The 72,089-nt window shown below is 39.9% G+C and overlaps 3 protein-coding genes across 4 annotated transcripts; 2 read left to right on the top strand and 1 right to left on the bottom strand.

Moving 5' to 3' along the window:
- Positions 1-19,357: 19,357 nt before the first annotated feature.
- On the top strand, positions 19,358-21,626 carry LOC147886071 (ATP sulfurylase 1, chloroplastic-like). Its single transcript, XM_087395186.1, has 5 exons — positions 19,358-19,991; positions 20,096-20,501; positions 20,649-20,909; positions 21,015-21,101; positions 21,178-21,626. Exons 1-5 carry the CDS (start codon positions 19,444-19,446, stop codon positions 21,331-21,333), a joined length of 1,458 nt encoding a protein of 485 aa, XP_087251312.1. The 5' UTR covers positions 19,358-19,443; the 3' UTR covers positions 21,334-21,626.
- A 19,906-nt stretch (positions 21,627-41,532) lies between these two features.
- On the top strand, positions 41,533-46,827 carry LOC147886070 (putative pre-mRNA-splicing factor ATP-dependent RNA helicase DEAH2). The gene is made up of 7 exons (XM_087395334.1): positions 41,533-41,971; positions 42,802-42,989; positions 44,021-45,105; positions 45,444-45,569; positions 45,684-45,922; positions 46,011-46,129; positions 46,279-46,827. Exons 1-7 carry the CDS (start codon positions 41,714-41,716, stop codon positions 46,409-46,411), a joined length of 2,148 nt encoding a protein of 715 aa, XP_087251460.1. The 5' UTR covers positions 41,533-41,713; the 3' UTR covers positions 46,412-46,827.
- Positions 46,828-64,121: 17,294 nt separating this feature from the next.
- LOC147886069 (RNA demethylase ALKBH9B-like) lies at positions 64,122-68,546 on the bottom strand. 2 transcript variants are annotated; one of them, XM_087395515.1, is made up of 6 exons: positions 67,966-68,546; positions 66,227-66,802; positions 65,607-65,692; positions 65,219-65,529; positions 64,916-64,987; positions 64,122-64,569 (listed from the first exon to the last, which is right to left on the bottom strand). In XM_087395515.1, exons 1-6 carry the CDS (start codon positions 68,285-68,287, stop codon positions 64,293-64,295), a joined length of 1,644 nt encoding a protein of 547 aa, XP_087251641.1. In that variant the 5' UTR covers positions 68,288-68,546; the 3' UTR covers positions 64,122-64,292. The 2 variants fall into 2 exon arrangements, with proteins under 2 accessions (XP_087251641.1, XP_087251642.1); XM_087395516.1 differs by having other exon boundaries at positions 66,227-66,799; positions 67,966-68,544.
- Positions 68,547-72,089: the final 3,543 nt, after the last annotated feature.

Here is a 72,089-nt window from a genome sequence, read left to right as displayed (position 1 = left end):
TGCAGGAGGAGAATATGAACTGTGTGAGTGGAGATGCCATAAAAGAGCATGTGCACAGTCGTTCAACTAGGCAGAATTAGCGCCCAAAAATAGGGAGTGGTAGGATGTATAAAAATAAAGAGAGCCAAACACTCTATCAAGAAGACCGTGTGGATTAAAAACATGCAAGAGGGGAGTGGGTAGTGGTGGTTAGGGGTTGGGCAGTGGGTAGGGAGAAATTAAGGGTCTAGTTCTAATTAGGGAGTGGTTATGTGCTTAGTGGGTTAGCATGATTAGGGGTTTAGGAGTGGTTCAGAGGCAATCAAGGTTAGGGGACTGGTTAGGGGAAGAAGGGGGTTTTTGATTGGGGTGTGGGTTAACGTAGCAATATAAATAAGGAGGGGGACAGCAAGGGGGGTGCCTCTATCATGCTATATGTAAGCATATATATATATATATATCCTGCCAATAAATATTTAGAAATTAGAGGACGTAGGTAGGTGGGAGGCGGGGAAAAAACATAACAAGGGTTATAAATAAGATAAAATAAGATGTGACAAGACACCTAGTAGGATTATCCAAAACGTATAATATCAATGGGAAATCTTTGTATGTAAAAGAGGACCAAATGAGGTCCTACTTTTGAGGCCTAAATGCATGAAATAGGCAGCACATTGACAAGCTACCTATTTTAGGAATTCAAGTCCTAAAAGTAGGACCCCGTATCTTTGGACTTACAAATCCCAATGGGATCATGTCCTATATCAAATCGAACGGCAAGAGCCAATTTAGATGGTTTTCATTCCTATTTTCTCCATCAATCAAAACTGTATGCATAAATATATACATCAAGATATGCATCAATATATGCATCAATATATACATATGTATGTATGTATATATATATATATATACATATATACATACATACATACATGTGTGTGTGTATACACACGCGCGCACACACACACACACACACACACACACATATATACACATATAGATATATATGTATGTATATACATACATATATACATACATACATACATACAGCAAAATAGGGGTCTTGATTTTGGGGGGGGGTATGCCAAAAATTGATAAACAACATTATTTGATGAATATACTTTTAGTTGATGGAGAAAATGGACATGAAAACCATCTAAATTGGATCTTGCCATTCAATTTGATATATGACATGACCCCATTCGGATATGCAAGTCCAAAGATACGAGGTGCTACTTTTAGGGTCTAAATGCTTAAAATAGGCAGCGAACGCACTGCTTATTTCATGCATTTAGGCCTCAAAAGTAGGACCCCATTGTGTTGTCGTGCTGCCTATTTCATCCATTTAGGCCTCAAAAGTAGGACCCCATTGTGCAACACAATGGGGTCCTACTTTTGAGGCCTAAATGCATGAAATAGGCAGCGCGTTAATGCGCTGCCTATTTCAGGCATTCAGGCCCTAAAAGTAGGACCCCGTATCTTTGGACTCACAAATCCAAATGGGGTCAGTCATATATCAAATCAAATGGCAAGAGCCAATTTAGATGATTTTCATGTTCATTTTCTCCATATATCAAAATTGTATGCATCAATATATACATCAATATATACAAATATGCATCAACATATACATACATACATACATACATACATACATACATACAAACATCAAAAGTAAGATCCCATTGGTTTCCCATGTCATGCATTTTGTTGTCTCTTGAGCATAACAACAAGCACTTGTGTTCTTTACCTTTCTTTGCAATGGGGGTCTTGATTTTGGGGGGGTATGCCAAAAATTGATCAACAACATTATTTGATGAATATAGTTTTAGTTGATGGAGAAAATGGACATGAAAACCATCTAAATTGGATCTTGCCATTTGATTTGATATATGACATGACCCCATTTGGATATGCAAGTCCAAAGATACGGGGTACTACTTTTAGGGCCTGAATGCCTAAAATAGGCAGCGCGTTAATGCGCTGCCTATTTTAGGCATTCAGGCCCTAAAAGTAGGACCCCATATCTTTACACTTACAAACCAAATGGGATCATGTCATATATCAAATCGAACGACAAGAGCCAATTTAGATGGTTTTCATGTCCATTTTCTCCATATATCAAAATTGTATGCATCAATATATACATATATGCATCAACATATGCATATACATACATATATATATATATATATTATACACACACACACACACACACACACACACACATATATACACATATAGATATATATGTATGTATATACATACATATATGTATACTTACATACATACAGCAAAATTAGGACCCCGTTGGTTTCCCATGTCATGCATTTTGTTGTCTCATGAGCATAAGAACAAGCGCTTGTGTTCCTTACCTTTCTTTGCAATGGAGGTCTTGATTTTGGGGGGGGTATGCTAAAAATTGATAAACAACATTATTTGATGAATATAGTTTTAGTTGATGGAGAAAATGGACATGAAAGCCATCTTAATTGGATCTCGCCGTTCGATTTGATATATGACATGACCCCATTTGGATATGCAAGTCCAAAGATACGGGGTGCTACTTTTAGGGTCTGAATGCCTAAAATAGGCAGTGCGTTAACGCACTGCCTATTTTATGCATTTAGGCCTCAAAAGTAGGACCCCATTGTGTTGCCAATGGGGTCCTACTTTTGAGGCCTAAATGCTTGAAATAGGGAGCGCGTTAACGCGCTGCCTATTTCAGGCATTCAGGCCCTAAAAGTAGGACCCCGTATCTTTGGACTTACAAATCCAAATGGGATCATGTCATGTATCAAATCAAACGGCAAAAGTCAATTTAGATTATTTTCATGCCCATTTTCTCCATATATCAAAATTGTATGCATCAATATATACATCAATATATACATATATGCATCAACATATACATAAATACATACATACATATATATATATATATATGTATGTATGTATGTATGTATGTACATGCATATATATACATACATACATACATACAAACATCAAAAGTAAGACCCCATTGGTTTCCCATGTCATGCATTTTGTTGTCTCATGAGCATAAGAACAAGCACTTGTGTTCTTTACCTTTCTTTGCAATGGGGGTCTTGATTTTGGGGGGGTATGCCAAAAATTGATCAACAACATTATTTGATGAATATAGTTTTAGTTGATGGAAAAAATGGACATGAAAACCATCTAAATTGGATCTTGCCATTCGATTTGATATATGAGATGACCCCATTTGGATATGCAAGTCCAAAGATACGGGGTACTACTTTTAGGGCCTGAATGCCTAAAATAGGCAGCACGTTAACGCGTTGTCTATTTCATGCATTTAGGCCTCAGAACTAGGACCCCATTGTGTTGCCAATGGGGTCCTACTTTTGAGGCCTAAATGCATGAAATAGGTAGCGCGTTAACGCGTTGCCTATTTTAGGCATTCAGGCCCTAAAAGTAGGACCCCATATCTTTGGACTTACAAATCCAAATAGGATCATGTCATATATCAAATTGAACGACAAGAACCAATTTAGATGGTTTTCATGTCCATTTTCTCCATATATCAAAATTGTATGCATCAATATATACATCAATATATACATATATGCATCAACATATACATATACATATATATATATATATATATATATATATATATATACATACATACATACATATATACACACACACACATACATACATACATACATACATTTATACATACATACATATATATATATATATATATATATACGTACACACACACACACACACACATATATATATATATATATGTATATATATATGTATGTATGTATGTATGTACATACATATATATATACATACATACATACAAACATCAAAAGTAAGAACCCATTGGTTGCCTATTTCATGCATTTTGTTGTCTCATGAGCATAAGAACAAGCACTTGTGTTCCTTACCTTTCTTTGCAATGGGGGTCTTGATTTTCGTGGGGTATGCCAAAAATTGATCAACAACATTATTTGATGCATATAGTTTTAGTAGTTTTAGTACACATACATACATATGTGTGTGTGTACATACATACATGGATGCATGCATGCATGCATACATACATACATATTGATGCATATAGTTTTACTAGATGGGGAAAATAGGCCCTACTCCGATTTTTGTGGAGAGACACAACTAGACAAATAGAGCAAGTCCAAGGGGTCGCTGGGGACACCCCCCGACAAATGGAGATGCCCAGTATGCAATTTTAGCACCAATTTTGGGATGTTAGCTGCATAGTCATGTCCAAAAAAAGTTGTCAATTCTTGCATTAAATGTAGGGTGGTGAATATATCCTATTCCGTCATGGGGCCGGAGAAGACGGAGGTAAAAAATTGAACCTCCAAAAAGACTTCTTTTACCGGTCTATGGGGATCGTGGCTCTTACTAGTGTTGAGAGTGGACAAGACAGCTACCATTGGTGTGATATGGGAATCTCCCAATCTACAATTTTAGCACCAATTTTGGGATGTAAACTACATAGTCAGGTCCAAAAAAGTTGTCTCAATTCTTGCATTAAATGTAGGGTGATGAATATATCCTATTTCATCAGGGGGCCTGTAGAAGACGGAGGGAAAAAATTGAACCTCCAAAAAGACTTCTTTTACCAGTCTATGGGGCCTAGCTCTTACTAGCATAACGGTAACTCTAAGAGGTTCCAAAGGCAGGCAACATTCTTCATCATAGCTAACTCAAATGCAAGGTAGTGAAAATGCCAGGAGAGTTGCTAGGTAGCATTGACTTTGGGAAGGGATATGATGATACTTTGTTGTGTTATGTAGGATATTAATTTCCATTAAATTTGGGACATGTTAGATATAACTTCATAAAATCCTAAGTCATGAAATTAATACATTACAAGTTCAAGCATAAATAATAGTTGTGAAGTTAATGCATTAAATATTCAAGCCTAAAGAAGAATTAATCAAGACCTAATGCATCGTACCAGAGACTTTGGCCTTACCCTCATTCCATAGACTTGCCAACATAAGGCCAAAATTTTCATTCTTAAGAATATGTGGAAAGACCTTACATTTGGCCCACTTTTGGCAAAAAAATTTCATTCTAAAGAATAGGTGGAGTGAAATTGTGTTTGATAAATACAAATCAATGCTCAAGTTTGGACATTAATAAAGGTATCCTTTTGAAGATATTGGAATACATGAGAGAAATAATATTGAAGATACATGAATTTTTAGACATACTATTAAAGACAAATGAACATATAATGGATGAAATCCTATTGATGATACATGAATTTTCAATAGAACTGTTATTCAAAAGATTTGATGGATTGAATGTAGCTTTAATACATTATCCCTTTTACAAGGGTGTTTGAGTTTGAGGCTTGAAACATAAGAATGAATTTGTGTTGAAGCCTAGTGGTTTGTTAAGGATATGTGAAACTTGAAGTAAAAGTACTTACAATGGAAGGGATTATATCAAGATCCTATTAAGGACATGTGAACATATAGTAGAATAATTCTACATAAAATCAGTGGATCAAACTTAATGGCTCAAAAGCAAAAAAGGATGATGGTGCAACCTAGGGGCTACTCTACGGCACTATGGCAACAATCTTAGTAGTTACTATCAAAGGTAGTGTAACTTTTTTGTCAAGGAAAGAGAGGTGAACCACTCCACATGACCTAGATCTGTATGACCTAGGTTGCACTGACTTGTTTCTTTCATGGATAAAAAGTGACCCTTAGGTGATGCTATAGCACTCCCTTTTTTGGTCCATTATTATAGCACAATTGGGGCCTTTTGACCTAATACTAGCTACCCATCAAATATTTGTTGTAGATGTTAGGGGTAATTACCAAACTACTAGTGGTAGTTATATCACCACCATTAGTAATTTTATTTGAGTGTTCCTTAATGGTAGTTCTCCTACTACTACATACAATATTACCAATAGTAGTCCTAATCCCAATGATAGTATGCATAATATTATTACGACCGTCCAACTTTAATCATCATTATATCTATGAATGCATATATATAGGTCTATCTATATCTATACCTATTTATTCATCATCCAATATGTTTGCATTTATTTTTGGTGCTTTGCTTACTTTGAAACTAAAGATAATGTGATTTCATTATTGTTTGCATTCTTGTCAAACATGAGGAGCTAGAATGCATAAGAGTTGGGAGGCACATTATAATTTCTGTGTAGATTTGAGCCATTGAATAGCCTATTGATTCTTATTGTTTTCTTTCTTATTAAATCCTTAATTTGGTTATTTCACACCGAACATCGTTATATCAATTCTTTTTTTTTTTGTTCTAGTAATGTCCTATCGCAGCATAGTCTAGGGTTGATCAAACAAGATAAATGGGTGCTCACATTTAATATATTTTTGAGAGTCAGAAGATATTGGCTGTAGACTACAAAATCATCACTTTGAATAAATTTGGCAAGATTCTTATGATAAAAGGAATAATTTCTATTGCACTAAAGATGAAAGAAAATTATCAAAAGGCTGATACAAGGCTCAAAATCACACTGGTGCTACTAGGCTTAATAGTCGTAGGCTAGTAGTAGTACTAGTGTATTTACTAAGTAGTGTGCATGCCTCTCCTCATTAAAATTCATAGTCTTTAAAAATATATAATACATAAGTCAAAATATTCTAATTAGTTTTATCATCCTAATGTTGAAACTAACTTAAATTCATAGTCTTCAAAAAGATATAATACATAAGTCAAAATATTCCAATTAGTTTTATTGTCCTTATGTTGGAACTGACTTTCTCTTCCTTCGTCTCCTATGAGCTTCAAACCTTTAATCTATTAATCTCTCAAATAGTAAGAATGGTCTTGTATTAAGAGGCGATGATATCTAAAGTGATCTACAAATACTAAGAATGGTCTTATATTAAGAGGTGATGATATCTCAAGTGTTATACAAACCGTAAGAATGGTTTTGTATTAAAAGGTGATGATATCTCAAGTGATTTACAAATAGTAAGAATGGTTCAAGTGTTCTACAAAAGTATTAGGTACCTCTTAGTGGCTGAAGGGAAGGAGTGATGATATCTCAAGTGTTCTACAAATAGTAAGAATGGTCTTGTATTAAGAGGTGATGATATCTCAAGTGTTCTACAAATAGTAATAATGGTTTTGTATTAGGAGGTGATGATATCTCAAGTGTTCTATAAAACTATTAGATACCTCTTAGTGGTTGTAGGGAAGGGGTTGGAAGTATGGGCAAAATCTCTAAGAACTACAGGATGGTTGCAAGAACAATTTTGAATGTCATAAATGACACTTGGGTTTTTCAACATACGGGTGAACTATTTTTAAACATTTTCTTTCATGGTTGATAACACTTTTAATAAGAAGAACCATTTTGAATGTCATAAGTGTTGATGCAATCCCATGCTATGAAGTCTACAGACAGTTTTTTTTCCCCGCATATGAGTGAAGTGATGTTTACATTATTAAGTTCAACATATCAAGCAATGCATTTGTTTTGATTATTGAAGGAGTTTGATAATAAGACCCATTTCAAATGCAAAAGAATTGTTGTATCAGTAATGGAATCCGCTTTGAAGTGGAAATTCGGTTTCTTTCAAACCACATACTATTGTTGCATAATGTGAGTATGGCTCCAATTGGAAGTTAAGGTAGACTATAATTCGCAATATTGGTATAGTTACACATAGTAACATAAGTTTTATTTTCGACAATCTTCCCAAATAGTGGTTTCCACAAAGCTATGTTGAGTACCTCGATAAGGAAATTGTGGAAAAGCTCGCTCTCTTTTTTGGGCCCGCTCGCTTTTCCTCGCTCGCTCTATCGACTACCTCCCCCCTGAGAGGAATTGAGATGTGTGATTCAATAACACCACAAGAGAAGACAAGGTACAATACATCTCTACAACTATACAAGAACTTGTCATCTATTAGTCAACTTGCAAGAAATGGGATGAGCATGTTATTTGATGAAGATGATTTTTTGTATGGTCCAAGGCCATAGACAAAGTGACACCATGTGGAATAGGGGAAACCCTTCATAAGATCAATGCATGGATGGTTTTGGATGAGTGAGATCCCTCAAGACTCTGGCATGAGAGGTTTGACCACTTTAAATATCTATTTTTGGATCCCATGCACAAATCTAGAATGTTGGATGGTCTCCCACCAATCTTGGGTAGCCATGAACTCTCAAGGCCATCAAGACCCCTTCTTGGCAATGGCCAGGAATTGGGCCATAGAACCATTGCAATTGTGCAAGCTAGAAAACCACTTTAGTTGGTCTCCTAAAAAATCCACAGTCCCATGCCCATGATATCCTTAGCTAGATAATTGTAGTTCCTCACATTCATTGATGACTACAACCTGATGACACAGATATACATGCTGTCAAGAAATCTTGGGCCTTTGATCAATTTTGAGGATGGAAGGTGAAGGTAAATTAGGGGTAAATCTTGACATGGACAAAAATTAAAGATATTTTCGATTAGAAAGGGCATAGAGTTTATACCCTGAACAGAGTTCTACAAAACTACAAATGGATAAGGATCAAATGACAAGTAATTAATTGATAATGCCAAGCCATTCCAAGAGGCAAAATGGAAGAACCATTGATAGTTGAGATGGGGTTCAGCATGTTTAGGAGGAAGGACCTCTAAATGATCATTTTTAGTAACAGGCAGTCGACGCTACTGTATATGTCCTAAAGATGACTGCAATAAAATGCCGAGGAAATGCCCCTAGGGCCTATAAGCATATTTTGGAAAGAAGTGCATCATTAGACACCTCTAAGTATTCAAGTCTGATGCTTGGGCCCATATTCATATTGACATCCAGACCAAGCTTGATCCATAGAGCCAAATTTGTTTCTTCATTGTCTATAGTGAAGAGTCCAAGGCCTACCTGTTGTTTGATCTGATGATAGAGAAGTTCGTGATTAGTAGGGATGTGGTCTTCCAAGAGACTAGCTCCTTGGATATTGGATAGCCCTGAGATCACACTCATGTAGTACAAAATTTGAGTCTAGAATCCAATTCTAGTACGAAACTCATATCATGGATTAGGTTAGACAAATTGGAATTGAGGGATGAAAGAGATTCTAGCATTGGAGAAGAGGCCTATGAATCATGGAGATCTTCTATAACCCATAGCTAGCTACAATTTTATTGGTCTACAGTTCTTACAAATGGCATTAGAGATGGAACATCACAAACCCAGTCCCCCATCCACTTTATCTACTACAACTAAATCCCAAGCATAGGCATGCCATTGTTTCTTTCATAGGAACTCTTGCATGAGACCATCCACCCTCTTCAAGATATTTGAAGTACTAACACTACATAAACTACAAACAAAGACATGACATGGGTTGCAACCACAAGTCTTCTTGCAAAAGATAACTTAAATTCCCTTCCACTTATCAAAATTTTTTGCCAACTTTCTACACACCACTCAAACTTATCCTTGAAAGATAAACCCATCCCTAGAGGGAATCCAAGATTCCTATCAATTTCACTAGGCTTATACCATGTAAAAGCAAAAGTGCTTGACCACTCTAGGGGTCCATTCCAACCCAACCAGACTGCCATGGTTTTATTTTCAGAAGTAGAAACTACTTCAAATTCCTCAAAAACCTTGAGAAACTTTTGGATTTTTTCCTCATCTCCTATCAATACACTCCTGTTATCATCTATGAAAAGAGTGTATAGAAAGAAGAACCATCAAGTTTGGGTAGCCCTTCAGACAACTCAAGTTTTGGTTTAAATCCAATTGGCATAGAAATGGTTTTGTGACAATTGCAAATAGAAGAGGTGCGAATGGACGCCCTTGTCGCATGGAACGTTGTAAGCAAAACTTTGACAGTGATATCCTTTTAATGCTAACATGGTAGAGGCATTCGTAAAAAGCACTTGGGCAAATCCCTTTCCAAACCCCAACTTATCCATTGTTGCAAAAATAAAATCCCAGCTTATTCTATCATAAGCTTTCTCAGGGTTCAAATTTAGCATCGATGACAAATCTTTCATTTTGTAGCACTGCATGGTCAATGCCCAATAGGACATTAAGTATTGCATCATGAATATTTCTTTTACATATCTACCCATACTATCTAGAATGGATTATTTTTCCTAGTAGGAATTTCACACGATTATCCATAGCTTTGTGGCCATCAAGTTATAGATGTAGTAGAGCATCGACAAGGGTCTCCAATGTCCTCGGAAGCATGTATTTTGATTCCTTGGAGCTAATTTAATAACCCCTATGTTTAGGCTTCGAGGCAACTCACCAACCTTAAAACACTAATTGATAAGCTAAGTGATGGCATCACTGCAACTTACCAACCTTAAAACACCAGTTGATAAGATAAATGATGTCATCACTGCAAGTTACCAACCCAGTTGATAAGTGATGTCATCGCTACAACTTACCAACCTTAAAACACCAGTTCATAAGATCAATAATGTCATCATTGCAAACTTTCTAGTTATGCTAATAAAACTTGATGAGGACACCATTAGGTCCAGATATTTTACCTTTTGCCATGGCCATGCATGTAAACTTATAATTTCAGACTTAGTAAATGGATGTTGCAATTGCACACCTTCATGAGGGAACACAAAATGCTAAAGGTTGGCCAAAAATTCCTCCAACCAAATCTTATAGTCTAAAGGCATAAATTGGTCTTGACCCTACAATGCTCGACATATGAGAGACAAACTTTTAGCAATTTTGAAGTCTCCATACACAGGATTACCATCTTTATCCAAGACCATAGGGATGTTCCCCTTAAACTTCTTGCCATGCACGCTTTGAATAAGGACTTTGTATGCTCTATGGTATTCCCGTTAACTTTGTATGCTCTATGGTATTCAAGAAAAATCCCGTTACACTCAAAAAAGGTGGAATCGTTGGATCATTAGGCATCTCCAAACTGGAGGCGATTAAGCAACTCCAAGCCCAACTAGCTACATGCCCCTTCCTCCTCATTTTAGAAGCTCTTACATTACCAAACTCCTTGGCTATCCTTGTAATCTCTTTGTTACATGCATTCTAGTGCTAAGTTGGACCGCATAACAGCCTCGATTCTCTTCTCCAAGAATTTTGTAACTGCTACATAAAAATCTTTTTGACCTTATAATGATGTATTAATTTTCAAATACACCATGGCCCTTACAAATTGAGGTGTTGCAGCAAGATCAAACTTGATACATTGTGGGAAATGATCTAAAGAAACAAGTTATACTTAGATCTTACCTTGCATCAAAGGCTTGAACCACCATTCTTTGTAGAGTAGACTCTATCCACCTAAGTAGCCCACCAAGACTCATTAAAGTGATGGTTATGCTGCCACATATATACTTTACATCTGCTTGGCATCTCAAACTCTATCCAATCTACGAGAGAACAAGAGTATATCAAGATTGTTCCATGCCTTGACTTCTTGATTCAACATCTAAGTACAACTATGTGATTGGGCACTCTCACCATAGGAATTGTTCCAATCCACTAGGCATACAACTTGCTTTCTTCTCAAAATACACTTAAGATTATCCCATAGCATCGCCCTCTGCATAAAACAATTAGTCACATAAACTAAAACCACAAAAAAGCAAACACCCTGATATCAAATTCAACTATAAAAAACTTGCCTTCTCCATCAAAATTATTAGAGATTAACTACAAAGTGAGCTGATCAAAAAGGATGTTCCCCCTTTACCAGGAAAAGGGCAATAATAGATCAACCTGATAACTGAGGACCTACAGTTCCTTAGCATTGTCGGCCCCTGGCCTAGTTCATCTATCATACTTACCCTTCCAACAGATGAGGCATTCTTCCACATACTGATGCAAATCTCAATAAAGAGTCAACCAAAAGAAATACCTTTCAATGTCTGCGAGTGTAATTGCATTTCCTTGGTGTCACACATAGGGTAGCTCATGGCCTTCTTTCAATACTTTCTCTTAAAGAGGGGGGGTAACAGAAAAGAGTATCCATTTGTAGATACCGTTTTGAGATAATGTACTAAGAATGCACATTACCTTGTTGGATAGATGTCCTTATACTAGAACAATAAGCATTATTTCCATGTAAAATTTTCATGGTTGCTAGGTTATCATGATAGATTACAAAAATACTTAAAATGCAGAGTCTACCGGATATAACATCTACTACATTATTAGTTTTTCTTGGAGTGCACATGATTTGGAAGTGGAACATTGAGAAGAAATGATCCAACTTCACGTGCTTTTCTTGCATCTTTTCCTGTCTCAAAAAATAATTACGCTCTGGTGATCACCCTTGGTAATGAATTCATGGCCCATCAAATAGTGTTTCCAAAGTTTGAGGGTATGTACTACAACTAACAGCTCTTTCTCATATATGTCATAATGAAATTAAAAATCTTTAAAGTACTAAATCTCATGGGCCATCGAGTGACCTTGTTGAGCGAGAAATCCACCTAAACTTTGATGAGACTTTGACACATGCATCAACTTCAACCATAAAATATTGTTAAAGGTCATGCATCTTCAATATAGGACCATTGATATTGCTAGTTTCAACTCTTGAAAATATTTCTTTTGTTTGATTGTCCAGTGAAATGGAACCTACTTTCCTATTAAATTCTGGAGAAGAGTCACAATTTCGGTGAAATGCTTAATGAATCATTGATATTATGAGAAAATACCAAGGAAGATAGGCATGAGAGAAGAAATTATTTACTGCAATTTGTAGGATCCCCAATGCACTCTTTTGAAAGTAGTTATTCACCATAATTACTTCTATAGGCATAAGAGCAGTAGACCATATTAGGTGGCAGCCAGCAGTATAATTGGTATTTTATGTAGAAGAGGAGAAATTTAGTGGAGAGTTTTCCCACGTATATAGTAAGTGTTGAGTAGGTGAATAAGAGGATGCAAAAAAGGGCAACTGCTTTTATAAGGAGATAGCTAATGCAGGTTTAATCATACAAAGGAGCAGAGTGGGCCTGGCAAAGGCTGGTTGAAGAGAGGCAAGGTAAGGAAAGAAAATAGCTATTGATGATGTGTAGCTAGCTATGTTGGCCATGTATGGCTTGGAATCAATAACATGGGAAGGTTTATCTTCAAGTAGGACCATGCTGGGGAGGATGGAGGTAGTTGGGGTGAGGCATGGGAGAGAGGGAGCAAAGTGGGGAAATGACTTGCAACCAAGAAGAAGCTAATTTAGCATGGGATTTTGTGAGGGATTGAGGCCAAGGCGAGGGGGAGGAAGGGAAGGTTCTTTTATAGGAGAGGAATGAAGGTAAGCTGGAGGTATGGTCCAACCACTTGTCCTACACATTGTTGAAAGTAGGACATGTGGTTCAGTGCCCCCATGGTCCCTTTTTGTAAGGCTCCAATACTTCATGGACTTTTGGGCCTTCAATGTATATATATATATATATATTAAATGTATTTTGAAATTGTGCTCTCCTTTGAAATAAATTGATTTCCTTCTCGAGCCCTTTAACATGGTAGCCTCAACGTCGAAAAGACTCCATTTGAATTCATTACTCCATTTAATAAAAGAATTTTAAGGTGCAATTGAGCTTTGATGCAGCATCCAAGCTGAATAGCTCTAATTCCTCTTTATCTGCCCCAAGGAGAGGCTGATTAGTGCAAAAACGTTGCCAATCCACTTATAGGACACCACTGGCTAGAAACAAGAGGTTGGGTCATTGGTCCCTATCAAGCATCCGGAACATAATAGTCCTTAAGAGATTCCATATAATTCCTTTTCCCATTGAAATTAACTTTCTAGTGCAGTATAATGTCATTTACTTAAAGTAGAAAATGGCCAATTTGATTCCTACTTTCAAGGGTGGACTTGGACACCTCCCTTGGGCATTGTGATATTCCTCTCAAGACAATGAAGAGTGTAGCTTCTTCAAACCTCCTAGCCATGAAATCCACAGCCTCATCTAGGATCTCTTTTCTTTTGGTAACCTTCTAGACAATATGAATTTCTCCCCTTAACCCGATGCTTGCCATTTTGGGACCTAATACTAGTACCATGTGTCCCCTAGGGACTTAGTAAATCATGCATGTCAATGCACCTCCAAAATTAATGCCTAGGGCCTAGGATCTCCCCTAGACCCTGGCCATTCTATTCTATGACAATGCCCAACACATGGCATTTTCCATCAATGTCCCATTTATGCAAACATCATCCAAACCTCATGGTTTCCCACCTCTCCATAAACAAGCTATTCTACATTGTAGTCATGGTTGACGTAACATTCCCTTCCCCTTAAGATATGTTTATGCCCTTAAAAACAAAATTGGGAAATCTCTCCTAGACTCTGCATACTCTTTCCCATGTTGAACCCATCTTCAAGTCTATCCTTCCACTTAACCAGACATTCTTGATATATTGTATATCTTGTTCTTTTTGCTTGTCCGTATTAAATTTTTTTGGTTCATGCGGTAGGGATATAGGTGATGAGTTCTACTAGGATTTCATTTCCAATGAGATCATTATCTGTTTTGAGCTTACTTACATGAAAAAGTGGATGTAAACTATATACTTTTAGTAAGTCTATTTCTAATAATGGTCTCCAATTCTCTTAAGTGAATGGTTCACAAATAGCTAGGAGAGAACTTTTGACACTATCCCGTCAAGGGTTTTTAAAGATTGTCACACCTAAGATAGACTTTCTCATTTTCTTGGACATCCAACTTTCTACGGTGTGGATTTGCATAACTTCTTGCTCTACCTTGGATCTTTCTAATGCTACCTTTAGCTAGTTTAAGCATTTGATTTATATATTTGAGAAAGTCTTTGGCTACTTGAATGCTCTCATTTTTTAGCCCCACTACAATTGGGGCTCTAGGTGGAAATCCATACATCATCATTACTGGACTAAAACCTATAGGAAATTAATGTTTCCTATGAGTTTTCCCTTTACTTACATATGCTCGAAGCGTATCCTTAATGACCTTATTGACTCTTTCAGATTGACCATGACTTTGTGGATGATCCGGAGTGCTCATCTTTGAATTAGTTTCCAATCTTATATGTACAACCCTCCAAAAATGGGTGTCAAATTTGCTAACCTAATCAATAACAATACCCATTGATGATCTATAAATATGATCCACAAATAGCTTTGCTAATCATGGATTTTTAATCTCTTCCTTGGTTGGAATAAATTGAGTCATCTTGGTCAATTGATCCACGAGAACCCAATGAGAGTTGTGCCCCGTCTGTGTCATAGGTACTCTAATAATAAAATCCATTGAGATACTTTCACACTTGCCAAATGAGATCTCCAAAGGATGTAGCAGACCGCCTATCTTAGACTGCTTTATTGACCTAGCATTTTCCATAATCATGGACATCCTTATCTATTCTAGGCCAAAAGAATTGTCTTTCCAGAAGTGCATGTCTTTGGAACTTACGTGCATCCTATACTGTGACTATCATATACTCAAATAGAATTTGGTGCCTATGTCATCATTATACAAGACACATACTCTACCTTTGTCGAGCAGATAACCATCTTCAATACTATTATTTTTCCACTTAATTCTTTATCACTAACTTGTGGTGTATTACCATTATGATGTGACTCCTCAGCAATTAGATATCAAAATCTTGCATTGGTTTAGCCCACCTAGCTTTTCTTCCTTTAAGCTCTAGCTAATTATAAATCCATTTAATACTTTCTTGATCAAGATGACCTCAAACTTAGCACCATAAAATACTTTTTCGATAAAAAATGATCTCAAACTTAGCACCATATAAATAAAATACAACTCCTCCTCATATGCCAAGTAATTTTGTTGAGTGCGGGGTAATGTTTAGCTTTCAAAAGCTATTCATCAACCCTTTTGTAAAAGTATCACCTGAATAGCAAAATCACTGGCATCTATTTTAATTAGTGAATGGTCCATTGAGATCCACTACCTTTAAGTTAGGAGGTTCATTTATGGCTACTTTTAATTTCTCAAAACTCTTCCTTTGAGATTCATCCCATATGAAGGTACTTCCATTTCCTTTACACTGATTCGTCATTAAAACAACTATCTTAGCATACTATTGGATGAATTTCTTATAAAATCTTATGGCCGTTAGCTTTTTGGACCCCTCATAGGATATAGGATATAATATGTCCCAAGTATCGTACTGCTTTTGTAAAGAATTCACACTTAGATGCTTTAGTAAAAGAGAGTTGTGTCTAAGCAATTGGAACACTTTTCTCAAATGTCTTTATTCTTTTTCCTGGTTTTACTATAGATAAGGATATCATTTAAGAATGCCACATCAACTTTTCCTAAATATGGCCTCAAGGCACTATTCATAAGTGTCATAAATGTTGCTAGGGCATTGATCAAACCAAATGGAATTACTCTAAATTGACATGTCCTATACCTAGTATGAAAAGCTATTTTGAAAACATCTTCTTCTCTAATCCGATATTTGAACAATTTTTGTAAAATAATCATCCCCTTGCAATTGATAAAAGAGCCCGTCAATGCGAGGCATAGGATATTTATTTTTAATTGTGATTTTATTTAAAGGTCGATAATCTATGCATAAACACGTAGTACAATCCTTTGTCTGTACTAATGATATTGGTGGTGAACACCAAGGTGAGCTAGTTGGTTGAATTTGTCCTTTGTTACGATATTTTGTAACAGTTTTTTACCTCACATTCTTCTATTTCACTAAGTCTATAAGGGGGTTTACAAATAGAGGTAGATCCATGAATAATATTTATTTTATGATGTACTTCTCTCTCGAGGTGTGAATCATCAGGCAAGTCACATAGAAAAACATTTTTAAATTCAACTGTTAAGGCATTAAATAAAGCTTTATGCCTTTCAAAAACATCAAGTAGAAGTTTACTTGTTTCACATGTAGAAGAAATAAAATCATTCACAAAAATAAGTTCACAAATATAACCTCACATTCTTGTTGGTTAGAAGTCACTCCAATTCCATCAAACAAATGAGTGGAGAATTAGGTCTATCATGTTACCCTTGGATCTAGAAGACTCAAGTGCATTTTCAGGCTTATAGAAAGCATGTTTGAACTAAGTCCAATAATTTGAATTTTATGAGTTTTTCTAAGGTTACTCCACTATTTATATGCTTTATTTCTACTTTATTTCTAATGGAAAGGTTGGCGTCCGTAACTTGATTTTCCACACACACAAAAAAGGTATTCCTCAGACAATGGAAATCATGCTATTTTTGCAACAACATTTATAGCATCCTTGTTCCTTTATTTTTTTTCCCCATTATAAATTGGTGGCTTTAAGTCCTTGAAAATATTTGACATATCTCTAACTTGAGGGGAGGAGTTGGCAATCTTATAATAAGATTGCAATTAGTAGACAATCTTGGCAAGGTTGTCCTTAACGTTGAGCCTTATCATCTTATGGATTGTGTTAGTATTTATTTGTTAATACTAGGATACATGCACACACTCCAAAACCCTTATCCAATTTGGGTACACCAAGTTAGGGTATGTAGCACCCTTGCATTCAGTTGCTCCAAGAGATGTGTAGGTGGAGGTGTGTATTGGTGGTACTTTGCCATCATCTTGATTGGATTATAGGTCGAGACCCAAATAGTATAGGCTCGGCTCGTGATTTCTAGGTTGGGCCCCCATTTACTAACTCCAAAATTCTCACCCGGATTTGACAGTGAGTCCTTGACCCCACATAAACACATGAATCCAATAAAATGAATTTATTATTATAAATTAGATTTTAAAGCAATCACTTGAAAAAGGATACCTTGTCATAACAAGTTCTCCTTTTGCTCTCTTCTCCCTTGCCTCCCTTTGTCCCTCCCATTCTGCCTCCCTCTGTCCCACGAGTTTTTTTTGAAAAATTAGCTTGGCATTACATCAAGTCTACCTTAGCTTTAACTTCTTTTTAAAGAGCTATGACTTGTGAGACCCATTATACTTGTTTAATTTCAAATTAGGGTCAAGAAGCTGGTAAACGTATAAAGCTTTCTTACCTTTCTATAATTTCTTCTTGCTTTTTGTCAATGTGCTTATTTTCATAGATTGAGCAAAAAGGTAGATCTTATATAGAAGTTCATGTTACGAAAGGGATAAAATACAAGTTTGGAAAGGCATAAGATATTATTGCTTTTCCATCTTGCTTTTGTTAATGGGCCTATTTTCATAGTTGTTGAAAAAAGGTAGATCTTATATAGAAGTTCATGGTACCAAAAGTAGAACATTCAAGTTTGAATTTATGTGAGCTTGAAGTGAGAAATTGTGAGGGTGTTGCCTACATACCTCTTGGTACAGAGCATTGGTAAAAAGAGTAAGGAAAAAGGATATCTCTTTATTTAGAAGGAGAAGCTTACATGAATAGTATATATTTGAGAAAGAAGTACCGTAAGGTTTCATGCTTAAAGATATTCACAAGCAACAACTCCAACTCACCTACTTATACAAGTATCCATGATGATCATAGGCTATAGAAGGATAGTTGGGGATATGCCATACTCTCTTTTATTTGAAGTATAGATCAAGGATTGATGGGAATTGGGAGGTAGACAATACTTCAAGTGGGACTTACAATGCCTTGCTAGGGTCTCATGTCATGGAGGGGAAGTAATTTGGATGTTTTTCCCTTGGAAGAGCATATGTTGGACATTTTCCCTTGATGCATGACATTACTATCTAGAGAGAACATTAACAGTAGAGAATTGTTATATCTATAAAAGCATTTTGAGGTCCAGAGCATGGTATTTTCTCCTCTACTCCCCATGGTGCATTTTGCACAACAAATGGGAAATTCTATTTCTCCTCTTTTTGCCCTCGATGATATAAGACTACTAGATAGGTACACGGTAGATAGATTGCTTTGCCAAATATTTGGGATTTTGCTGAGAGGGCATTTCCCATGTTTACTTGATTCTGTTGGAATGACGAGGGAACGTGAAAGGGTTTGCTCCTTCACAACTGTCATGCTACTCTTGAGCTCTCCTCACATGGTACAATTTGCTCAAAGTCTGAATTCTATGGTTTCCAATTCCTCCTCTTAACATTAACAAAAATTGTGATTTTAGTGAGGAGCTTGTGAAGCCCTCATAGCAAGGCGAAGGAGCCTATTTTTTGGCTTTCCACATAGAAAGGTCCTTCGCTGTCACGAAGGATGAGAGAGAGAGAGAGAGAGAGAGAGAGAGAGAGGAGGGTCCTTGGTAGGTTCTCAAAAATAAAAAGGGCGAAATGCGTGGGGGATGACGTGCGTTTTGCAAAATGTGGGTGTTTAGGAGAGGCGTGTAACAAGGAACATGTCCAGGTGCATCCCCCCTCAATGAACTACATATGTAACAAACGAACCCTCCCACCTGCAGCTGCATATCCTCCGCGAAATTCTTCTTCATCGTAGCTTGTTCTCCTTCTTCACTCCGCTACAGTTGCTCCTCAACGAACGACCTTCTGGCTATGGCTGCCGCTGCCTCTGCCTCTGCGTCTCTTGTTGTGCGCTCGGCTTCCTCCCCTGCGCCCCCCCCCTCCTCCTCCCTCCGAACCAACTTCCTTCAAGCCCCCTCCCCCTTCCCCCTCTTCACGCTCCACGCTCGCCCCTCCCCCCCCAAGGCCTCCGCTCGCACCCCCCTCCTCCTTCCCACCCATTCTGCCCTCATCCCCCCTGACGGTGGTCGCCTTGTCGAGCTCCTTGTCCCCCCCGAGGACAGACTCGTCAAGCTAGCCGAGGCTGTCACCCTTCCCCAGGTGCGCATCACCCAGATTGACCTGCAATGGGTGCACGTTGTAAGCGAGGGATGGGCCAGCCCCCTCAAGGGCTTCATGCGTCAGGCTGAATACCTGCAGGCTCTGCACTTCAACTTCCTCAGGCTGGACGATGGCTCCATTGTCAATATGTCCGTTCCCATCGTGCTGGCCATCGACGACAAGCAGAAGGAGCTCATTGGGTCTTCTGAAGCAGTCGCTCTTGCAGGGCCTTCAGGCGAGCTGGTTGCCATCCTGCGCAAGTAAGTAACGCCCTGTGAATCCTCAGATTCGAATCTTTTGCCTGCTGTAGGGTCGAAGTAGAAATTCTCCGAAATATACTAAACAATGCCTGTGTTTTCCGCAGCGTGGAGATTTACAAGCATAACAAGGAGGAACGTATTGCCCGAACATGGGGGACTACGGCTTCTGGGTTGCCATATGTTGAAGAAGCCATTACTCGGTCTGGAAATTGGTTGATTGGAGGGGATCTGGAGGTGCTAGAGCCGATCAAGTACAACGATGGCCTTGATCAATACAGGCTTTCACCAGCGCAACTCCGCAAAGAATTCGAAAGTAGAAACGCAGATGCTGTTTTCGCGTTCCAACTCAGGAATCCTGTTCACAATGGCCATGCCTTGCTCATGACTGACACCCGCCGGCGCCTGCTGGATATGGGCTACAAGAATCCGATTTTACTTCTCCATCCTCTGGGCGGCTACACTAAGGCAGACGATGTGCCTCTTGAATGGCGTATGAAGCAGCACGAGAAGGTTCAACATTTACTCCTGCCCTGTTTTGGTGGTCGATTCTAACTGGTCATCCTCAGAAAAATACAAAAACCCTTGTTTGTTCAGAGCCTAATCGATAGAAGCGTTGCTGAGCTTATGGAACTGATGATCTCCTTAATTGTAATCCAGGTCCTTGAAGAAGGTGTACTTGATCCGGAGAGTACCGTAGTTTCTATATTCCCATCACCTATGCATTATGCTGGGCCGACTGAGGTTCAGTGGCACGCCAAGGCTCGTATCAATGCCGGTGCGGACTTTTATATCGTTGGTCGTGATCCTGCTGGCATGGGGCATCCAACGCAGAAGCGTGATCTGTACGACCCTGATCATGGCAAGTTGGTTTTGAGCATGGCTCCTGGCCTTGAGCGCCTAAACATTCTACCATTCAGGGTATGCATTTCACAGAGTACTAGTGACCTGTCTCCTCCTCCAATTTCTGGTAGTGAATTGGGATTGCACATTTTTTAAAAGGTTGTAATGACTTTTTGGATGCAGGTTGCTGCTTATGACAAATCTCAAGGAAAGATGGCCTTTTTTGATCCAGCGAGAGCAGATGATTTTCTTTTCATCTCTGGGACTAAGGTACTTACTTTCCTGAGGGGCCGTATTTTTATGCGTGTAGTCTTTCTTGGCACTGAAACCCTATTTCTGTGTGCAGATGCGCAATTTTGCTAGGAATGGGGAAAACCCTCCTGATGGTTTTATGTGTCCGGGTGGCTGGAAAGTATTGGTAGACTACTACCGGAGCTTGTCAAGCAGCAGCACCAGTAATGAGTCTATGCAAACGCCACGAAAAGAAGCTGTAGCCGTCTAGCTTGCTTCTTTTCGTCTCCCACTCGAAGATGTATGCACGCATCACCCATCCGCTTGGCAACTCTCATATCATCTCCACTATGGTCCTTGCAGTCCGCACCATGGTCTTGCATCCCTTAAAGACTCCCGCATCGGCTGCACAGCATTTATCCCTGCCCTTAAGGAGGTCAACTGTATGTTGACCGAGTGTATCATCTACAACAATTAAGCAGCACCTGCCTGTAAAACCTTAAATTTCACTTAGGATGCAGGACGATGGAAGCCGTCCTTTCTCAATGTTCTCACCACTTCTACGAGTAACCCTTGTACACGAAGGAGTGTGTGTAGGAATTGTAGGAGAAGGGTTTTGGTTTGAAATTTGTTTTGTACAATATTTACTTCCATCATTAACACCTTAGAAAGATAATGTAGCTCAATTGATTCTATGTGGAAAGACTTTTTGGATAAGGATTTAGATATTGTTATTTCTTAATAATCTATTGACATGTTTGTTGCCTACAACCTAAATTGATAAGGCAATGCAATTCGTGTGTAAATGTGCATGGCGAGTTGGCCAAGTAGGTGCCCATTACATTCAAAAATTGGCATTGTAATTAATGGAAGGTAGTATGATGCACAAATTAAGGTAAGGTTAGTGAAATAATAAATGCAAGTGAAGCGATTAAGCTAAGAAAGTCTCTAGGCGTGGAATTTGAGGAGAATGGAGAAAGTGTATTCTAAAATGCCCGGCTTCTTGAGTTACCTCCATCTATGCGAACTTTTGGAATTTTCTCCATCTTGCCCTGATTGATTATATGAGGAGCCGATTATTTGAAGGGGAGGGAGAGGGAGGGAGAATATAGAGTTGAGGGAGGGGAAGGGAAAGTGGGATGGCACAGATAGAGGAGCAAGGGAGGGTAGAGTGGAGGCAAGGAGAGTGGAGGTTGAACTAGAAGGGAATCGAGTGAGGCAGAGTAGAGGCTGAGCGAAGTTGTAGAATGGTGAGTTGGGGAGGGAGGGGGGAGGCAAAAATAAAGCGCATACTGCTTAAGATGAGTAGGAAAGAGAAATGTTTAATAGATAAACTTTGAAATAAACATCCACAAAAAATGAAGTAGGATCATTAAAGGATGAATAATTTTTTCTAAAAGAGGAAATGTGAGCAATGGAACTTTGATAAGTCGTTGGCAACATCACTTTTATTGAAGAGGGGACTCTGCCTACTTGCCAGCATCCAACAAGCAAAATAGTAAGAACCAGTCTTGACTTTAGTTGGGAAGACAGGAATCATAAACACCCCTCCCTTGTTATTGGAGTCACAATAAAAATTAACACTTGGCCATACACTTATCAAGTAGTTAAATGAAAAAACAAGATGAGTTTAGCGGTTATAGGGAAAGGAATATTGAAATTTTATAGAAGGGGAGTAAGTGAGAAGAGTGTGGAAGAGGAGGGGGAGGGGAGGGGTTTTTTTGGGAGAAAGTGATGCTCGAAGGTATAAAAACTACCAGTCAACTTAAGAGGGAAATGAATAGGAAAAAAGAGGGGAATCTAACTAATGGTAAGAAATGAGGAGATTTGGATGTGGATGTCAATCCACAAGAAAATAGATAATGGGAAGGTGGGGGTTTTTAGAAGTGTGAGGAAGTAAATGAAAGCTAAAGGCCCATAGATTAAAGGGGGGACTAATGCAAAAAGTTTTTCAAAAAACCGTAGATTAAAGAAAAGTAAAGGCATTAACGAAAATGTAAAGGAACATAGATTGAGAAAAAGTAAGAATAAAACAAGAGTGTAAAGTTGTGCTACCTTTGCTGCATCGGTGGCTTTCTCTTGTAAAAAAGTCACCTTCTGAGACATCTGCTTATCGTATTGCTCATAAATCCCTTTGAGGGCAGATGCCATCAGGTGCATTGCAACTCTAGCGGACTGAAATGACAATTGGGATTTTCCATCCATGCAATTCTTCAGGTTGGTTAACACACTCTTGGAGATCGCCCTTGAGAAAGATACATCACGTCTTTTCAGTTGCTCTACTCCTGCTTGAACCTACCGAAACTTGCTTCCCACATGGTGGGTGAAGAAGCACAATGGACTACCTATTGGGTCCACTAGCTTTTGCCTCATGGCTACAGCACATCTTGGAGGTCTATTGGCAAGCTCGAAATCTTGACTCTACCATCTTCACTAATCTGAGCATTTGGGTATACGTCTAGAATATCCTATCTCTTCCACTACTTCTCGAAAAAGTGCGCTTACACACCGCCTCCAGAAATTCCTAGAGCATTTTCAATCACGCTTTCATTGATGGTAACCTTCTGACCTTAACAGACTAGTTACCCCTCCTTCACGTTCACCTCCTATACCAACCTGGTGAAGTTTTGGAGAGCATCCAAATTGGGCTTTTGAAGAGCGAGAGAGGAGTTCCCATATGTCACGATTTCAAGATTAGGGGAGGAGGGGCTCTGGCACTGTGCTGCAGAGGGGGAGGAAATATTGTGTGAGGAGCTCCCGGACTGTGTAGAGTCCATTGCGAGACAGGGGTTGAATGAAAAAGGGGGAAGGGGGGAAAAAGGAAGGTGGGGGGGAGAAGTTAAATAAGAGGTATATAACGAGGAGATGAAAAGGGTTTGGGTTTAGAGAGGGTGGAATTAAAAAAAGGGGGGGGGGGGGGGCGGGGTGGATTTAAAGACTAAGGGAAAAGGGCAAAGGAATGGATTAGTGAGGAGCATGAAAAGAAGCGTGAATTATCAACATCGAGAGAGAGTGAGAGATTTAACGTAAGAAAAGGACCTATGAGTCCATCGCGGGAAAGGAGGGAAGATCGAGGCATAGCCATGTATGTGTATCCATCAGACAGAAAGTCCACGCCACCCTACGGACCAAATAACCGTAGCAAGCATGGAGGGTCGACGTCACAGTAACCAGTAGCAAGGTAGCAAGGCTTATTAGAGCCTAGAAGGAGGGATGGAAGTGCACACACAAGTGAGGCGGGAAGGATAGTCAGAGCAGGGGATAAGAGCGGCACAGTCAAGGAGGAGCAATGATCACGCAGTCGAACAGTACTACAATAGACGGCGCAGTTGATCAATAGAGGGGGAGGAAGATCTATTAGTCTATGGAGCTGAAAGAAAGGCAATGCATAGGGCAGAGTGCCAGTGCATAGAAGGGAGGCAGTGGGGAATCAGGAGAGTGTGTGCTTAGTGTACGGTTAGAGCGCACGAAGGCTTGAGAGACTGTGGGTAGAGGTTGTGAGTAATGGGTAGAGGCCAACGATTAGAGAGGGACTTAAATAGGCTAGTCTTAGCTTTAGTCGGGATTGGGAGAGTCAGGGATGGGAGCTTGAAATGAGAAGCCGCACGTGGGAACCAAAAAGGGTTAATTTAGAAGAGTGTTTTTTAGCTAATTTCGATTAGGAGAAAAATGGATTAGTGTAGCTTCCAATAAAACTTGACCTACTCTGTCGTAGGGTAAGGGTTAAGTTTGGTAGAGTTTAAAATAATAAAAAATAAAGAGGATTTTAAAGTTAAAGAGAAGTTTGAAAAGAAAAGGAAATATTAGAAGAGAAAAGGTAGATGAAATTTAATAGAGAAATTAAAAGGAATTAAAGATAGGATATAAAGAGGAGAAAAAGGGAAAAGGTTAAATTGGAGAAAATAAAGGAGGATTTTGAAAGGGATTTAAATAAGGAAGGAAATTTAAATTGGAAGGGGGAAAAAGGGGGGAAGTAAATGTGGAGGGGGAAAAAAGTAAATATAAAAAGGGGAAAGGGGGGGGGGTAGGAAAAAGTGAAAGAAAAAAGGGGGGAGGGATAGGATGTGTGTGTGTGTGTGTGTTTCTCTCTTTGAGCGTTCAATTCATCATCTCGAGCAGGCCTTATGAATGTTTTTTATCATTCACCTTTTTTTTTTAAAAAGTGTTTGATTTTCTTTATTTTCACCCTGTAGAAATTTGCTTCCATTTGAACAAGAGAGCTTGAGTGCATTGCCTCTATAGTTAAAGGATATATTGTCAAGATTGATATAATAGAGACTTCACTATAGCAAAAAAAAAATGTATTTTTTATGGATATGGAAAAATGAGACTTTATCTTTGATCTTCGAAACAATGTATGATTCATATGCATATGATTATCTTCTTCTAATCAAATATGCTCTACATGAAAATATTTTGGATAACCTTTAATGCATCAAACATCAATTATCATATGAGCAAGTACTTTAGGAGATAGTTTAAGGTACAAAGATTTTGGAAAAATATATGTAAAGCTGGTTGAATATATGTCTCCCTAGCAAAGCAAAAATCAAAATTTGCATTAATTAGTTCACCCACTTGTGGGTCACCCAATCAACGTCAAGTAAGTTGATTAGACTACATCACTTAAGGCTCTCGATTAACATAAGGTATATGTCCCCTTAGCAAAGCAAAAATCAAAATTCGCATTAATTAGTTCGTCTGCTGTACATTGCCCAATTAACATAAGGTAAGTCAATTAGACGAAGTCAATTAAGGCCCTCAATTAACATAAGGTATATGTCCGCCTAGCGAAGCAAAAACAAAATTTGCATTAATTACTTCGTCGGCTTGTGGATTGCTCGATTAACATAAGGTAAGTCGATTAGACGAAGTCATTAAGGCCCTCGATTAACCTGAGGTAAGTCATGATTTTGAACTTTTCGTGAAAAAATATCTCGCTCCTTGAAAAAATCTATGGCTCTTTCGATCCTTGTCCCCCGCTCCTTTTGGCTCGCTTCCTACTCCTTTTATTCTCCTCCTTGATTTTGTCGACCCTCCAAGCTACCTTAGAGCTTATAAGGCCAATGACTCGGCCATCGCCTCTCAGTATTCAGGCTACCCTCAACATTCGGGATCGTGAGGGGTGGCAAGGCTATGTTGGGAGCCACGCTCTTGACTAATTGAGCGGAGATTGCTAGCTAGTTGCAGCAGCAGGGCAGAGAATTTGATGAGGCAAGTTACATTGGCTTTGTCAATGATATCGTCACAGTGATGTCATTGATGGAGAGTGAGAGGGGTTGAGCTAAGAAAGAAAAGGGAGGTTGAGCAAAGCAAGAGAGGTTACATTAGTCTTCTCACTTAGAATTTGATGAGGCAGGTTACGTTGGTTTTGTCGCTAATACCATCACAGTGATGGCATCGAGAGAGATTGAGATGGGGCTGAGTGCAAGAAGAGAGGTGAAGCAGTGAATGGCAAGAGGCTTGAGCGGCCTCTGTCCAGTCCTTTCTTGCTAATTTAAATGACTTGCTGGTGGCATTGAACATTCCTTAAGGATCTCATAGTATTATAGCTTTTCAAGGCCATTTTGATTTTCTCCAATGCTCCATTGAACAATTGCCAAGCCTTATTACTACAATGAAACTTAAAAAAATGTATAGTCTCATTAGTATTGATATATTTCAAACATTGAAACATGCTAAATCTTTGAAGGAAAATTAGTTTATTGATACGTTTCCTCAATTCAGTACTACAAAAACGGTTCCTTGATCTAACACGCACCTGCCCAAAATTCTACCATGGACAATGGACATTGGAACACACTACATGCATATATTGTTACAGGTTTGGGGCCAGCTCATTGGTCACAACTCATCATTGATGGTTTCGTTTGTGACTTCCAATGCATTATCAAGACAAATCAAAGCTAAATTCTTTTTTGCAAAAACAAAAGTAATATCATCAAAATCTGGAATGAAAGTAAATATATTTTGTAGTTTCATCAATATTCATTCATTTTTGGCTATGAAACATACTAAATGCTTCAAGACAAAATAGATAATTCATAAGTTTCCTTGATTCACTCCTCCAAAGATGGCTATTGGATTCGGCACATGCCTGTTAGAATTTTGATGACATTGGAAAGCAAATCAAGCTACATCAGCTATTGTCTCGTAGGTCTGAGGTCGGCTAACTATCCACTACTTCACCCCACTGATGGTTTCTTTCATGACTTCCAATGCATTGTTGGGACGATTCAAAGTTGCTTACTTCATTGCAAGACACTGGACATTGGAAAGCAAATCAAGCTACATCACCTATCATCAAGTCTGAGGTCAGCTCACTATCCACGACTTTGCCACTGATGGTTTCATTCACGACTTCCAATGCATTGTTGGGACGATTCAAAGTTGCTTCCTTCATTGTGAAAATAAAACGAATCTCAGTAATCTCTTAGCATTGGAGCTTGGATTAGTAAGATCATCCAATTATCAAACATTTTCCCTCCCATCAAAGTTCACAAAAGGCAAGCTGTCGAACAATGCTGTGGTGCTTAGATCATTTTGAAGATTGTTCTCATGCCAAGACTCTTGCACTCTCCTACAAGTTCATTCATTTATCATCGGAAGACATCACTCATGTTCAACGTTATGCCAAGTTGCAGTTAGTCACACTCTTCACCCTGTGGCCCTTTGTTCGTCTAGTATGCGGGGAAATCACCTTTTCCAAATGACCAAAGGAGCATTGGACAAATACGAATTGGTATGCAAAGCATGAGGGCAAGGAGGCGAGCAACTTAGAATGAAGCGAATGCTTGAAAAGAGATGGAAGTGTGCAATCATTGTACTTCAGGAAGCCTTTCTATAACTTAGCCCAAATAGCTAGGATACATTACATCCCACTACTTTAGTATACCTATGTTGCAAGAACAACCCTAACTCATAGAACCCTAAACCTTATATACATGACTTATGTTTGACATTTGTAGTGGACTCTACCCAACACATTTACAACACTTCATCTTGCTCTTGTCAAAAGAGTACGGGTCTATTACTTCATATCAGTACAGCTGATGGGCTTCACTCTGACGTATCCTTTGTGTATGGGCTTTGACCACTTCCTTTGTCATCATTGTCAGTTAGAGTAATGATGCATTATTGGGTGGCTATGATAACCATGCACCTTCGACTCACTTTTTCTTATAGTGTCGCTTCCTTTGTCATCTAGTGCCATGGTACTTGGCTTCTTCAATTGCAACCTGATTCGCACCATCTTGGTGACTGTGTGATCCTATTTTGCAACCTTTGAACTAGCCACAATGTAGACAGGCAGATTCAAGATGCTCCTGGATTCGCCCATTCCCAATCTAATTACCCTCCTCACTCTCGCTTGGGAGCGTCGTGCGCCCACTTCGGCCCTCAATCTACGAGTTGCCACTTGGTTGGAGTTGAATCCCCAACTGTCTATTTTGGAGTAAAACATTCGCCCACCACTATTTTGAACTATGTCCTTGTGGCTCCAATCTACTAGCCTTGTTCATGGAGGTGTTGCTTTGTAGTGCCTTGCCAAGGAGGTTCTCCAAATTATTAGAACGAGTTATAGACCCTTTGTGCCTCGGTGGTCAAGATGTTGCTCATGCACTCGTAAAGAGTAATAAGATTTCTTAACTGCTAGATTAGATATTGTTCCACATTACAAAGCAGAAGTGAACTCATGCTTTCCACCAATGAGAATCGGTGGCCTACTACCACTTCATGGACCTTAGCTGCAATCAAGGTTGGAGCTTGATAAGCCCTCTCCACACTTGCTAGAGATTGAGGAGAATTACTAAGGGAAGGATGATGCTTTATGCTCTAGCCCTTACTTCTTGTTCTTCTCGTTGTGCATGCTAGTAGGTACGTTGGGGTGATGGTGGCATTGAGGGATCATCAATGTCCATCTCTAGCAACTCTTCACTTGTGGTACCCCTAACTTGTGCTGAACTACACAGGTTCTTTATTTGACAATGTTCAACCTCATAGATTTCTTATCATTGTGCAAGCCAAACCTAGAATTTGGCCTCTTTCCCCTTGTCTTTTTGCTTAGGATTCTTCCTCTATTTGCCTTCATGCATCCTCATCTTGAGTTGCACCGAGGTTTCCACCCACTCTTTTGACACTTGATGGGCCGAGGTGTTGTTCACTGGGTCTCCTAGCTTTGTACCCATTGTGAATCTTTGCCATCTTGGCATCTTGGGTTCCTTTGTTCTACTTTCATCATCTAGTTTGCTTTCCTCTACATCAACATTTGGATTCTATTGATTCCTACCTTCCTTTGTTTTCCAACTTGGTGACTTTGTGAGGGGGGTCACTAGCATGGATGATCCAAGAGTTTTGGATTGCTCCTGCACTACCTTCGCATTTGTGGTCATCTCTTGTGATTTTTTAGTTTCTTGGGGTCCTGTAGCCACATGAGTATTTGGAATACTTTCTCCATTTGTTGTTGGCTTTCATCCCTCTGCCTTCGGATGTCCTTGAAGCTTTTAGACACTCCTTTGTCAGATTCTCTTGTGCCTCTTGGAGATTTGTTTCTGAGGCCAGGACCTTTTCCTCTTTCTTGTTGCACTAGGCTTCAAAAGGTTTAACATGAGCCTTCAGCTCAATATTTTCCTTGTCTTCCTAGTCGCTACACACATGTGTGTCTCTTGATTGCATCTTTCTCATTTGGTTGTTGTGCTTCAATTTTTTAATCTCTTCTCGAAGGGATGCTACTTCTTATCTGCCTTCATTGGACTCATGGATGGCCATGACTTCTTGTTTGATGGCCTTGGCCATTTTAGCATACCAAGATTGTTGATCTGATTCATAGGATAAGCAAGAGGCCCTTAGAGATTCATTATCCTCTAGCCTTCGCGAACGATAAGCAGCCAATCCAAGTGGTAAGAAGTGATCGTCCATGTAGCACATTAGATTACGGGCATGTTTGCACTCTCATACGAAATCATTGCAATAGTTTGTGACATAGGTTTGGCTATCATTGGGACTCTAGCCAAGCCGAAGGGGCCATGGGCACATCATAGGGATACCATTCATGGTCATTTGCAGATGGGAAAAATTGGAGTAGGTGGGAGGTATGTTGCACAATTAGTTCATTCATTAACCCAATTGCTTGCTCATTGGGGTTAGTAATCCCTTCCCTTCTCTTCCCTTGTTAACTTGGGCATTAGGGTCTACTCCGACATTTGTTGCGATTGAGGGGTGTTCATTGTGGGCTCTTACTACGACATTGGCAGTGGTTGTTGCTACGTCTGTTGCTCCCTCAAAACTATTGCCATTGCCATAGCAGTTGTTGCTGTTATGTGGTGGCTGTTAGTTTCACCACTTGCTCTTAATTCATTTTTTGACAAGTCACATCAACCTTGTTGGAGGTGGTGGTCGACAATCAGCTCTCTAGTTTTCCACCACTCCATGCGAGTAGGCACAATTATGCACAAAATCATCTCACCTTTTCTTTCTTATGTGGGATTTTGCCATCTAGTTGTTGATTTGAGTGGCGAATAGCTTTGCGCAATTGACCTGGGATCCTCCTGAGGCCTTCACTGCTTTTTGAAACAACATCCTTGAAACACAGGCATCAAGTGTCTTCATCTGCCCTCATTCCATTCCATTAGGAAGCACCAAATGGTGTTGACTTTAGGGTTTTGAGATTTGCTTGTTATGTACCCCTGCCCCTATACCATGCATTGTTGGTGAAGAGATCGTCACATGCTTGTGTTCCTAATTCAGTGAAATTGTCATCTCCGCCTAGCAACTTTAGTATCCTCACCACTTTTTCTTTGCTAATTATGATTGTGCAATCATTCTCTTGAAATGTTTCCATGGTCACATTGTATGAGTTGATGACTTCGATCGAAGGTCTTTGTCAAACCTGACTTGCCATGGTATATCTTGGAATTCCTTCAATCCCATGAGCTCGAGCCACCTAATTGACATCGAGCCACTAACAAACAAGTAGAGGGAGGAGGGAGGAGATTTGAACGCTATGGGTTGGTCAACCCACCATCACCCTTTGGGTCTATTCTTTTTTTCTATTGGCTTACAAACATGATGCTTATTGCCTTTGGCTAGAGGTTGGATAGTGAGCCTTGTAGGCTGTGGAGGAAAAGGGGGAGGAGGAGGAGTTTTCTTTGCTAAGAAATTTGTAGAATCATCTCTTCCTCCATGGGGAGTATCTATATGCATGGATCTAGAGTTTGTCCTGTGGGGGTTAAAGGTCACTGTGCCTTTACCCCAGTTATGTACAATACTCAAACACATATATAAATGAATGAAAAAGAAGATTAGGGTGGTTCTGCACCCACCAAACTTGTGTGGCTCTCTGTCTCTCTCTCTCCTTCTTCCGTTCTTGCTTTCGTTGAGAGCACTCTCAACTGGTATCAGAGCCCGAGTGATCTAGCTGAGCGTGCATGAATGCTTAGAAGCTCAACAGCTCTGTGGGAGGAAGGAGAAGCTCTGTGGGAAGCTTTGTGGGTGACTTTACTTGCATCCGAGTGTGCAGAGACCTTGGAGAAACCTTTGGAAAAGTCACTTTGGCTTTGTGAAGTGGTTTTGAGAGCCTGTTAAGAGCTTTTCAGAGAAAAAGTCGTTTTTTGAGCTTTTCCCTGTTCCGTTCGATGACAGAGACTCCGTATTGACTTGTAGATGCAACTATTTCTTGCTTTTGGTGTCCACATTACTTCAGGAGCCTAGAAACACCTTTATTCTTGAATCCGGGATCATTTCATTGGATTTCTGACTTCTGCGTTTTTTGCCCGGGTGTTGGAACTCAAGTTTGGAGCAACCATTTGCAGATCTGTCAGTTCCGGTGGACTCAAGAGGTCCTAAAACTTCTATGTTGCTCATCATTTGCACTCCGGTGGAGTTTACAGATAGCTCTGTTTCCAAAAACGTTTTTCAGTCTGTGTGTTGGACCTAGTGATTGAGACTACGGTTTCCAAAACCGTCTGTCCCATTGTGTTCTGGACGCCCAAAAACCCCTACCTATCAGTTCTTGCGTGATTCGGTGGAGGATTTTCAGAGTTATAAATCTCTGTGTATTCGATTTCGTCTCTCTGTTATGCATTTTTCATACTAAGGTTTTGAAACCTTAGATTTATGCCACATGGCAGTGGATAAGTGTTGACTCCCATTTCTCACTCATCGGTTGGGATTTTGGAGTTCTGGCAGAAGAGAGATATTTGCAGATTTTCTTGCTAAATCCGATTATGCAATGGCGCCCATGTTTTGAGGCATCTCAGGTTCTATTTTTAGTAGCGGTCATGACCATGGGACCATGATTTCCTGAGCATACCTTATGCAGATCACTCTGGTTGCAGTTTGAGCAGTGTGCGCTCATTGTTGTGCGCTCATTCGTGGTATGCATTGGGTTGCAATGGATGATTTATAGGCCATTTGGATGCATTACGGTCCTTATTGGATGCACTGATAGGCCCAAATTGCCTTGTGAGATGCTATTTTTTATGGACGCTTTGCACATGGATGCTATTTTATGCTGAGGGACAGCTTTGACACATTGCAGGTGATGCACTGATAGTGCTATGCTCTCTTGGATGTGATATTATTGATGCATATGCCAGTGGACAGTGTTTATGCTTGAGTCATTTGGCACTTATTGGCATTTTCTTTTGGGCCAGATTTGCTCATATGGATGCATAGTATATGCACATGAGTCAGATGCATCTTTTGATGCTTTGAGCTTTGAATTTTGGTGATATTTCACTCTATTGTGGCATACACATTTGGGTGCACCTGGTATTTGGTGTGATTCTCTCTTGCAGGCACTAGCATTTGGGATTTTGTTTCATTTGCATCATGGCATCCTCTTCCATGTCTGAAAAGGAGTTTTTCAGCATTAAAAAGTTTGATGGGACAAACTTTTCTTTGTGGAAAGAACAGATAAGGGATGTGCTTATTCAAAAGAAGCAGATTAAACCCTTGGCAGGTATTGAAGCTAAGCCTGCAGATATGTCTGAGGATGATTGGAATGAGTTGGATGCATTAGCAAAGTCTACTATTAGACTTCATCTTGCAGAGTCAGTTTATTTCATAGTAGTAAATGAGCAAACTACGGAAGATTTGTGGAAGAAACTGTGTGCCACTTATGAGAAGGAAACTGCCTCTAATAAAGTTTACCTCATGAAGAGGTTGTTTGAGCTGCAGATGAAGGAAGGGGTCTCCATTGCTTCTCACTTGAATGAATTCAATATTATTTTCAGCCAACTTCAGGCTCAGAAAATGAATTTTGATACGGAGACTAAGGCAATATTTCTCTTATGTTCATTGCCATCCTCATGGGATACCTTCCGTACAGTTGTCAGTAACTCTGCACCTGGTGGAGTGCTGAAATTTGATGATGCTGTGGGTAGCTTGTTGGCCGAGGAGATTAGACGGAAGTCTATGGATGGCAACAAGCAGGATGCAGCCTTAAATGTGCAAAGGGGTAGATCACAGTTCAGGGGGAAGTCCCAAGAAAGAGGGAAGTCTCGTAGCAAATCCAGGGCACGGAACATTGAGTGTTACCACTGTGGCAAGAAGGGCCATATGAAAAAGGATTGCTACAAGCTGAAAAGAGAGCAAAAGGATAAGAAAAAGAATGCAAATTGGGGTGCAAATCAAAAGGAAGAGAGTCCAAGGGAGGACAAAGGAAAAGTGAAGATCGAGGAGATCAATGCAGTCACACATGATAGTGACAATGACGTTCTCTTCATGTCTAGTTTATCTGCAGAGTTGCTTACCACTTCAGATGATACATATTCCCAGGATTGGATTTTGGATTCTGGTGCTTCATTCCATGTTACTCCCCATAGGGAATGGTTCTCCACTTATGATAGTGGAAAGACAGGTTGTGTGCATCTTGGAAATGACTATGCATGTGACATAGTGGGAGCAGGTGACATAAAGTTTTCTTTTGCAAATGGGTCTGCATTTGTTTTGAAACATGTGAGACATGTGCCTAAGCTGACCAAGAGTCTTATTTCAGTGGGTCAGCTAGATGATGCTGGTTTTCACACCACTTTTGGCTTTCAGAGTTGGAAAATTTAGAAGGGCTCTATGCTTTTGGCCAGGGGTGCCAAGTGTGGGACTTTGTATCCCTTACATGTATCAGGGGTATTTGATCATGTTGTTGCAATAACCGAGCAGCCAAGCACTTCTTTGTGGCATTGCAAGTTGGGGAACATGAGCCAGAATGGAATGAAACTCTTATGCCGTTTGGGTTATGTACCGCATTTGAGTTTCTCTGATTTTGAATTTTGTGAGCATGTATGCTATGATAGCTACTAGACCAGACATTGCATTTGCAGTGGGAGTTGTTAGCCGATATATGGCTAATCCAGGAAAGAGGCATTGGGAGGCAGTTAAGTGCATCATGAGGTACATGAAGGGTACCAAGGAGATGTGCATTTGCTTTGGTAAAGGAGACATGCGTGTACTTGGGTACATAGATTCAGACTATGCAGGGCATGTGGATAGTAGGAGATCCACTTCTGGTTATGTGTTCACCGTTGCAGGTGGTGTAGTGTCGTGGATGTCTCGTGCATAGAAGTGCATTGCTTTGTCTACCACAGAGGCTGAGTATGTTGCATCCACAGAGGGTTGCAAGGAGGCTATATGGCTTGATCGGCTAGTGGGAGATTTGGGGATTCATACAGGTGTACCGACATTGCATAGTGATTCCATGAGTGCTATTCAGCTAGCACGGAATCCGGTCTTTCATGCAAAGACCAAACACATTGAGGTCAGGTACCATTTCATCAGGGAGGTACTTGAGGACAAGCGCATAGAGCTTGTCAAGGTTCATAGAGATGATAACCCTGCAGATATGCTGACGAAGAGTCTACCTAGTCAGCGGTTTGAGTATTGTCGTGTATTGATGGGCATTGGATAGTATGCTCACTGGTTGTTCTCCCTTAAAGGCACATTGTCCTTTAAGTGGGAGGTTGTGGGGGTTAAAGGTCACTGTGCCTTTACCCCAGTTATGTACAATACTCAAACACATATATAAATGAATGAAAAAGAAGATTAGGGTGGTTCTGCACCCACCAAACTTGTGTGGCTCTCTGTCTCTCTCTCTCCTTCTTCCATTCTTGCTTCCGTTGAGAGCACTCTCATGTCCTCTCCCCAATGGGTTGTTAACTACAAGTTTGCATTGCCTTTGGTGCCCTGTCTTCCCATTTTTAGACTGTTTTTAGATTGTGCCTCATTCGGATTGTACTTGTTTATTGTACTTGTTTAGGGGTCTTTGCCTATTTTTGGGACTCCCCCTAATCATGCATCCACACATTTGGCCTATCAATCCTAATTTGATGTGGCCGATTGCTCCTAATTTGATGTGTGATAGCTCTGTTTAGTCCACCCCTTCCCTTCGTTCCTTGTGAGTCTCTTTTGTGGATACCATCTGAGCAAAATTAGCCCTTGGCCAATACTTCATGATCTATGTTCCATTTTTCGATGTTGTCTTGTCTCAGTTTTGTGACCCACCATGTGTTGATCATTTTGATTTGCACACCTTGGCACCCTTCAACCATGTCATCCCAACAGCATCAGGTACCCTCCTTCATTCTCCATCTTGACCAGCTCCATTGATTTCTATGCAAACATCTTTTAGCATGCCACAAGCATGAATAGCCTTTGATCCACCATCCAAATTTTGAATGATGAGGGCTTTAAGTTCTTCAAATTCAGCCTCTTATGGACTTTGCCCAATATGATATTGATGCCTTGAGCCTTTGTCAACTATCACGACCTTCATCGTATGATGTCAATCTTGACATTAATGTCATAGGGACCTCTTCATCCAATATCATATGTCCGTCACTTTGATGGTAGAGGCAAGGGGTGTGGCGACGGGTCATTGCTCCATCATCGAGCTTTGGAATAATTTCATAGTTCCATCAGTGGGCCAATCAAAATCATCATATTTAGTTCATGGAATTAATTTATGTTGATTCCATTGGTTGTTTGGCCATGCCTTTGGTTGGGGTTTGCTTGCCCTTGCTTTTTGTTTGTTCTACTCCATTTGTCCTCCTTTAAGTTGTCAATCTGACATTTCTCCCCCTTTGATGAGTGGTTTCTTCTTTAACTCATGTTGATCTTTGTTTATGTCTTCTTCTCCTCCTCTCCAGCTTCTATTTCTTTGACTTCTTAGGTTTCTAGCCCTTGTGATCTGGTGACTACCATCATGTCCAGCTCAGTTATTTGAAATTGTTCCTCTTGCTTCATCGGCTCATCAAAGTGAGCACCTTGGTGGGGTGATTGGTAGGGAGACTTTGACTCGTCGGTCGTGTCTATATTCTTGTTTGACTCAATCAAAATGGGCAAATTGGTTGCCTCTATCTACTTGGTTGGCTTCATCTTGGTCAAATCTGTCAGGTTGCTCCAATATGTCGACTCGATCCATCTCAATTTGGTCTTCTTGATTTGGTCACAAGAGGGAATGAGGATCCGCTCCTTGGTCCTTGTTGAAACTTGTCTGAAATCATTGTAGGGAGGGTTTGCTGACTCTCTTGATCACTCCCTTGTGCATCTCTTTGTTTGATGTTGATGCTGGTGGACACATCACCTTGCTCACTACCCTTAACCAATTACTCATCTTCTTCTTTGATAATTTCAAGCCTTCTTTCCATGACCTCAATGCACAGAGCTTCTTCGTTTGTAGGAACATGTAGCTTTCCATGCTATGGGTTGATGAATCCTTACTCTGACACCACTGTAATGAGAAACGATTGCAAAACCTACAAGTCCTTGAAAACATAGCAAATACTATATGAAAATATGCATGAACTTTCAAAACTCATAAATAGAAGAGACAGAACAAGCGCGCTGGGTGTAATCTCCCCCCATAGTATTGGTGCTCTCCTTCTTTCTACCTATTGCTTGTGCATAGAGCTTCTCTATTTGCAAGAACTCTTTTTTTGCAGTAATGTGAGCTTCCCGTGCTATGGATCAATGAATCCTGGCTCTGATACCACTGCGATGGAAATGCTTATAGAACATGCAAGTCCTTGACAACACATCAAACACTATACAAAACTATGCACAAAGTTATAAAACTCATAAAGGTAAGAGACAAAACAAGCATGTTGGGTGCAATCTCCCCCCATATGCTTCCTTATGGATGAAATTAGGGTAAAGCCCCACTGAGCCACTTCCAAAATAGCTCGCTTTTTTTAAAAATAAAGCAGTCTTTTCCCACTTTAGTTAATATGCTTAGGCTAAGCCTCTAATATACAAAAATTAAAATATGTACATGAGCATTTGTAATATCCAAAATTAGGCTTAGCCTAGTTCATCCCCACATCACCAAAGTTGCACCTATGTGCAATAATATGGGGAATCATGCTTGCTAGATGCTATCACCTGATCAATTACTCTTCCCCTGAATTCACATAATCAATAATAATGAAATATTTCAAGCATAGAATAACCTTAGAATTAATGACAATAAATATTTCAGTGACACAAAATCAATAAATCATCGATGGATGGTGCACACATGCGACACATGCCATCAGATGGTGCAGATGTGCCACACATACATAAAATCCCATGGATAGTGCACACATGCCACACATACCATCATCGCATAAGTGGTGCACACAATGCCACACACTCATATAGCCATAGCTGTAAGCTGGGTGACAAAAATGCTAGATCTCGCTCAACTAAATACTAAAGGACTAAATTAATAGGATAATTCCAATTCTCGTAGCAAGAAATTTGAGAACGAGAGACAAAGTCAGCTTAATCTTGAGAATGGCAGTGGGTTGACCTTGAGCAAGGACCTGAATAAAGGGTGCTTTTGACTATGGGAGTTAGAACAAGGGATAGGGAATCTCTGCAAAGTCCTTGATGTGCTTTCATGATAGTTGGCCAAGACTCGAAAGCTTCTCAACTCAAAAATATTAGTGGGAGTAGGCCAATTGATGATTGTTGGATTTTATGGAAACTCCATCTTGGGAAATGGCAAAACCCAGATACTTCAAGTCAAAAAGCATAAATTCACACTTCTTTGGATTTGGATGAATAGACTGTTGATCAAGGAAAGAGAAGACTTGATGTACATGATCCAAGTGTTTCTCATATGTCTTTGACTAAATGAGAATGGTAGACAATGACAAACTTGTCCAAGAAAGGCATGAACATGTCATGTTGCTTGAAATATTGTTCAAATTTCACCCCAAAAGGGAGAACCACCGGTTCATAAAGTCCTTGGCTTGTTTTAAAGGCTATCTTCCATGTATCAACAGCCTTTATCTTGATGGTGTCCACTTTTGAGGTCAACCTTGGTAAAGATTCTAGGTCCTTGCAATTGATCCAAGAGATCATAAACCCTAGGAAGAGGATATCTATTCTTGACAATAATATTGTTTAAAGTCCTCTAATCAATGCAGAGCTTGTAAGACCCATCAAATTTAGGATCTAAGATGACAGGGGATACACAAAGAGAGAAGGATAGCTTGATATAGCCAAGGTCCAATAGTTCTTGAAGTTGCCTTTTAATCTCCTCATTTTCTAAGGGAATGCTATTGCAGAGAGATCTATTGGGGAGAGAATACACTAGAATCAAGTCTATGACATGCTCCCATTGATCTATTAGTTTGTAGACCATGTGTGGAGGGTACAGAATAGATGGTAACTTTTACATCATCAAAGAATGAAGAGCAATCTAGCTGAAACAAAAGGTGGAGTATAGGCTGCTACAAAGGGTATATTAGAGGTCGTTGCTGCTTTTAGAGGGTACTATATAGGGTATTTCAAAGGATACGATAGAGGTATGCCAGAGCAAGGACATATTTGGCTACAATTTTTGGAGATGTGGGGGTAGATTGTTTAGCAAGGTATGCAGTAGGATAGGCAGTAGGGTATGTAGTTGTGGTAGGATATGCAGCAAGGTATGTAGCATATGCATCTACACATCTGATGCAATGCATGTAGCAAGGTATGTAGGGTATGCAACTATACATATGATGCAATGTATGTAGTAGGATTTGAAAAAGAGAATGCATATGTATAGTTGCATATCCTACATACCTTGCTACATGCATTGCATCAGATGTGTAGATGCATACGCTACATACCTTGCTGCATATCCTACCACAACTACATACCCTACTACCTATCCTACTGCATACCTTGCTAAACAATCTACCCCCACATCTCCAAAAATTGTAGCCAAATATGTCCTTGCTGTATAGTTGCATACCCTACATACCTTGCTACATGCATTGCATCAGATGTGTAGATGCATACGCTACATACCTTGCTGCATATCCTACCACAACAACATACCCTACTGCCTATCCTACTGCATACCTTGCTAAACAATCTACCCCCACATCTCCAAAAATTGTAGCCAAATATGTCCTTGCTAGAGCAAGGACATATTTGGCTACAATTTTTGCTAGAGCAAGGACATATTTGGCTACATATATGTCCTTGCTAGAGCAACGACATATTTGGCTACAATTTTTGGAGATGTGGGGGTAGATTGTTTAGCAAGGTATGCAGTAGGATAGGCAGTAGGGTATGTAGTTGTGGTAGGATATGCAGCAAGGTATGTAGCGTATGCATCTACACATCTGATGCAATGCATGTAGCAAGGTATGTAGGGTATGCAACTATACATATGATGCAATGTATGTAGTAGGATTTGAAAAAGAGAATGCATATGAAGCTATGTATAAAAAAGGATATGAAAAAGGGGAAGCATGTGAAGTAGTGTATGCAATAGGATATGCTGAAGTAGGGTATGCCTTTGTAAATAGAGTAGGGTTTATAGCAAAGGCTGCAATAGGAGTAGATTTTTAATCTGGGCAATGATACATCAGCAAGATAGGGAAAGATTTGGCTTTCTTAAGGAGGGTACAACATTGCTTATAAATAAATTTTGATGTTGGGCAAGTGTCCTTCCATATTTGACAAACTTCTTGATTTTCTCCTCAGCCATATACAGTATTGACCCATCATATTGGTAAACTTAAAGAAGATAATGTCCCTATAATCCATGGGTACAACGTCATAGAGAACTTGATCTTGGAAAACACCATTAGCAAACTTGGTAAGACATCGTTCAGTAACATTCAAAGGCTAACCTTTGTTCATTCAAGACAAGCATATGGATGGAAATGAGCTTGAATAGGCAAATGAAGCCATTGTTAAGCAAAAATGAAACCAAACTATGCTTCACCTAGCCCCAATGATTCCCTTTGATGATCGTGTGACTGTCATAAGCTTAAGTGAAAGTTCTAATCATGAGGTCCAAACTAGGATTTACCTCTATCTACTCACTGCTATCTACTCCTCCACTTTGATTTTAAAATTGGCTAAACTAGTTGCAACCCTTGCTTTGCTTTTTCATTCTTCCTTAGTTTGATCATGCACAATGCTTGCAATGCTTTTGGAATTTTTGCTTGGCATATTCCTATGGGGGGAAGCCCCTTCTTGGATCCCGTATGCTACTGCTATTGTTGTTTGGACTTGTAAAGGGGTTTTGATGGAGAGGATTTGCTGAAACCTCCTAGTTGGTGGCCCTGTCTCCTCTCAACTCTCTTTGCAACCAAAAATCTTTGATTCAATGGTTTTGAGGACTGAAGAAATCTACCTCTTGCTGGATATGTGGAAGGAGCCCCCCAATGTATTTGATGTTGAGCATGTCCTCCCTAGCTTCTACCTTTGTCTCTAGCATGAGTCTATGGAAACTTTCTATGTATTGTGAGACTGAATGGCCTCTAGCTTCTCACTAAAGAATTGCCATGAATATAGCATTCTTTCTTTGTTGTGAAGTGGTATGAATTGCTTCTCTACGGGTTGGACCAGTTCATCCAATGTAGTTGTGGGAGCGTCACAATCCTTTCTGGACCTTACTTTGGATTGAGTCCCACCAATGTGAAGCTCAAGCTTGAAGGTGGCTAGATAAAGCTTCTCTTTTTCAGTGAATGGTTGAGAGTGAAAGTAGAGAGTTCTTGAACCATTGTTCTAACTTCTCAAGGCATCAAAGTTTCCTTGAAAGGACTATTACCTTGCCTGAGGTGTGAGGATGTGGGGCCCCAAATTGGGTTCCACTATTTGGATTTGAGTTACTAAGCCCTTGCAAAGCTGAGTGGCTTTAGCTATCCTTTGGGCATTTACTGGTTGGATGGATTCACTGATCTTTATCTTTGAATTAAACTTAAACATTTGCTTTTAATAGTTGTGTGTCCCTTCAAAAGTCGTTATTGGAGCATTGCACGCCCCTTCCTCAATCCATTGAGCTCTTGATGAACTACAACATGTTCTGTGTTTGAATCATATAGCCTGTTCATGTGGGAAGGGTGGCTTGCAAACCACCTTGTCCCGATCAAGGCTGACTAGCAACTAGGTTTTTCGACTCGCCCCTACTCGAGAGCATGGGCTCGGGCTTTTTTCTCCAAAAGCGTTACACTTGAGCCTACAAAATTGACCCTTTGAGTGCCCCTCGGTCTCAATACAAGTTGAACTTCCTTTCTAGCGGCTAGACCCTTGTGCTGAAGATTCATATTTATCGTCAACGTTTTTTTTTTGAAAACTTGCAGTGAGGGTTAGGTCAGTATCCCCTATTTCATCATCGTCTTGGCCTCATCACATTCTTGGCGAGTGCACCCGCAGAATTGGACTTCATGGGTTCGGAGCGCAAAAGGAAGCTTAGCCTCTTTGATGTGGTGGATGAGTCCACTATCCCTGGGAAAATCAAGCTCAACGGGATTCCCAACCTCAATCCCTACACTGGCCGTCCTTATTCGCAGCGCTACCATGAGATATTGGAGAAACGGAAGACTTTGCCTGTGTGGCAGCAGCGCCAGGAGTTTTTGGATATATTGGCAAAGAATCAGACGATGGTTCTAGTCGGGGAAACCGGCAGCGGTAAAACGACGCAGGTAAGTGAATTCGCCATGCTCTTCTAGATTGTTCTCGGTGTCTATGCGGAGTGCTCTCTTCATTTTCTACCTCTGCTTCATTTTATTCAGTCGCTGTTGATTTCCTTGGTATCTCGAACTTGCAGTATCTATTAGGTCTTGGCTGGTTTATTTGGGCTGCCGTGTCCTCTTTCATTGTTGTCGTGTCCTCTTTCATTGTTGTCAATGTGAAGGCTATTACATGGTGGAACTTGGGGTTGTCTGCTCCTTTAACTTAGGACTAGTTTTTCTAGTGTTTCTTCAAGTGTTCACTTTCATTCCACGCCTGGGTCGTGAGGACAATATTAACAGAAAACCCAATTTTCCCCAGAGTTGTGAGGTCAGTTTATCATATTACTTTTGATAGCTAGATAAAGTGCTATTCTTTTAAGCAAATAGTTTTTTTCAATAATGAGCTAGGTATGTTCAACGAAGACATTGTCAGGTAGGCTTTTGTGAGGAGCTCAAAAGCGAGGGATGCCTTAGGCAAGGGTGGATATTTATAGTGGCAGAGGATCAGAGTTATTAATCTCTACATCAGAAGTCCTTAATGACTAATACTTTTTCATCACAGTCTTGCATGGTTTGGGGCTCTCTGAATTGAGTGTCTGCTACCGCTGCTCTCTCTCTCTCTCTCTCTCTCTCTCTCTCTCCCCCTCTCTCCACAAAAGCCCTCCTCCCTGACCCATCTGCAAAGATTGGTTTCAATATTTACAGCCCTTAGCGATTAAATATGCAGAGATTTGTGATATGTGACACAGCTTGTTGAGAAGGGCTATTAGAATTGATAGATGGGTTGTGCCCTACTGCAGATTCCTCAATTTGTAGTGGAGGCTGGATACACATCCAACAGAAAGCAAATAGCTTGCACACAACCGCGAAGGGTCGCAGCAATGTCTGTCTCCCGCCGTGTTGCAGATGAGATGGATGTAACGATTGGAGAAGAAATTGGATACAGCATCCGCTTTGAAGATTGCAGTGGTGCTAAGACAGTGTTAAAGTAAGTTTGCCTCTTGCAGGACTGTGAAAATGACTTGATATGGTATTTTTCTCTTGGCAAGTAAAGTATTTTTGTCTAGTCACATAAATGATAAGATGCTCGGTGTTTTTTAAAGTTGCTACAAACATGCATAAATTGTTTTTTCATATGCCTGAACATACGGCACTTTAAAGCTTATTGCAGAACTGTAAGCAGCTGTCCAACATTTCTGGCAGACTGAGACCCTGGCCTGCCTTCCTTTTGCCTCTTCTCCCCCTTTTTTTTGGGTCTTATGCAAAATGTGCATGTCTTGCTTACCAGATCTCATTGTGTTTGTTTTGCTGTCCTTTTGATTACTTTTTACTTTGTTATTATTTTTTGTTTACTGATCTTGTAACTCGTCTGTTTCTTTTTGATGTTCTGGGTCCTAATGTCTTCCATTCGGATTATAGTTTTATTTCCTTCAATTCCTCAGTAGCTGCGTTGTCTCTGCTGAAGAATGCTCTCTCTCTCTCTCTCTCTCTCTCTCTCTCTCTCTCTCTCTCTCTCTCCCCCCCCCCGGCGCGCTCTCCCCCAAGTAGCTGCTGAAGAATGCTCTCTCTCTCTCTCCCCCCCCCCCCCCCCCCCCCCACTTTCCCTTCTCTCCCCCTTCCCCCCTCTTGCCCTCCTATTTTCTCTCTTTATTGTGTTTTTGTTTTTTGTTTTTTACTGTTTTTTGTCACTTGTTTACTTCAGTCTCCATGCAAGTGTTCACAAAGTTGAGTGCACCAGATGATTGTAGTAGTGTTGTTTACGACACTTTTCATTTATTGAGTAGATGAGTAAATTGAAATACTCCCCCCCAACTTGATAATGACCGTGGCCACACAGAACTCTGTTCTTCGTGCTCTCATGACTGTTTCACTTGCTTAAGTCTCCATGATTGTTGCCTTAATTCTGTCATATTTGTATATCAGATCATCATTCTATCTATCACTGTCAGGTCAACTGAATACATGAAGTTGTCAACTCGTCTTTGATTTTTGTACATTCTCTTTTGATGTTGTTACCAGGTATCTTACTGATGGGATGCTTCTAAGGGAAGCAATGACAGATCCTCTACTTGAGCGATATCGTGTGATTATTCTTGATGAGGCACATGAAAGAACACTAGCCACAGATGTGCTTTTTGGCCTATTGAATAAAGTGTTAAGAAACAGGCCAGATTTGAAGCTGGTGGTCATGAGTGCTACCCTTGAGGCAGAGAAGTTTCAGTCGTATTTTAATGGCGCTCCACTGATGAAAGTTCCAGGGAGACTGCATCCAGTGGAAATATTTTACACTCAAGAACCTGAGAAAGACTATCTTGAGGCAGCAATACGAACAGTGGTTCAAATACACATTTGTGAGGCTCCTGGGGATATTTTACTCTTCCTTACTGGTGAAGAGGAGATAGAAGATGCTTGCCGAAAGATAACAAGGGAAATCCAGAACATGGGCGATCAAGTTGGGCCTGTGAAAGTCGTCCCTTTGTATTCCACTCTACCTCCAGCTATGCAGCAGAAGATCTTTGAATCTGCTCCACCTCCCATTAAAGATGGTGGACCTCCAGGCCGCAAGATTGTGGTATCAACAAATATTGCTGAAACATCACTCACAATTGATGGGATAGTTTATGTGATTGATCCTGGCTTTGCTAAGCAGAAGGTTTACAACCCCAGGATCCGAGTTGAATCTTTATTGGTGTCTCCGATTTCAAAGGCCAGTGCACATCAAAGAGCTGGCAGAGCTGGCAGGACACAACCTGGGAAATGTTTTCGATTGTACACTGAAAAGAGCTTTCAAGATGACCTACAGCCACAAACTTATCCAGAAATTTTGAGATCAAACTTGTCTAATGTGGTGCTCAACTTAAAAAAATTGGGCATTGATGATCTAGTACATTTCGATTTTATGGACCCTCCAGCACCAGAGACTTTGATGCGTGCTCTTGAGCTACTTAATTATCTTGCTGCATTGGATGATGATGGATACTTGACAAAGTTGGGTGAGCTTATGAGTGAGTTTCCCTTGGATCCACAAATGTCGAAGATGCTAGTTGTGAGCCCCGAGTTCAACTGCTCTAACGAGATTCTCTCAATAACTGCTATGCTCTCAGGTACTGTTCTAATCATTTCATGTGTTTGGGTGTAATAGAATCAGTCCATGTCTGTGGTCGCACTACTCGTCTTTTGTCCTCACGTGTGGAGCTGTCTGCCAGTAGCCTTTTGATTGTCTGTGGGGTGGGATTCTGTGTACGGCCCAGGTCAGCACACAGGATCGTGAAACACAGTCCTTTGTATAGTCTGATTGGTGTCCTATAGATTTCCTAAGGATAGTTCTGATGCAGACAGCTTCAAAACCTCAGTGTATCAGTGCACGGGGTTTGGTCTCGCCTCTCTGCGTCTGCTGACCTCCGTGGGCCTCATCTGTGATAACAATGCTCTCTTTCACTAGTCCCCAATTGCTTTCTTCGCCCAAAGGAAGCCCAGAAAGCTGCAGATGAAGCGAAAGCTCGGTTTGCGCACATCGATGGGGACCACTTGACGCTGCTGAACGTGTACCATGCCTACAAACAAAACAGTAAGTGTTGTTATGTTTGTTCTGTAAGGATTTTCAAAAGGCTTCTCTTCGTGTAGACTTTGTGAATTATTTTCTGGGCTTTTTTGAAGTTTTATGGTTCTCTGGGAAATGCAGGTGAGGACCCTCAGTGGTGCTATGATAATTTTATCAATGTCAGGGCGCTAAAATCAGCTGACAATGTGCGGTCCCAACTTGTGCGGATCATGAATCGGTATAACCTGAAAATGTGCAGTACAGATTTCAACAGCCGTGACTACTATCTAAACATTCGGAAGGCTATGTTGGCGGGATACTTCATGCAAGTAGCTCACCTTGAAAGAACAGGCCATTATTTGACTGTGAAAGACAATCAGGTATTGCTACAGAGCTTTTTTTAAAATTTGTTTTTAAATAATTGTTGCAGTGCATCAGCCCTGCTCAAATTTGTCTCTTCTATTGCAGATGGTTCATTTGCATCCCTCCACATGTTTGGATCACAAGCCAGAGTGGGTGATTTACAATGAATTTGTGCTGACTACCAGAAATTTTATTCGAATTGTGACTGATGTCCGAGGGGAATGGTAATTACTTAGATTTTGGCACTTCTATTGGTTCTGATGAAGATAATGTTATTTTCTATACTCATTATATACAGGAGTTCGACTTTTTTTACAAGCAAGCTTTCTTGAAAAGGCTTTCAGCCAATCTCACACCAATTTTTTGTCAACAGGCTTATTGATATTGCACAACACTACTATGACCTGAGTAATTTTCCACAGTGTGAAGCAAGAAGACAGTTGGAACGCTTGTACGCGAAGCGTGACCGAGAGAAGACTGATTCCAAGAACAAAAAAGGATCATAGTCATTGAGAGCACAAAACGTGTGCATGATCTGTACTTTTGCTAGGAACGTTGCTAAAGGCATATATGTATGGAAATGTGTCAATTGAAATAAGTTGTAGACTGCATATTTGTTCATTCTCCAGTGATTGTCCGTGCAAGCATACCTTGACAACATCATCTTATTATTTACCAAAACATAGATTTGGTCAAAAGGGGGAGGTTGGCACAACTGTCTGATTTTGGGCCTCTAAGCTTATAGCAACTACTTAAGTGTTGCTTAGCTTTTTGAGATATCCAGTTCTGAGTAACTTTTGATTTAATATTATGCTTTGAGGGTGAAGTGGGCACTGAAGTGGCCTTATCATGCTAAAACTATGTGAAGACTTTTAATTTTGAGGTCGTAATTTTTGTAGCTCCGAAACTTTAGTTGGCTTGATCAATGTTATGGTTCGTGAAAAATTTTAACTCAAAAAATTGCAATTTGAAGCCACAGGTTTGTCTGATCTGCTGCTTATAGTAGAAACTCTACTCTCTTTGTACAGATTTCTGATGCAAACAATGACTCTCTTCTATTTTCTGTAGAGCTGTAATCTCTCTCTCTCTCTCTCTCTCTCTCTCTCTCTCTCTCTCTCTCTCTCATTCCAGTTTAAGCAAAGTCGACTCTGGATTTTTGAACTGAAACAAAAAGCTTTTAGAAACCTCCATTACCTTAGCTTAGCAGAAGTTTCAGTCTGTTTCTTCAAGCTAAATTACAATATGGGCCCAAGCTCATGCTCTTCAGGCACAGGTATATGAGGAGAAAGAGAGAAAGTAAATATATTTACCTTCTTCTGACTGTGGAGACTTAGCTGAAGGAGGAACCTTGTTATATTGAGACTTGTGTTTATTTTGATACTTGTTAGTTGAAAGCTTACTACCCTCGTTATGGAACAAAAAAACTGTCATTAACAAAATATAGCTCATCAAACGGATCCTGAAAATGCTACCTAATATGTATTCCACTACGCCACATTGTGTACCGCTATCTCCACTAAGCAATGTTGCAAATACAGTGGTGGTATGCCAACACTGTGTTCATATGGTGTCTTTGCTGGTTGTAAACCACCACGTGGCAGGCTAGATGTCTCCCCTTTTGGGAAGAAAGTGAGTAAAGGAGAGCAAACGGCAAGCCTCCTACATTTCATTCTCTTTACTTGTTAATTGCAATTGGCCCTTTGAAAAGGCTTGAAGGAGAAACATAAAATTGAAAGAAAAGGTTTGTCTCCTAGAGTCTTCTCATGATTTTTCTTAGGCATGTGAGGTCTGTTCTTTTGTTTAGGAGGTGCTCAAAGATAAGGTTAGCTTCACCAAGGGACAGCAGTAAAAGCATGGATTCTGATTGTGTTTCTCCTAGAGTCACCTCCTAGAGTCTTGTGATAGATCCAAACAATGAGTTCGTAGACCTGAAAGTTTGTTTTGGGGAAACTTGTAAGCTTTGTCAATATAATAAAGAAAGCTCCCAAGCTTGGAGAAGTACAAACATGCATTCCACGTAAAGTAGTAAGATGAAATAACTTAATATCAAAGAAGCACATGCACCTAACATGAGATTTGCACTAAGATTTCTTGACGCAAATCTTGACATTGACTTGCCAAATCAAAAGTTGCATCTCGCAACGAAATTTGACTTGAACTAATTTGGTCTCTAACCCTAAGAGGGAAAAGAAAATCCTTGTGGAGACAAATAGGACAACACCTTAAGTTAGGTATGAAAGACTAGCCTCATTTGAGATAAAAAATTGTGCACGTCTCTAAGCATGAAGGTTTGTTTTTTGTTGTAACCAGGTATTTGACCCTTCCATTCTTATTTAGAACTCCAAGAAGCATCGAAAGTTGCAACACCCATTCAAATGACCTACAACTTGTATTCCTCATTTGAGATGTTAGATTTGGGCTTGGGAATTTTGTTTAGTAGTCAAAGAAGGGATTGTCATGAAGCAGTCCAAGTATATAGACGGGCTGTTACATAGCTTTGGAATGAAGAATTGTAAATTGATTTCAACTGCAATTGACCTTGTCCTTAAGCTCTCCATATATAATAGTAATGAATCTTTTGATTCCACTCTATATAGCCAAGCTCTTGGTTGCCTCATTCACGTATGCAGCACACGTCTTGACATTTAGTACGAAGTATCATAGGTGAGCAAATATATTCAAAGCCCAAAGGCCACTCACTTGCAAGGCACCCAACATCTTGAATTATTCTACCCCAAGGGGGAGTGACTCTCGGTTCCATGCATTCAGTGATTTGGACTAAGTTGGTGACTGTGGTGGTTGAAAGTCCATTAATTTGAATTGTTTTGTTCTTGGCGAGTCATGCATATCTTGGTTGAACAAGAAACAACCCATTGTAGCCACCAGTTGAGTTCATATGGCTCAAGAGATTGTTAGCAGATCTTAATTAGGTTTTACAGCCACGGTGTACCCACCCTTGTCACACTGATAGTTAGAGTGCTATCTCTCACAATGCATCGAGGTACATTATCATTATGTTAAAGAGAAATTGCATGCAATATAGATCAACTTGATGTATTGGCCCAACACACAGGAATGTGGTAGAGCTTGTCACTAAGGCACTATCCAGAGAAAAGTTTAAAGCTTTCCACAAAGCTTTACAATTTCTTTTGGTGACTAATCCATTCTATGTACATATTCGACTACCACTACAAGGGCGATTTCTTACATTATGAGTAGTGTGTTGCGAACCTACCCTTGGGATGCTTTTCACCTCCAGTTGGGAGGTTTTCCCCTCTAGGGTTAGGCTACTATTGTAGAGGATATGTATCCTTATTTTGAAAGTCTCTCATTGCAACACATACTTGTGCAATACAATTTGTTTCTTTGTGTGCTCATCGTCATTTCCAACAATTGCAAAGGTTTTTTGTGCATGTTCTTGAATTTTTTTAATTCTATGTTGAGTGTTGTTGTAAGCTATATTATGTTGAAGATATTGTTGAAAGCATGAATCCCCTAGAAATTTATTTGGGTTGAGATTGTTTTCCTCTCTTTTGGAGGTAAGAAAACTATATAAACTCTTTAATAAATGATATAAAGTTATTTTTCTTATGTTCTCATGCAATTCTCATGTTTTTTTTACATGTTGAAACTAGCTTGAGTTCTAGATTATCATCTAGGTATATAAGATAATGAAAAATTAATGGGTATATTGCTACAAATGATAAGAATCAATGGCACCTTATGGGTTGATCAAGAGCTCTAAGTGGATGGATCCATGCCAATTGAATAGCGTCCCCTTAGGGTAAGGTCCCCCCATTTTGGCCACATATCATGCGCCATTGTTTGCATGTGTTCCAAGAGCTCTAAGTGGATGTATCCATGCCAATTGAATAAAGTCCCCTTAGGGTAGGCCCCCCCCCCATTTGGGCCATTGTTTGCATGACATGTTCCATGAGTTTTCTTCTAATATGTGTTGAAATTCAATACCATTTATGAAACGTTTCCTTGTGGGCATGGTAAGCTATTTGTTGAATTGTTATTGAAAACGATCATGACTATGTATTACATACATGGGAACATTTGCATATTCGTACATACGTCATGAGTTTATACACATGATGCTCTTTACCTTTTGGCATCCATTAATGTCGTTTCCACTCCCATTGATTCCTGAAAATGTTCAATATGTGAGATTTGGGACTGATGCATTCTTGATTGGACATAGAGATATGTAAAATACTTAAAAAAGTTTTGATTGCACATAGAGGTATGTAAAATTCTTAAAAGAATTATCTTATCACATAATAGCTCTATGAAAAATTCAAAACCCCACCACTATGAAGAATGCCTTCAACACAACTTTAAGAAGCATGACTTAGAGGTACCTCATCAGCACTTATTTGAAAATCACTATGTATAGCTTACCAACTTGACATATAGAGGGATAAGATTGGTTCAATACATTGATCTCCATTGTTATTTGCTAATAAAAGCATGCCTAGCCTATATAGGCTACTTGTCTCAACGTGTTTGACATTCCATTACATTTTCATTGGATGTTACTTTTCTTGGACGAGTAGGAGCAGTATGTAGGCTCTCTTGGAGGAAAATATCAAAGCAAACTAATCCATCATCATTTCCTATCAAATGGGATCTACATCACCTTTGACATGTTGAGTAGTTTATCTAGGCATTAGGGCTGACATGGAGTTCATATTCAGCTCTCCCCTAAATTTTTATGCAAGATTAACGATCTTGCATTTTGGGTTGGTGCTTATAAGGAAGGCTCCAATATTTTGATTGTGTAATTCCATTTTGGGTGGATCAATCCTTATTTTCTTTGAATCTAGACATGCCTTTAGCAAGCTATATGAATTTTAGTCCATAATCATCACTTCCAACCATTGGTTTGAGATCTCATTAAAGAGGCGTGAATTGAAGTTTGTGTGAAAGCACCCCCAAATTATATGAGGCATAAGTGTAAGGGATATAATTAAAGTCTAGAGGGATCATACGTCACTCAATCAAACTATATATTTGAGGTAGTAAATTTGAAGGAGATGCTTATTAATCCCAACCCCAACCCTATGATCTCACCCTTTCCTTTATAGCACTCTATTGGGTTAGTGCTATGCAAATACCATATAATAATGTTGAGCGTGGTTTCTCAACACCTTCCCTCAAGATCGACTTCATGAAGTAGGCCTTCCCTCAAGATGATAATTCTGGGGAATCAGAGGAGGACTGAGCATTACATTACATCACGCCCATTTAATGAAAATGTCCTTCCTCTGCATCAAACCAAGAGCTTGTCGGTGCTTCTTGAAAAGATATTTGCCAAGTGGTTTGGTAAAGATGTCTACAACATTTTCTTTGCTATCACAATGTTGCAATATGATGTCACCAAGTAGCACTCTGTCTTTGATGAAGTGCTCTTTGACATCAATGTGCTTGGTTTTGGAGTGATATACTAGATTCTTGGCTAATGCTTGAGCCGATTGATTATCACAATATATTGTTGTTGGCTTTGATTCATCAAAGTAATATATTTTTGACAATAGTCTTATGAGCCATATAGCCTCACATGCACCTGTAGTGAGTGCTCTATATTTGGCTTATGTTGAAGACAAAGAAACAATTGGCTATTTGTTTGACAACCATGATATAACACCTTGACCAAGGAAAAATGCATATCCCTATGTCGATCTCCTAGTCTCATGATCTCTGTAATAGTCACTGTCACAGTATCCATGCAACCTTGGATGGCTTCCTCTGTATTCTATTCCAAAATCTCTTGTACCTCTGATGTATCTCAAGACTCTTTTGCTGCATTCCAGTGAGACTATTTTGGATTTGCCATAAATTGTGCAAGTGAGCTTACTGCATAATTGGCAGTGTGATAGTCAGATATATAAGATTGTGCATTGCTAAGAGAAACTAAGGGACCGTAGGTGACATTTAAGGTAGGCCTCTAACACACAAACACACACCAACACAAGGAAAAAGTTGGCAATTCCTCTCTTACAACCCACACTGCTTCTACAAACAAGAAAAACCATCAAAAGAGGCACTCACAAACTTCCTTTGCTTCTAAAAAGCAACTGCTTTTCGATACCTCTATCAATAAAAAATAGTCACCTTTCATGTTCTGAGTCTTCGACCCTCTTCACTATCGATTTTGACTGCTCTGCGACCTCTTCTAAAGAGTTGTAGAGACTAATCTCATCTTCACAACCAAAAAAAGAGCTCTCAAATCTGAGTTATGGATCAAAAGTTATCTAAAAAATAATGACTACTACTTTTTCTGAAGAGGTGCGAATGCTATTTTTATCTGTTCATTACTTACGCCTCCATTGGCCTATCCACCATTAGTTCCACCCTCAACAATCACTTTCTACCTTCATGCAATAAACTCCTAGCATTCAAACATGAACTAAGATGCACAATAGTAACAGTTCCGCTTAGTTCCTACCAGTAGCAGTTCAAAATCGGGGTCCTCAAAATTTGCCTATCATTTTTGCCCACCCCTCAATTGTGGCCATTCATGTCCCGAGTCTCCTTTTGCTTCACCTTCATATCCTCCTGGATCAAACTTACAAGGGTACTTGCATCCAAGCATAGTTGAGTCTCCTATCCTTGTGTCTTTAAAGTCTGCAGCCCATGTTTTAATCTCTCCAATATGCATGCTGTCTTTAGATCCAATTCTTCAATTGGTTCTTCAAAGCCCCAATCAAGAACCTCCCATTTATCAGTGGTTTGTGCATATACACATCTCTATTTGGAAACTCTTCATACAATGCTTCATGTATTGAGTCATGTGGCAAAACATCACGTGTTACCTCTACCTGGTCATTGAAGCTTCCTTCATTGCACATGATCATGAAAGATATATCTCTGTCAAAGGCATTCAACTCATAGGCTTGCACTTGCAGGACATCCATAGCATCAAGAGGCATATCCCTATGAGAAACTTCAACCCTCTGCTCCTGTACTGGCGTTGCTACAACAAGCTCTCTATCAAACACATAAGCATCATAGAGTACGAAGGCCTCATTGACTCCATGCTCCTCATTGTCCTTACAACTTGTTTGCACTGGCACTATCTCTTCATTAATATGTGGTTGATGTGGCTCATGCCCACTTCCTTTTCTACCTTCAGCTTGTGTGGAGACTTCTTCTGCCATCAGTGTTTGCCTCATGAACTAGCTGCATAAATGCATCCCAAGCATCTACCCAAGATTTTGCATGACACATGAAGTTATCAGCCCTTGGACTAAAATACCCAAGATTTTGCATGACACATGAAGTTATCGGCCCTCGGACTAAAATGCCTCATTAAAAGCTATCCAAAACCTGCTCAGAAGGATTGAAAGATGCGCCCTCTTCTCTATCGAAACCCCTCGCACCATACCCTTCTAGGTATAAAATAATCAGACGTGTTCTTGCAAAATTTTCAACCTCTCTAAAGTTAATGTGATTGGAGAATGCTGAATCGATTAGAGCTCAAAATTACAAACTTGCTATAAAATATTGCACACAAATTGGGTGTGTGAGTTGAAAGACATAGATTTTTTTGAATAGGCATGCTAGATAGCATTGAACTCCATCCTCCACACTTCGATTTGTGTTCATCACAAGTTTGAGGAAGACCCAATGTTACCAAGAACGTTTTGTGAAACACATCTCATAGGTTTCATTTAGAAATGTTTCGAGATTTTGATTGGAGTTTTGCCTAGAAATGCACTCTAGCTATACATTAAAAAGACATAATATATAAATTATATAAAATATTATATAAATAATTATTAATATATAAATTCTATCATATATGGGAGTCTCTCTCTCTCTCTCTCTCTCTCTCTCTCTCTCTCTCTAAGCTACAAACCATGAAGAGCCTACACACACATCAAAGAAGGCTATTGGGGACAGCAAAGATCTAAAGAGTCTAGCTAGAGCAGCTGGCCAAAAAGCTAGGAAGCTACTTCAAGGAAATTTTGGAACACCGCAACAAAGACCTCAACACAAGTTAGCCCAACAAGTACTCCATACATGATAAGTCTGTAATATTTTCTCTCATTAGATGTAAGGGATCATTGTTAGTTGATAGTGATCGCCAGTCCCATAGATCCTAAAGGGTCTCTCATGGACTTTAATACAATCATATCATACCATCTCTCTCTCTCTCTCTCTCTCTCTCTTCACACATACAATGTGCGCACACAATCACACACATGCACACATAGACTATAGTACACATAGCACACATACGCATGATTTTTTAAAACTAACATTCACATATACAAAATGGTGCACAAACATAGACCTTAGTTTACAGTGCGCACACAAACACATACAAAACACAAAAAACCAACCCAAATTTTTATTAAGAATGTAAAAAGTTAAATTTTTTTGAATAAGAATTCGTTTGGAATGGCCACGTTTTGCACGTTTTGAAACATGTTTTTTGGCCACTATGGGAAGACCTCAATGGATAGAAAGACCAAGATCTAGAAGACCACATGGCAAATAATCCAAATCACTCTTCAATGATGATCAGTTCCAACTCAAAATTGGAAATTCAAATTCTATTGTGTCAAAGTTTTCATTAGCACAATTTTAGAATTAACTTAAAAAGTTGCAAGTTTGTCGAATGCATGCAAGCACAAGAAGCACAATTCTAGTAAAGCTTATGGAAATTTTGGTGTGCAACAAGGGATTTCACTAAGAATATGGCAGATAGCACATGTGTTAGAACATATTTTTTCCTTTGGGGACCAAGATGTTCCTTATACTAGTAGCTATTAATAGAACCTATCATTGACTGAAGGCTTTTTTGAATCTTTTGTAAGTTTCAAACTCTCCTCCATGGGAGTGGCTGCAATCTTGCAATCTGCCATATGAAACTTCTTTAGGAGACGACCAACATATTATTTCAGCTGACTCATGAAGGTGCTAGCTAAATTTCTCCAGAACTCAATTCCAAGACAATAGTGCATAAGTCCAAGATATTTCATGTCGAACTTTGCAGATAAGTCTCGTTTTAGCTTTTTGATAAAGCTATCATTGCTTCCCATCACAATCATATCATCTACATACAAAAGTGCAATAGTAATGTCTTTCCCTTGAACTTTGTAGTAGAGAGTACGATTTGCGGATTTCATGTATCCTAGATTAGCAAAATACTTTTTGATTCTACTATACTAACTTTTAGGTGCTTGCTTTAAGCCATAGGGACTTTTCTTGAGATGGAAAACCTGATTCTCTTTTAGGAGACGGCTGTGATGTTTGGCGGGGGTCTCGTTGCGGAGGCTGCAGACTCTGTTGCCAATTCATCTTGAGTTTTGGCATAGCTTCGTGTACTGCGTGTGAATTCATTGCATGCTTTGAGAGTATGGAATGAAAGTGTGTGATACTATTTTTTATGCAATCTATTATGTGCCTATGCAAAATCATGTGAGTGCATGTGATGTGTCTATTTGGTGAATTGCAATGCTTGGACTTTCAGTAGTTGCATTGCTAGGGTAGAAGGAGAAGCCATTTTTAGTGGTTGAAAACTATGATTCAAGGAGATCACACAAATGCCAAATAGTCACCAAATGGAGGTTTCACGCTATTTAACAATGAAGTGATTCTTCAAGATCTTGGAAGAATTAGATGGTTTAAACTTATGTTGAAGAACCGGCCCCCCGTTCATGTGATCTGAAAAAATTCAATTTGTAGTCCCATGTATCCAAGATTAACTCCATAAGCCAAGACATATAAAATATGGTGTTGGGATATAAACAATGGTTATGAACCATCCTCTTGCTAGCCAAGACCCTTTGATCCCCTTTGATTTCTCTAGTTTGGCCCCAAACCTATCAAGAACCCAATCCCATCTATCCTTCATGGTGATCCCAAAACCCACGGGGATTTGTGTGTGTGTGTGTGTGTGTGTGTGTGTGTGTGTGTGTGTGTGTGTGTGTGTAACAAGTGATGTAAACCAGAGAATATTATAAGTGGAATGAAAATGTTAAACTAAGTGGTAAAATATCCTATTTGGTAGTTGCCAAGGGTTGGCATTAGTAGCAATGTAGATCCCAATTCTATACAAGATATGGTCCATAGGTTCTGCACATGAAAAGTAAAAGTTCGTAATCAAAGAAATGAGCAGTAATTACCAAATCGAAATTGATTGTATGGTACTAGCCCGACCAAGGGCTATTTGAGAGACCCATGTGTGTGTTTAGAATTTAATATCCCATCATTTTATGAACCATACAATCAATTCTGAATATAATTGCCAAAATTATAATTCATATGAAAGAATTTAAGAAGCTTGCTTAAGGCAATTAATCTATATTGAAACAAAAAGAATAAGGTTACAGTAGAATCTTGCTTGAGGAAATAAATAATCAAATTAAATCAATATTGATACAAAAATAATACGGTTACAAGAGAAGCTCGAGTACCGATGCCTTCAACAAAAATCATCCGAGGAGTATACCTGTTAGCCAACCAAACAACAATCAGTGTTAGAACATCATGATTATTATGTGGGTGGCAGGTATCCAAGCATCCCTCACACGCTTGTTATTATTGTCACAAATAATTATTATTAAACACACAACCACCCAAGGCTAAATGAAACTTAATGATGACCAAATAAGGTAGTAAGCTTGAAATTTTCCATTAAATGGAAGCAAATATAAGAAACCTTTTTGGGAAGCAACCTAAAGATTATAATTAACCGAGGTAAATGTTTCCAAAGGAGAAAAGTGGTACAAAGCATTATTAAGTTCTATTAATCAAAAATTATATGAGTGTTATGAGTTTGGCTAAGTATAAAGACACTATAGTTATAACTGTGCGAAAAAAACAATCTATATGGTATATAACTCTCAGGGGTTCACCTCTAAAAATTTTAGTATACCACATACATTCAAAAGGAGGGGTATTTTAATCCCACTTTAGAAAACATTTTCACAGGATTATAGTAATAGGAGGGGGGTTTTAATTCAAATTTAGGAAAAAAACCGTTAGTCCACAAGTAAAGAGGGGTGGTTTTATTGGGGGGGGGGGATTTTAGTTGAGGGGTTTTTTAAATACCCCTTGAATGCACATGATACCTAGAATTTCTAAGTAGTGCACCCCAAAGATATAGCTATAGTATACATATATAAAACTAAAGTATATCACTATATAAAAGTATAAAAGATGTATTGACCCTAGAACTAAGAAAAAATGACTAACTGAAGTGTGTGCAAACTGGTTGGTGAAGAGGAATAAAAAAATGAAAGCAAGCAAGGAGTATCACTACAAAGAATGTTCATCCAAAGGGTTATTTAGGCAGTGAAGCCAATGAGCTTGAAAAAGAAGGGGACAATCGCAAAGGTAGTGCTACGCAACATTAAGCAATGACTACCTACTCATAGCAGTTATGGCATTGATGGAAAGGTGGAAAAAGCAGGTCATGTGGAGCATAGAAGAGTCATGAACAGGCAATAGCAGCTGAGATAGTGAATGGTCAAGCATAGAGCACAAAGAACACAAGATCATGTGACACATGAGTACGAGAAAGACTCGCCCAAGCAAAAGAACTCAAAGAGGAGAGCAGAAGCTACGACTAAAAGACAATGAGTTGGGTGGCACCATAGAAGCTGGGAAGCTACAACAAGAGCCAACAAGACGGGTGGCACCGTAGAAGAAATGCAAAGAACTGTTTGTCAAGGAAGAGTAAGTGTGCAAGAAGAGGGATCACCTGAGGGAACAAGGAAGCCAAGGTACAAGAGTTGCACACAATGAGACCAAGAAAATCTAAGCTCAGCTCAGAGACAGGTTGCTTCATAGAGGCACCAGAAGAGAGTAATGTGCCAATTAAAGGCAAGAAGATGCATGCAATAAGGGCCATTGAAAGCAAGCGGTGGGTAGTGGATGGTGGGAAAGTGGTCCAGTGGTAGTGGGAAAGTAGTGGGGGGTTAGGTTAGGGGGTTTGCTCTTCAGCCATTGTGTCTTTAAATAATAAGGAATGGAGGTGCATTAGTATGCATTTTCTTATTCAGGGTGAGAAACTTGAATTTGCCTCAATTTATGCACCTCAATATTGTCATTGAAGAGCATTGATTTGGGAGGCTATGCAACAATATCCTTGAAGGCAAAATGTATTTATTAGTGAAGATTTCAATAATGCACCCTAGCAAGGGGATAATACATTTGGCAAAACCCATATGCTGACATTGGAATGGCAACATTGGTCCCAACTAATGTCTCAGCTTGGTCTTGTGGATCTTTGGAAAGAGTTGAAGCCCATGTATTCAGGATATAGTTTGTAGCATAATGCCCAGTCTGCATATCGAGCAAGATTGGACCATTGGTATATGGTGAATGTGTAGAAATATGATGCTCTTACTTCCAAATGTGGGTGGATTATGCCTTCCCCCGTTTATATCGTGCTCCGCTATGGCTAAGGTTGTTTTTTCATGAGATGCCACATGACAAGTTGCCAAATAAAAGGTTGCTTATAGTCAATAATAGTTATTTGGAGAATGATGAGTACAAGCAAATGGTTCATAATGCCATTGCTCCTCTTTGGGAATAGTGCCTGATTGATCTTGATTATGCCTAGAATACTTTTGCCTCTCACATGCAAGCAATAATTCATGACCTGGGAAGAATTACCTATATGACTCAAGGGAAGTGGTTGCTGATGCTAAGGTCAACAGTCAAAGTTTGTGAAAACTCAATCATGTCAAGGCTTTAACTCATGCTTGAGCTTACATGCTTGTGTCAAGCTAAGCATCTATTATAGAGCAATGAAAATCATAGGAAAATTGTCAAATGGGAAACTAAGGACAAGCAAAAGGCTCTAATGGATAAAGGTTTCTCCTCTATAGGGTTTTTTAAGGTTTTACTCTATAAGAGGCAGGATCAAATATTTGTTGGGTTTTGACATCTAATGCTTGTTGGACTTCCTCATGGGTGCACATTTCTCAAGCCTGTGTCACTCATTTTGCTCGACAATTTGGGAATGTGGAATCCCAGCCCCGCCGTAGGAAGTTCTGCTAGCAGGATAGAATCTTTTGCAGCATGTCTCTCCTATTAGAACTCCTATTTACAGATTGGGAGGTGACCTTTCCAACACCCCTCAAACCGACACATCTCGGCCTCACACCAACTTGTCAATGAAGTTGCTCCAATAGCTCCAATGATGAAACCCTCTGGAACAATCCAGTTTTGATTCTGATTCAACCAATGGCTCTTGCTCCTCTAGGTCCATTCCTGCGCAAACAAACCATCATGTTTACAGGTCCATCCAAGGTAGCACCAGATGGCACCACTACCTTAAATCATGTTCCTGCCTTCAAACTCGAGCAATCTAGATGCCACCATATTCCAGCTATCCCTCATAATGAGTGAACAACTTGGAGTCTTCTAGGCACCATGCTCTCAGGTCTGTTTCAACCCATTCCCTTTAGCAAGGTCTGCAACAACAAAAGAACCATCTCGAGAAATGAAATCATTTGTGTGTTGACAGTCTACATTGGTCAACCTATTTGATTGTCCCCTTGGCTTGCAGGGACTAGGCATTCTTATTTTATTCCATCCAAATGGATTTGGTTTGTGGGTGATGTACTTCATGGTGATGGTACGTTATTATCCCTTTCATATGTAGCCAGGCACTATGGATTAGGGATGAATTATCAACCCCTTTGGCATTATCTTTCCCCAATGTTTCTTGCTGGTATCTAAGCTGGAGCTTACTTATCGTCTTACAGATTGGACTCTACACCGCCACCCATGGTTCTGCCACTCATCCTCTATGGTTGGCTAATGTCTTTGTGGCTAGTTTGTATTGCCTAGTTTGTATAGGGTTTTGATGCTTCCACCTTGGATTTCAGCTCGGGGAAATCAACTTTGGTCAAGAGACTGATAAGACCCTTCCGAGGGGGGGGATTCTCGCCAATCAACCACTAAACAAGTTTGAACCAATTGGATATCTCTGTTGTCACTTATTTCTACGACTTCGCCTCTCTGTAAAAAATATAGGTAAAGACTTGCATTCCCAAGTCTTTCTCTATCTTTGGTGTTTCAGGCATTTGTATCAGAGAATCACTAGGTACATTGTATTCTACAACTATTCTTATTGAGACAGAGGGCTTCCTTCTTCTATCCGATGTAAAGCGATGAAAAATGTTCACATAAGGAGGAACATATTTACTGGTAGTGTCATCAGCAAAATCACCTAAATCTCAAGACACTCTTCGAACCAATTGTATACTTTATCAAGATAGGTGGGTTTCTATGACCCCCCCTACAAACTCTACATGGGTATTACACCTCATACGGCTTAAATAAAAACGTTTGAGTAACCCTCTGTTCTACTACTAATCACTTCGTGAGGTGAAATATATATGCCAAATGGTGCCTACAGATAGCTATTGTCATAGATGTCTGGCTCCAAGGGAATCCTTGCTCCATCTTTTCTAACATCATGACTCGTGACTCTCTCCTTTTTCTTCAACAATGTCTCCAAGCCGAATTCCCTACTACTTTGGCAAGCTTGTTTGGCTCTTCAAGATTTGCCCTCGCCGCCAGAGGTAAGAGTTTGATCTTTTTTTCACTTATGTTCCGTCTAAACTCTGTGGCAAGACCAAAACCATAGTCTTTGGAGATTCTACTTTTTCCAAGTTTCACTACTTTCGGGTGTCAATTAGGCAATCTTTCTATGATTGCTTGTCTGTTCATCAAATAGATTACTTTGTTTATATTGAAATCTTCCAACATTGTAATTGCATGTCTTTCTTTGGGGACTGCTTCTTGTAATAGAACCATACACGATTTCACTAAAAAAAGGTTATGTGCGCGCACACGTGCGCATGATGTAATTTCACTCCAAAAAAAGTGTATGCATATCATGTATGTATGTGTGCATATACATATATCTATTTATATGTATCTATGTACCTGTATATCTATGTATGTATGTATGTATCCACAACCCTGGTCCCATCCTACCCTAGATTTCTCATCTCTTTGCTCACGTGGAAATCAACACATATAATGTGCTTACATTGAATAGATTCCTTGTGTTGAAAGTGACTCCAACATGCTCACGTGTGTAGGTGTGTGTGTTGAGACTCAAGTCAAGACTCATAATTTGCCAATTTGCAACTCATCGAGCTCCATGCAACCCTATTTGTGCCAAGCTAAGCAATGACCATCTCTTACAATGAAGAGACATACTAGGAAATCCACCTTTGTAAGCAAGAGCCAACAAAGACACAAAGCGATGTGGTCCACCATCTAACCAAAAAAAATTTAAAGCTACCTACATGCTATGCCACCTCTCACGCCACCTTGTCTTGCCACAAGAAGAGGCTGCATAAACGTACCATACATCCTTTTAATTGAATCAGACCAATAACCTTATTTTCATTTTTTTAAATAACCTCATATTTACTTTGTACCTATAGAAAAACTCTTGCGGTGGGTGGTGAAAACTAAAGCATGTTGGGCAATTTTGCGTCTCCTTCAATTTTCTCAAATGCCACCACAAAATTTGCAAATTAAAACAAACATATTGACATGTATCCAGTGCCAATCACATTGCTGCCCCTGATAATTTAAAATTAAACAGATTGGTTGGCATTTACACTCATCAGACATTGAATCAACACAACTAGATCAAAATATGACATTGGAAGTTATACTCTCCATAGTAACACTTTTTGGCTTTATGATTGTTCAACGTCATCAACTCAATTGTGATATGTATGATGTGGCTGACAACTACAACAGTAGTAGATAGACACTCTTTTAACGTCAATGTATATATACCTATATGTATATGTATATGTATATGTGTACATAAATATACATATAATGGCATTAAAAGAGATCTTCTGATACTTGTAGCTCATTGTCCCTTTTTTCGGGACTGTTTTTTGTAATATGATGTAATATGATGTCAAATGGATTCACCACAAAAAAAGGAGAGAGAGAGAGAGTTTTAATATGAGAGAGAGAGAGAGGGGGGGGGGGGCAAGGAGGGAGGGAGGGAGGAAGAGAGAGTTATAATACGAGAGAGAGAGAGAGAGAGAGAGAGAGAGAGAGAGAGAGAGAGGGAGGGTGGGGGGCGAGGGAGATGTATTACCACCTTTGGGAGGCCTCATGGGCCTATGAGACAAAGTACAATATCAAAGTAACTCCTACTTTTACAAGATATTGTGGGCTAAGGCAAAAGGGCACACTAAGGCCCTTTGTGAGTACTATACTAAACTAAGCTCAAACTCAAAGTACTCAATTTCAAAGACAAGACACATAACCGAGTGCCATGGAACAAGTACTCTCAAACGTATAACTAAAGGCTTTATACATGTGAGAGCTTATTCAAGCATATGATGTTTTGCAAAAAAATTGGTTGACTACATAATCATCTAATAAATTGAAGTTCTGTACATGCTTTTGTTGCACTATTAATTTCCCACGCACCCCAATGGTGTACAATCCCACCATGGTCCTCAACACTTCGGCAACTAGCCCTTAGACTTCTTGAGATCAAGGAATATTTAAATGTTTGCATGTATGTCATTTGGCAAATCAAATGCATCCTTCCTCAAATAGATATTTAAAAGGGGTTTGGAAAGTACACAAAGAAGGTAGGCAAGGAAGCAGAGATGCTAGGTGGGAGGCTAACAAAGATAAGGAAAGGTAGCACAAGGAGTGAGAGTGTATAGGGACAGAGTGAAAGTGTGAGAGTGAGAGGGAGAGAGAAAAAGGGGGAGAGAGTGCATCACACAATTGCGGGGGGGGGGGGGGGGGGGAGAGAGAGAGAGAGAGAGAGAGAGAGAGCAGCGACTGTCTCTTGCAAAGAAGAGACACATCCAAGAAAATCCGCCTTTGCAAGCAAGAGCCAAGAAAGACACAAAGCAATGGGTTCCACCATTTAAATGCTAGCTACATGCTGTGCCACCTCTCACACCAGCTTGTGTTGCCGCAAGAAGCGACCATACATAATTTTTTTAATAGCCTGATAGTTACCGTGTACCTACAGAAAAACTCTTGCAGTAGGTGAAGTTGGTTAACTAGACCTCTCCTTCAATTTTTGCAGATATCAGCACAAGATTTGCAAATAAAAACTGAGGTAAATTGACATGAATCCATTGCCATCGCATTGCTGCTCCTGGATAATTTGAAATTAAACAGATTCATTAGCATTTACACTCGGCAGCCACATAATCAATACAACTAGATCGGAATATGACATTCGGAATAATCCTCTTCATAGTACACTGTACACAGCATAATTGAGTTATATACCTACATGAATCCAGGAACATTCCCAAACTCATCCTCTAAAAACACAGTTTCAATCTCACGATAGTCACTCATAAGATTGAAAACCATAAACTCCATCACGCATAGCAGGGACTAGCTACTATGACATCCCCACTGACATCATCGGCGCCCAACAGTGGGTTTAGACCATAATATAAAAATATGCTCTCACACATACAAATCCACACACCCACACATACTAGAGCATCCATTTATACAAAGTCTTCGTACTGAGTTTCTGTCGGCACTCCGGAGGTGACAGGCAGACTCAGCCATGATGAAGGCTAGCACTAAAGGAGAAGGCTAATCAAAAAGTAGTCCTAAATCTCTTCATTCAAGCTACAACTGCTTGTGAAGTCTAAACGATTTCATTTAAGTCTCTCCCAAACGAGCATCTAGATCTAGCTAATAGGGCAACGCACCATTTAAGATAGAAAGAATTATCGCAATACCAGCAGGCTGCAACTTGGACGAAAACTTCACAAGGTGAAATTTGCATGTCCGCTAATACGGCAGAAGCAAATACCTAGATGAATCCAGGATCCTCTAAAAACACAACATAGTGCAGTTTCAATCTCACGATAGTGACTCATAAGATTGAAAACCATAAACTCCATCAGGCATAGCAGCAGGGACTAGCCACTATGACATCCCCACTGACCTCATCAGCACCCAACAGTGGGTGTAGACCATAGTATTAAAAAGATGCTCTCACACATTCAAATCCACATACCCTCACATACTTGAGCATCCATTTATACAAAGCCTTCGTACTGAGTTTCTGTCGGCACTCCAGAGGTGAAGGGCAGACTCAGCCATGACGAAGGTACAATTGAGCATCACATTGTACAATTAAAAATTGCTGACAACTACATTATGTAGACACTCTTTTAACGGCACAGTAATGTTCACAAGTTGGCCTCTCATGCCTGCATCACAGTTGTAAAGATTATTGTTCCGTTACAAATTCTTTTTGGCAAACTAACCTACAGGTAGCTAGGATGGCTCCATAAATGATTCACCTGAAGCTCATTCAAAGAGCCCATGGTCCGAATTTATGCCAATGTACACTCACTTTGATCCCAAATATTAACGCTTGCGACCAGGCCCAGATACATGAAGTGGAGGAAAATCGGATTCCAAAGAAAAGTGTGATGATTCAGGGGTTCCATTTTGACCAATTTTCGGTGAAGCCACTGCAAAATGTGGATCCGGAGAACCCTCTGTAGGGTACAGCTGAGAGCCTTGCAAATTAGAAACTGAATTTCTGGCATTAATCAGAGGCTTGGTGCCAAGCAATTCATGGTCAACAGTAAATCCTAGAGGTACTTTTGATGAATCCATCTTCCTGAAAGTAATAGATACTCTGTCACACAATAAGATTTTGTCAGAAATCACCGGACATATTCTGAGATGTGTCTTAAATAAACTTCTTGACCGCAAATTGCATACTGTCAGCAAGTTTCTTGCAACATTTGACCAATAATTTTGCAACTGCTTTTACTGTAGTGTATATTATTTCACAAATAAACAAGGAACTTATTAAGCTACCCAGCTCTTCTTCTCAATAACATGAAAGTTTGCAGTAATACAGTTAGATGCATTATGCATATAGTCCATATCACACCTGGTCAACTCCATATTGATGTTAGAACTAGGCATATGTACGTGGACACAGGAACAGACATCACTATAAGTTACACATCATTCACCTTCTTGCAGGAACAGCTGGAACTGCATGCTTGGCCACATCTGCCCCATTACCTTTCAACACCAGAACTGACCTGCAGGCACCGTGAGCCAGAATAAGTGTGTATATTTCAACAATACTACTGAAGAACAATTCCACATGTCAGCCATGACTTTATGAAAATGAAAAGGCAATTTATGACCATGACGAAGACACACAGAATTGTCCCAGATAAAGTTTTTAAAATACAATACAATCGAATGCAAAAAAACTGTCAGCCAGGAGAATGGTGCAACCAACATAGTTGAGGGGAAATTACACTCACCCCACTGGCAAAGGAATGGAAATGGAGCCTTTGAAATCACCAGGCCCAATGATTTTGAGATTAGACCCAAAAACAATATCACACTCGCTTACAAGAGACACTGTACAGAAGGGCCGGACAAAGTCATGATGATCAATGTGAGGCGGTATACAGTCACCCACATCATATAGGTTGATGATACAACTGTCTGGCACACTGCTGCAAGGCAGAACATGCCACCTCACTAACCGTTTGATTACCATTCGCAGCATTTGGGGAATTGGATCTACTTCTTCATCCTGAATAATACCTGGGGGGTTTCCATCTTTATCCTGCCGAAGAGTTCCTGTTAGCTTGCTTCATACAAAAAAACCAGAACAATACTGCAATTGCATAGACAAAGACATACCACTGCATAATTGTAGCAGCATCCAAATTGTATGGTTACTCGACCCTTCCCTCGCATCCATTTTCTTGGCTCCGAGTATGTGCGTCCTGACATTGACATTAAGCAAGATCAAAAACATTAAAAAAGTAAAAGCAATATCTAAAATGCATCACCTAAATGGCTCCAGGAACATGGCAGTACTCGACAGGTCCTACTATTAGCTACTATAAGCTGTTAATTCCATGTATAATAAATACCAGCCTTTAGAGACGAACTCCAGACCACAGGAAAGAAGCAGGCCATCATATCAGGGTAGCAGGAGTGGCACAAAGGTCTGCTGATATGGAGCATGAGGGTGGTCCTATCTTGCTCCTATCTTGCTACACAAGAGGCTTTGGGAAGATACACTGAGGTTCAAACATTGAAAGCAGTGTTTTGGTCCCTGGGCAACAAAAGAAAATAGGTTGCAGACTTGAGCATGCAGAACGTTGGGCAATTGTGATTCTAAATCGTGCCAAGATTCCCACTGTATGCTGAAGGACTTCAGTGAGAGGATTTCCTCAAGAACTCCGTGTGATTTCTAACTAGACATGCACATTGAACAGGAAAGAAAAATTGAGCCTTTTTTGGTAGATCCTTACTCCGAAGCTTTTGATTCCGGCCTAGTTCTTGAAGATGATATATGAAGTCTAATAAGTCCTTCTGCTCTGAATCCGTAAAAACATTTGTGTGAAGCTCCAAACCTTCTACAACATTGACAGACTTGCCAGTAACATTCTCCATCGAAACAAAATCCTTCTTGCGTTTGATTTGCTGAACTCGAGCATTCTCACTGACGTTGCTTGGTAGCTGAAGGATTTGGCCTACTCTTTCAAGGGAATCTGACTTTTTGGCCACGCCCACATTGCCTTCAATCCTGTGGGGGCTATTGAAAAGAGAAATTGAGGCCATCTTTGCAGCAATATCATTAGTAAAATCACTTGAAACTGCAGGCAGGCTGCCATCATGCCTTTTTCCACCACTAGGCTCCTGCTTCAACGGAGTTTTCCCTTGCTCAGGCTGCTCAGAAACAATCACTTGTTCACCACGATCCTTTGTTTTATCCAAATTGGAGAAAAGTGTCGTTCGGGCTTCTTCAATTCCAAAACTTGGCGTTGACACATAGATTGCAGCCCCAGTCTCTGTGGGGATGCCACTCGGATCCAAGAATCCATCTGCTAAGAGCCACCATGAATAAATGGGATAAGAATAAGAAACTGCAACGAGATATTTATACATCAGAAATGTAAAAGTACGTATTAACACAGTTTTTAACGTTTATGCCGACTTCCAAGCATGCCCACCATTCATCGTGTGTTTGTGACCAAAAGTTTTAAAAAATCCTAGCACCAGGAAAGATGGCCAATACATAGCGTAAGCTCCAATTTTACAAAAAAAACGGCATAAAGGAACCTCACAAGCGGCTACGTTTAAAGCCTTCTACCATAAAGGGCACGCGTGACAAACGAACACAAACTCTTGTCCCCTCTAACAGTCACTACGGTGCATTACAGCAGGATAGAGCCTGAAAGCTTTGACCAAAGGACGAACCTAGGGTTTCACAAATTCGCCCAAGCGCCTAAAAACTAGTAAAGGAGCCCACTCTGTCTCATACGAATACTGACAGTGAGAGTATAACCTATAGAAGCACAAAACCATGAGTAGTCACTCAGGATCGGTGCTGCTAACACCACAAGAGAAAACCTATAGCCCTATAATTTTCGCACTTAACTTGAATCTCCACTGTGCATCCTAGACTGTATATCGATGTGACACCTCTCCCAGCTCGCAGTTGCAGAGTGCAAAACAAGTTTTTGGAAACGTAAACTTCTAATGTCCTCATTTTCAGCGATAAATACTAAGATCAGCGAAATCGATTATGAGGGTTATTATGACTCTACTGTTGGAATGTATAAAAGCTTCTTTATACAAGTATCCAGAAAATTGACTAAATCGTCATGGATCCCCGTACAAGTAGGCACAACTAAGGTCGGAAGGCTCTCGAATTCTGATTAAGTAAGTCACAGGCTAAGAAGAAGCACACCATTTTGTTGAATTAGCGCTGAATGTCGTAAAATCAATTGTAAGCAACGGCTACCATCCAGGATATACATCGATATGCAGATAACCATAAGACGATTATTCCCACTACAATAAAGAATGACAGATCCATCTTAACGCGATAGCTTACAACTTTGACACTCGCCAAAAAAAAAAGTTCAATAAAGCTAACGTTTCGCATATTGAGAGACGCGTCTGGGCAAGAATTCGCTTCGCTGGAACACCCAAGTACCTAGCATCTCCTACACTACGAAAACTGTGCCTTGAAAGCCGCACGTACGTGACGAGATAGTGGCAAGCCGCTGATGAAGGATTTGTGAACAAGATTCGCAGAGGCCGTCGAACAGGAGTGCTCCCGACTTGGCCAAGAGAGCGGCAGCCCTTTTCAGATCATCCCCCTCGCTTAGGTCCGCCTGTGGAGGCCGACCACCTCGCCGACCTTTAGGAGCCGTGCGAGCAGGGCTTTCACCGACGAAGCCATTCGAGTGATTGGCGTCGCTACGATAGGGGTGGGGGTCGTATTCTTGTGGGTTGGAGTAGATACGGTAGCCGCTGCCGACATAATTGTTGCGTTTACGCGTCGGCAAGCGAGGCTGCTCCATTCTTTCCGTCTCGAGATCTGTCTTTCTCTCTTCCCCCTTTGCCCTCCTTTCACTCTCCGCCCTTCTCCCTCGTCTCTCTCTCTCTCTCTCTCTCTCTCTCTCCCACACACACACACAGACAGACAGGGAGAGAGGGAGGAGCAGGGAGGAGGGAGAAAGAGATTTTGGGGGGGAGAAAGATTGAGTGCGGGCGTGAGATAAGAATCCAAGGCTTTTCCGTAAAAGTAGTGACCACAGCTTCTGACGCGGACTTGAACTTTCTAATCAACCTGTGAATTCAAGGGTCTAACCACAGGATGTCGAGTGTGGTTTCAAGCCTATCAAGACGGAAAAGCTTTTTCCCCGTAATTAATCCAAAAAAGCCAACTCAAGTAGTGTGGGCCCAAAGACTTATCCACTCTTACACCGTAATGTCCAACGCCTTGCACTCCAACAACCAAGTTACCTTGAATGGCACTCTCTAAACGTCCTCCGGCATAAGTTGTCCCAACGAGGATATTTATAAGGGCTAAATTTTGAACCAAAATGTATTTTAAAGGTATTTAAAATATTCTTTTTGAAAATCTAGGCTACAAATAAAGGTTCCTTTAGAATACCGGTTAAATTTTACTAAGGACTTTAAAAATTAGTCATATATATAATATAATATAATATAAAAGAGATAATATTTAAAATACTCTCAATAAATAGTAGATTGATTCACAGCCTAGATCTAATTTCTTCATGCCGTAGATCAACCACCTATGCGTAACCTATGACCTTATTTCTCTTAAGGTTAGGAGACTTTCTTGAAGTTTTCACTCACGAGTCACTGTTCAGCCGCAACTCGATGTGACTCAGGTCTCATTCTCTCATAGTATCTCTTCTTCCAAGAATCCACAGTCTCGACTCTCGAGTCTCCAACACATAGTACATTGAGCAAGCCTCAGCAACGCAGTAGAGTCGCTCAAGCTGCATGCAAGGTTGAAACTTGAAAAGACCAGTCACCAAACTTTAACGTTCACACTTCAAGAAAGCTCTCACGAGTCTCGATTCGCAAAGCTAGGCTCTCAGCTTCCAAGCAATCAAGAACCTCCACAGTTCAACGTTATACTCCAGGTACTTTGAAGTTTTGAAGTTTGCAAATAATGTACTATTCGTAATTTGGTAGGTGGCTGCTGGCTGCTTGTTGCTTGCGCAATGCTCTTCCAAGTTCCCAATGTCCTGGGTTAACTGTGACACCGATCACTGTAGTGCATCTTGCTAACAGCAACGAAAGCAAAAGCGGGCTGATCGAAAGCATGAGCACCATTGCGTTTCCGTTGTCGGTCTGTTTGGATCTGAGCCTCAGGTCGCGATATGAACTCTAAATTAATAGCTATGAGGTAGGGCGACGTTAATTCTTAGCTATCCCACTGCAAAACCAATGTGTGAAGGCGGCAGCCTTTTGGATATGCAGAAGCCAACCATCCGAGGCCGAAAAGGAAATACAGCCTGGTGATTATGGGAAATTTCCCACGGCCGTCTAATGTAGTGACTAGTCCCAACCTGCATCAATTTGTAGCTCCTGCGCTACAAACCATCAGAAAACTGAGCAGAAATTCTTCGTATGTTCCAACGGATTCCTGATGCTGCTACAAAATTCACAGAATTTTCCTACGACGATGTATCATAAACATGCTTGCTCGTGTTACCATTCCAGTATCGCTTGGTCCTCTGTTCACGAATCAGAAGCCTCAAACTTTTGCTTGAGCATTTGATCGTTCAGCTTTTCAAGCTTGGCAATGTGGCATGTTGCGCAGTCTCCTCCAATTCTAGCTTTTGCTTCACCCTCGCTGTGGCTTCCTACTGCCTCCCGAGTCCGTGCGTAAAAGGCTTGCATCATTTGAAGACTGCCGAATTGGGATGCAGCTACAAGCCTACGATTCCACTTATGCCAGTCCAACTGTGGAGAGCAGCTGGACCCCTCTTGTTGGTTGCATAGCTTCGTTGCAGAGGGAGTGATTTTTTTGCATAGCTTCATTGCCTCCCCTACGTAGATATTCGTCCAATCCGCCCCTACGTCGACTCCCCTACGTAGATATTTGTCCAGACTCCAATCCGCCCATAGGACATGATTCATGATTATTTATTTAGGCCATTTGGATTTGCTTAGTGCTAAGCTCTTCCATGCATCAATTTAGAAGTTAGCTGGGCTTTCCAATCACAAGACATTCCAGTCCATATTTCTTGGGAAATCTGTCTGTGCAAGTAGAATAGCTGCAACACATGAATGCTCATCGTGTAAAAGAAATATCATTATCAATTTTTATTTTTACCTTTAGATAAATGATTTCGTATTTCTTAATTTCTTTACTTACTAGTGGTTGTTTTAGCTTTAAAACAAAAACTTCCATTACTTATGAAGAATAATTCTTTTTTATGTTCTTTTTTTCATGTGAAGGGAGCATTATCTCTTTTGTTCAATCATCTTTGCTTGGGATGTGTGAGTTCACAAAGAAGGCATCTTCAATTATTGAAGATGAAATTATAGAAGTAGAGAACGAACAAATGAAAGATCAAGATGATGATGTTGGAAATGAGGAAGCTAGTCGTAGAAGAAGGGCACGTCGTGAGTGGAATGAGGGATGGACGAGGGTTTTCGCCTGGGCAAGCTTTGATAGGGAGGTGGGTAGGATTTTTTGCACCTTTTGCAAAGCAGATAAAGGGTGCAAGAGTGAGTTTGGTAAGTCTGGATCGATTAATATCTAGCATAGTGCTCTTACTGAGCATGCAAAGACACGAGCGCACAGAGTAGCATGATACTTAAATGGTAAAGAGAAGGTAGATATAAATGAGGCTTTACGTAAGAATAAGGATAAGGTTGATCTTGCAACTTTAAATGTTTTTGCTACTGCATATCATGTAGCAAAACAAGATCTTGCATTTAGCCAGTACACCCGTCTTAGAGTTGCTTTCATTTTGTAACTATCCAGCATTACCACCTAGCATGTATCATAATGACAAAGGTTGTGCTATGTTTGTTCAGCACATTAGTCAATCAATGTTCAATACACATATCTCAAGATTGAAGATGTCTCCTTTCTTTAGTCTAATGATGGATGAGTCTATTCACATTGCAGTGACTCAGCATCTAATTGTCTATGCATCCTTTTTGGAGGACTTTAGCCCAATAACAATTTTTTTAGGCTTGTTAGAGATTGAGAGTGGAACATCAGAGAGTCTTCATTATGCAACCATGCAGTTTTGATGTCATCTTGGTCTTGCTTTGGTCTTGATTTAAGAAAGATGATCTGCTTTGGCTCTGATGGAGCTTTTGCTATCATGACTAGTCGTCATCGAGGATTATCCACTCTTTTGAAGAAGGATAATCCCTTTATGACAAATATCCATTGTGTTGCACATAGAGCTAGTCTATGTGTATCAGATGCAGTTAAAGATTCTCCAACTGCACAGTATATCGATGAATGTATGAGCTCGATTGCTAGATTATTCTAAAAAAGTGCTTAAACTAGATCTGGGCAAGTAGTTGTATTGACAGAGAATATGTTTTATTTGGATTTTGTAATTTTAGCATATAACCACACGTGTTGTTTTTAGGAACTTAAATTTTGCACATAACCAATTTGAATTTAGCACATAGTACCTTGCATTCAATGCATCTCTGCATTTTGCACATAGTCCTTTGCATGTTGCACATAACCACACATTTGTATGCCGGGGGAGAGATGGCACACTTCCTCTCTAAAATCTATGATACCAATAAACGTGCCCTTCCTTGAGTTTGTTTCAATTTGCATTTAGCATAGAGAAATTTGATTCC

Source organism: Dipteris shenzhenensis, chromosome 24 (genome assembly GCF_047967505.1).
Source record: "Dipteris shenzhenensis isolate YYH24624 ecotype China chromosome 24, Dip_SZ_1.0, whole genome shotgun sequence".
In the NCBI taxonomy this organism is placed as follows: domain Eukaryota; kingdom Viridiplantae; phylum Streptophyta; class Polypodiopsida; order Gleicheniales; family Dipteridaceae; genus Dipteris; species Dipteris shenzhenensis.
Note: the sequence above shows the minus strand (reverse complement) of the source record. Positions and strands in the feature narration are given on the sequence as shown.

Excerpts from the sequence above, each read along its gene's own strand:
- LOC147886071 (XM_087395186.1), top strand. The coding sequence starts at position 19,444 with ATGGCTGCCGCTGCCTCTGCCTCTGCGTCTCTTGTTGTGCGCTCGGCT. Across the intron at positions 20,502-20,648 it reads GTATGAAGCAGCACGAGAAG|GTCCTTGAAGAAGGTGTACT; the intron begins GTTCAACATTTA and ends ATTGTAATCCAG. Across the intron at positions 21,102-21,177 it reads TTTTCATCTCTGGGACTAAG|ATGCGCAATTTTGCTAGGAA; the intron begins GTACTTACTTTC and ends TTCTGTGTGCAG.
- LOC147886069 (XM_087395515.1), bottom strand. The coding sequence starts at position 68,287 with ATGGAGCAGCCTCGCTTGCCGACGCGTAAACGCAACAATTATGTCGGC. Across the intron at positions 65,530-65,606 it reads GCTGCTACAATTATGCAGTG|GATAAAGATGGAAACCCCCC; the intron begins GTATGTCTTTGT and ends ACTCTTCGGCAG. Across the intron at positions 64,988-65,218 it reads TCCATTCCTTTGCCAGTGGG|GTCAGTTCTGGTGTTGAAAG; the intron begins GTGAGTGTAATT and ends CGGTGCCTGCAG.
- LOC147886070 (XM_087395334.1), top strand. The coding sequence starts at position 41,714 with ATGGGTTCGGAGCGCAAAAGGAAGCTTAGCCTCTTTGATGTGGTGGAT. Across the intron at positions 45,106-45,443 it reads AATAACTGCTATGCTCTCAG|TCCCCAATTGCTTTCTTCGC; the intron begins GTACTGTTCTAA and ends CTCTTTCACTAG. Across the intron at positions 46,130-46,278 it reads ACTGATGTCCGAGGGGAATG|GCTTATTGATATTGCACAAC; the intron begins GTAATTACTTAG and ends TTTTGTCAACAG.